Below are 72,089 nucleotides of genomic sequence, written 5' to 3'. Positions count from 1 at the left end.
CAAAAATACAAACTAAAATTTTGTCATGTTATCCTTAAAGATCACATTTTTAGGAGTATATATGTATCATCATTTTTGATTCATTTTTACTTCAATCTCTTAACTAAAAACACACACTCTTTCTTACTCTCTAAACTCCATAACAATCCAGCAAAGTTCCATAAAGATCTAGCTTCAAAAACCATACTAAAACACCATAAGAAAACCATACAAAAACACTTCAAGAAAACCTTCCAAGAACACCAACTTACTTCTAATCTTTCATCCACTTCTATCACCCTTTTGATTCTAGCTTCTTACTCCTCTTTTACAGCAAACTTATCCAAGGAACTTGAGGTAGAATCTATGTTCATAACCTTATTCGATTCATATATATATAGCTATCTTATTTTGTGGTACAAAAGTTTAACAACAAGAACATAGTTTGAATGTTTTCAAACTTGTTTGCAAACTAAATAGATCCTTCTAACTTAACTTTTAAAATACTTCAAGACCTGTAATATAACTTATGTATATGCTAATTTAACAAGGTAAAACTTGGTTTTTCAAAGTATAAGTATTTTTAGAAAAATGGTCATTAAATGATTTTGTTGTAACAAAAATGTTTAACTTCATATGTTTCACTAATGTTTCACTTATGCCGTATGATTTTGAATACAAACCAAGGTATTTACAGTTCATAGTCTTAAAGAAGAACTCGATCCAAGAAGATGGCAATTTGAATCAATGAAAACGGATTTGTAACGAAGAAACTATGACCGAAACAAAATTGGTTATCCTAGATCATTTCAACTACGGGATCAATTGGAAAAAAATGATATAAATCACATATTTCTAAGATAACATGATATTTTATATATATGTACTTATAATTCAATTTTATATGGTTCAGGATCACCCGTAAACAACACGAGAAGATTAATCATAAGATCCCATGATTGTACGCAACACGTCATTTGACAACACCGGTACTTTATGTACGCAACACGTCATTTGACAACACCGGTACCATGGGTCAAGATTAATCTCGACCAATACATATACGATGGGGTTTTATTTATTTCGTTGGGGGTTTTGTTTATTGCGGGTATATTAAACATCTAAAAATGAACCATTAAAAATTGAATTACTAACATCGGAATGCTAACTACGGACTAAGGAAATATTCAAAATATTAAAAGTATAACAAGTATATATATATATAACGTTTGTTTTAAAATGAAAACATATTGATATATTATATATGGATAGGTTCGTGATATCAACCGGAAGACCGAGTCAAAATATATATATCATCAAGACAAGAGTGAGTATATAGTCCCACTTTTAAACTCTAAATATTTCGGGATGAGAATACATGTATTTTATGTTTTACGATATGGACACAAGTAACTGAAAAATATGTTCTACGTTGAGTTGTACCACTGGCATACTTCCCTGTAGCTTGGTAACTAATATTTACAGCGGTAATGTAAACGCGAATCCTGTTGATAGATCTATCGGGCCTGACAACCCCAATCGGACTGGACGACCAGTATTCAACGGTTGCACAGTACTTCGTTTTGTGACTACACTTGGTACGGTGTAGTAAGATTTCATATTAAAGGGAATATGCGACGTGAAAATGTTAAGTATGGTTATCAAGTGCTCAACCACTTAGAATATTTTTATTGAAATGTTTATATACGAAATCTTGTGGTCTATATATATATATTGCTGCGCACTAAACCTATATCTCACCAACTTTATGTTGACGTTTTTAAACATGTTTATTCTCAGGTGATAATTAAAGCTTCCGCTGCATTATGTTGAATCTAAGCAGGATCATGCGTACTCATATTTGTGTCAAAAATAAAACTGCATATCCGAGGACGTGTGTTGTAAAATATGCTAGAAATCGTGTTGTTATTATCATTTGTAAAGTTTGTAAGTCGAAGATTATCGTTAAACGATAATCATCTTTTTATTGTCTAAAGCTTGTAACAAAAATAATGGTTTGGTTTGTAATGTATAATATATGCAGTTTTCCTTTTTAAAAATGTCGCATATAGAGGTCAATACCTCGCAATGAAATCATACGTTATCTAACACGTTCTTATGGTTAAGGACGGGTTATGACATTTTATCCTTACGAGGAATGCGAATGGCCTTCTTGGCACACACAACTTCAGCTCCTATTTTGGACATCCAGTCCATGCCGACTGTTACATCAAAACTTCCTAATTCTACGGGTATCAAATCAATTTTAAACGTTTCTCCAGCTAGATTTATTTTACAATCACGGCAGATTTTATCGGCTTTAATTAGTTTACCATTAGCTAACTCAATCATGTACTTAGCATCTAGAGGTAATGATGAACAATTCAATTTAGCGTAAAAGTTTCTACACATATAACTTCTATCGGCACCAGTATCAAATATAATAGATGCTGATAAGTTATTAATGTAAACGTACCCATAACAAGCTCCGGGTCTTCACACGCCTCTCTAGCATTAATAATAAATGCTCTTCCACATGCAGATCTGTTATTCTTCTTTGGATTCGGGCACTGGCTCTAATAATGACCCTGTTTCCCACACCCATAACAAGTAACAGTGGCCAAGGCAGTTCTATTTGCATTGGTGGCAGGAGTCTTGGTGCCATTTATATTTGTAACGGGAATCTTACAATCTTCAGCAAGATGACCCCTTCGATTACAATTATCGCACACCACATTACAATAACCAGAGTGATGTTTGTGGCATCTGTTACATAAAGGATTTCGTCCTTTGTAACCTGAGCTTGAACCACTACCCGCACCTTGCGTGGTTTCTTGTTTCTTGTTGGATTGTTGATGATTACCATCCCACTTTCTTTTGTTTTCTAATGTCTTGACATCGGTGTTCTTATCCAGAATAATCTGGTCCATCAACTCGTTTGCCATGGTGATGGCTTCATGAATAGTCTTGGGTTTCGATGCTGTAACATTTGCCTTGACATTTTTAGGCAAACCATCTTTGTACAGTTCTATCTTCCGTTCTTCGGTTGGTACCAATTCAGGACATAGCAAAGCTAATTCCATGAATCGCTGATTGTAGTTGGTGAGTTCAGTACCAACAACTTTCAGGCTTCGTAATTCAGCTTCCAACTTCCTAACCTCGTTCCTTGGACAATACTCGTTGATTAGCATTGTTTTGAATTCTTCCCATGGAGTATCATAAGCTACATCTCTTCCTACGGCCTTCACATAGTTTTTCCACCACGTGAGTGCACTATCTTGTAAGGTACACGATGCATACTTGGTCATGTCCTTCTCAAGACAACCACTGATTTTAAACACAGACTCAATCTTTTCGATCCACCGGGTTAAACCAACCGGTCCTTCTGTTCCACTGAATGATGAGGGCTTCCAACCTTGAAAAGTTTTGTAGGTGCATCCCACACGAGGATTTGGGTTAACTGCAGCACCTCTTGCAGCCTCGACCCATAACATTCTGTCATTCACTCGCTGATTGATGAGTTCCTCGATTTCTTGTTCCGTCATTTGGTTCAATCGCGCCATATTCTTCAATAAGAATGAAAAAAAAATAATTATTCACATGGAATATTATAGATGTAGTGTGTATTTACAGTACATCGTAGCTTATTAATAATATGAACCAGTTATTATTATAAAAGCTTTTTCTTCTTATTAGCGTTTTATAATTATATCTAGGGTAGTACCTACCCATTAAAGTTCATACTTAATAGCTTAGTACAGAAATTAATTACTACCATCCAAATAATACTCCACCATGGAAAATTATTGCATTTCACACTTCACTAATTTTTACATATGCTTATCTTACATCAAACATTAAGCAAACCACACTAGTAATATTATACAACACGTTATATGATCCCATGGTTTAAAACAACAGCGCATCATTTAACCCAAAACGTTTGTGTTCAAAAAAATCGCTTAACGCTTATCCTGACTGTCTCCCTGCGTTTTGGCTGAGGAGCTGAAGAACTGGATGTCGGGATAGAACTAATAGGAATAGCGGGAATAGGGGTGGTAGTGTCTGGTGGAGTTGGTGCCACAACATCCTCACTAAACTCGGGATTTGGATTTTCCAATTCAGTAGCCTTTCGTTTCTTTCCTCGTTCGAACTTGTCTTTCGTAATTTCCTGTATTTCTTCCTCCTCAGGATCACTTTCCGGTTCCTCTTCAATTGATTCATTCAGAAATTGTGAGTCTTCCCCAAAGGTATCATTTTCATCGTCGGATAGGTTAATGACTGGAACACTATCTGAGGATTCTGGTTCTGAGTCGCTGAACGTGATAACAAATTTTGAACCAGAAATCTATCACACAACAACTAGTACGTTAGTACCACATAATATTTACATATTAATTTTTAACCAACAAGGATAAGCAATAGTTTTCGAAATCAAACACGGTCAAAGTCCAGACTCACTAATGCATTCTAAGAAACTCGATAAGACACACTAATGCAAATTTTCTGGTTCTCTAAGACCAACGCTCTGATACCACCTGAAGCGTCCCGTTCATATCGATTATAAACGTTACGTACTTATTGGTGTCATTGCGAGGTATTGACCTCTATATATGTGACATTTTTTAAAATCTGCATACGTTTTTATGATACAAACCATAACCTTTATTATAACCAAAGGCTTAAACAACATAATAATGATTATCGTTTAGCGATAATCTTAGTCTTACAAACTTTACATTTGATAATAACAATACGATTTCCAACATATTTCACATTACAAATCTTTCGGTATGCAGTTTTATTTTTGACACAAATATGCATACTCCAAATCTTGCTTAAATTCGGCATAATGCAGCGGAAGCTTTTATTTATCACCTGAGAATAAACATGCTTAAAACGTCAACATAAAGTTGGTGATATATAGGTTTAAAGCTAGCAGCGTTATAAATATAGACCACAAGATTTCATATACATAAATGTTTTAATAAAAATATTCTAAGTGGTTGAGCACTTGATAACCATACTTAACATTTAATCAACGTCGCATATTCCCTTTATTATGAAATCTCACTACACTGTACCAAGTGTAGTCACCGAAACGAAGTACTGTGCAACCGTTGAATACAGGTCGTCCAGTCCGGTTGGGGTTGTCAGGCCCGATAGATCTATCAACAGGATTCGCGTTTACAATACCACATGTAAATAGTAGTTACCAAGCTACAGGGAAGTATGCCAGTGGTACAACTCAACGTAGAATATATTTTTTATCACTTGTGTCCATAACGTAAATCATAAAATGCATGTATTCTCATCCCGAAATATTTAGAGTTTAAAAGTGGGACTATATACTCACTTTTGCCTTGAAGATATATAACACGACCTGGTCTCAGATAGATATCATGAACCTAACCATATATAATATATCAACATATTTTCTTTTCAAATAATCGTTACATGTATACTTATAATACTTTTAATATCTAATAGTCCGTAGTTAGCAGTCCGATGTTAGTAGTCCACAATTAGTTGTTCAATAAAATAAATAAAGACCCCATCGTATTCGTATTGATCGAAATTAATCTCGACCCATGGTACCGTGTTGTCAAATGACGTGTTGCGTACATAAAGTACCGTGTTGTCAAATGACGTGTTGCGTACAATCATGAGGTCTTATAATTAATCCTCTCGTGTTGTTTACGGGTGGTCCTGAAATATATAAAATCAAATCATAAGTAAATATATATAAAATATCATATTAATTAGCAAAGATATGATTAGTTTAGTTTTACTCCAATTAATTTCGTAGCTAAACTAGCTTCGGATACCCAATTTTGTTTTAGCCGTAGTTTCTTCAATACAACTCCGTTTTTGTTGATTAAACTGCCACTTCCTTGGATCAAACCATTATTTATGAATATGAACAGTAAATACCTTAGTTTGTATTCGAAATCACAGGTTATAGGTCAAACTTTGGTGAATCTTATGAAAGTGATCATTTCCGTCGTAAAAACAACATCTAGATGATCATTTTTACAAAAATACTTACACTTTGAGTTACACCATGAGATTTTTATATATTAACATATTCATAAAAAATATCTTTTTTCCAGAATATAAACTTCCAATTCAAAGTTTAAGATGGTTTTTAATTCTCCAACCCAAAACAGCCCCCGGTTGCACTCCGACGACGTAAATTCAGTTTTAAGGTGTTCTTTGTAAAATAAAGTTGTATCTTGTTAAGTTAGCATATCATTATGATATATTACAGGTCTTGAAGTGTTTTAATAGTCAAGTTAGAATGATCTATTTAGTTTGCGAACAAGTTCGAAATCATTCAAACTATGTTCTTGTTGTTATAATTTGTAACTCAAAATAAGATAGCTATATGAATATGAATCGAATAAGATTATGAATAAGGTTACTACCTCAAGTTACTTGGATAAATCTACTGGAAAGGAAGTATAACTCTTGATCCTAAAGAGTGGTGAAGTTGGATTGAAAGATTGGAAGTAATATTGCAACTTCTTGATTCTAGGTTGTTTTTATGATGATTAAAGCTTGTAATTGAAGCTAAATGATGGGGAAAATGCTTGGAGATGATCAAGTATGAAGTTAGGAGTGTTTTGAGAGAGAAATGGGAGTGTAAGTATGAGAAAATGGAATGAAGAAATGGTGTTCATGCATAAAAACGTTTTTAGTTTATAAAGAAAGAAAAGATTCCTAATTTTATTTTCTTGCTAAATAATTCATGCTACTTGACAAATGGTTGGTTCCACATGTTCCTTAATCATTTAAGGCTGTTAAGGATGATAATTGATGTGTATATACCAATAGTATATACATCTAGAAGTTGCGTACAATACGGTTACATATACCCTAGGTATACGTGTAGAAATCTTGAGGAAACGGAACGAGAATTCAAATATAGCTATCTTTTGTAAATATACTTATATTTTTTTATGTATATAAGCCCTTTAAAAGTGATTAAATACATATTTATACGATACTTGTATAAGCATTATAAGTTATAGGTATATATGTCAAAGAACGTTACATATAGTTATCGTTTTGAAAACTTAAGTTAGTAGTCTCAAAGTATACTTATAACTCATTGTTATTAGTACACAATGATATGTTAAACCATCCTTAGATCATGTTAAATATGTATAAATACGTATATGTACACAATCGTATAATTATCGTATGTTATATAGTTCGTGATATCATCGGTTAAATTGGACGGTCAAACGTTGTGTAAAACTCTTTTCAAAAACAAAAGACTCAACAATTTGGATTGCTTATCATGTTGGTAATGTTTAATTTATGTAAATATTAATTTCATATGTATAAAACGATCGAAAAAAATTCGGGTCGTTACAACAATAATACATATATATATATACATATATATATACATATATATATATATATATACACACACACACACACACACACACACACATCTGGATACATGATTTGTTGTTGCAAGATAACAAAGAATGCAAATATGAGTTTCGAACCTTCTCATCAGAATCAATAAAGTCGGTGCTCAGGTATTTCCCATATTTAGTGTAAGTATCCCACGTTCGGCATATCATGATTCTCACCTCCGCCTCCTTACCAACCTGCAGTTCAAGAAGGTGAACGTAAGTTTTTTCGGTAGCTTGGGTTGTGGGGTTTTCATTAGCAAGTGCCATTGCAATATGTTTTTTTGCTAGTAATGCATAATAATACTATGGTTGGACCTACGAATTTATAGCATTATGCTAAACATGTGGAACGGCATAGTTAGGGATGATAGAAATTAAATCAGGAATATGAAAGGGGTAACTAATCGAATTCCCCATATTAATTATAAGAAGTTACATAGCACAGTTTAATTATCTATAATAATTGGAAATTAATCAATCGAATTAATAACGAATCCCATGAAATCAATGCCCAATCTGAAAAAACTCACGCCGAAATTGGACGCATGACCGACCTTTATACACAAATGGGGGAATTGGACGGCGATTTACCTGTAATTGCAGGGAAATGTGAGGAAGACGATGCGCCACAACCCGGAAGAGGGGTTCGATGTTTTCTGGTGTCGTCGAATTTAAGTTGGGTTGGATCTGGTGTTCATAATTAGACATGCAATCAAATTTGGGAGGTGTTGGTGTATATGTCGGTTATACAGGGTTGGATGGGAGGGGTCACTTTGAAATGTAGGAGCGTACAGAAATATAATAAATAATAATATGTGTATAAAAATAACAAATCGAAATTAACAAATTCAATAATATCTAATTCTATATGTGAGGAGTATATTATTTTTAAAATTAATTTTACCATAGGGTTAAAAGGTTATTTGGGTCGGTTATTGATAGTAAATAAATTGGTGTAAAGACCTCATTTATGAAGATGGGAGTCAAAATTTTATATGTATATAGATATCCTCCATCCCTCATTAATTTATTGTCGAGCATTTTGATATGGCCGATGATATGTACACAACCATTTTTTACACATACACAACTAAATATGATTTACTGTGTTGTACAGTATAACACTGTAAAGAATATTTAATTGTGTATGTGTAAAAAATTGTTGTGTACATATCACTTCCCTTTTAATACGTCCTAAATCATCAATTGTCTACTTACATAAAAAAGGATAAGATGATTAGTTATATAATGTCCTTAATATATGTGGATAAAATTTAAAGAGAAATAATAAGTAAGTGTAAAAACGGAAAAAAATAAACAGAGAGTGCAGTATTTTTATGACATTTTCTTAAATTGTGTGTTTTTTGTTTCGGGACAATTAATATGGAACGGAAGGAGTATAAAATAAAAAAAATCGATATAAACTTATAAATAGTAAAATTATAATGTAAAGAAATAATACATTGTAATAAAATTAAAATAAAATACGTATTTTTTATCTGAAGACAATATATATGATCGAGAGAGTATATTATTATTATTATTATTATTATTATTATTATTATTATACATATACTAAATGAGGTGAAATTTGGTGTCGTCCCAGTAAATTTTTTTGCCGTTTCACAATCTCCTTTCACACTATAAATTTTCAACCCTACTAAATGAGGTGAAATTTGGTGTCGTCCCAGTAAATTTTTTTGCCGTTTCACAATCTCCTTTCACACTATAAATTTTCAACCCACCCCCCTCAATGATTCGACTCTTACAATTTTTCAGGGGTACAAATTATAAACTCTAGGAGTTCAAAACGTAAATTTAATTTTTATTTTAAATAAAAAATAACATACACTATAAACTTCAAAGAGTCTTATCTTCCTACTCGTCACGGGTTAATTTTCGCCACTACCACCATTAACCTTGAAATAATTTAACGAATAAAACGAGACTGACTACGTTAAAAACAGACGCTTTTTCAAAAACGTTAGCTACACCGACATCTAAAACGGGATCTACTAAATGGATCGTTTTTCAATATGTACATACACAACGCTGCGTTCAATACGAATGTGCAGGACGAAAACTCCCGCCGCATCGCGCTGGCCGATCGGGACTAGTTATTATTATTGCTCCATTATTAATTATTACTACCACGTATTATGTATTTTGATACATCTAGCTTTTCAAAAAAAAAAAACCTACTACGTATTATACGTATTACTTGGATATATATATGTAATTTGTGCTCTTAATAGGGGGATATATGTTATTGACTCTAATACGTATTACAGTATGTATTTTGAAAGGAAAAAAAAATTAAGACTGGCAGATAGGTAAAAGTTAGGGCAGTAGTTGAAATCTAACCATGGTTAGAAAGATATTTTGCTGGTTCTTAGTACGGTCATGTCACGTGATACCTTGATTTAAGATAGAAGATATTTTTCAATCCCAAGTTGGCATACGTCAGAACCTATACAGATTTTAAACATCTTTCATCAAAATTTGCCGATAATTGCGGCCATGCTACGAGGCAAGAATATGAATGGTAGTACTCCCTTCCCTTTTTTTTTTTTTCGAAAGGAGTGACATGTACATAATTCATTTTTATTATGTACACAACGATCATGCTTTACAGTATTGTACTGTACAATACTGTAAAGTATAATGGTTGTGTACATAATAAAAATGGGTTGTGTACATATCATCACCCTTTTTCTAATTCTATATTTCTATAGGTATTTTTTAAAATATCATAAATTAATTGTTGAATTTTATAAATAGAAAAAAAATAATGTGACAATTTTCTATTATACTTGTATTTTATACATGTAAGACAAAACGATGGATAAAAAGTAAAAGATAACACTGAAAAGTTATTATATGTGTCACTCATTTTTTATTAAACTGTGTGTATTTTTAGTCAGTTGTATTTTTACCGCTCATAACTTTTCAATCAGTTATATATATATATATATATATATATATATATATATATATATATATATATATATATATATATAGTGGCGTAGCTAGAATTATAAATCGATGGTGTCACAAAACGAAGATTGTGAGTCTAACTTTTTGTATGGATAACAATTTTGTTATTTAGATTTAACTAATTGTTTGTCCTACATGCATAAAGTAGGAAAAAAAATAATTTGCCGAATTTATTTTATCTATTTATACGAAGATTATTATTTTAGAATATTTTTACAAATGAAATAGTAGATAATAAAAGAAGAACACTGTCTGTAATTAAATTAACATTTAAAGAGATAAGATTAGTATTTAATATGTGTACTTGGTCTAAATTGGTATGTTTTTAAAATAATACCATACCACATTTATATATTATACATCTCCTATTCTATATCTAAATTAAATAATAGAGGATGAATTACTTGATTGGGGTCACCGAGACACCGACTATCTTAAGCACCTTATACAAATTAAGGGTCCAATAATAAACGAGATGGTTGAAATTTCGTTGGGGTCATCTGACCCCATTGTCCTTAATGTAGCTACGCCATATAATATATATATATATATATATATATATATATATATATATATATATATATATATATATATATATGAGGAATATTCATTTGAGTCCATAAATTAAGTTGAGATTCAAGGGACCAATGAGAGCGCGACATGTGTCGCGAAAATCACATGTGATTGAAAAAAAAAATTCAAAAATTTTTTTTTGAAAAAAAAATTTTTAATTTTTTTTTCGAAATTTAAAAAAAAAAAAATTTTTTTAATTTTTTTTTTTTTTTACAATCACATGTGATTTACCTGCACAATCACATGTGATTGAATTGTACAATCACATGTCATTGGATTTGCCATGCATAATCACATGTGATTGGGTTTACAATCACATGTGATTGACATGCATAATCACATATGATTTTTTTTTAAAAAAAATTCAAAAAAAAAAATTTCGGAAAAAAAATTCGAAAAAAAAAAGTTTCAAAAAAAAAAATTGAAATTTTTTTTTCTTCCAATCACATGTGATTTTCGCGCCACATGTCGCGTTCTCATTGGTCCCTTTGTTTTCAAGCAAATTTATGAATGCAAGTGATTACAACTCATATATGTATAGTCAAAAGTTCAAACGAGAACTAGAAAAAAGATGAGAACTGCGAGAACTTTTAATTTACATAGATTTTCACATGTGAGTAGATTGAATCACCCATAAATGTTGATGGAGAGTAGAAATAAACATAAAATAGTTTGAAAAAACTTATATTTTACCTATATAATCAAATATATAGTTTTTCGTTCACATGTGCATATTTGTTTTGTAAACATATGAACATTTCATATAATTAACCATTTAACATGTAATTTGTGGTAATTAACATATATTTGTTAATTATATGAGCACTAATGAATATTTTCATGTAATTTGTTGCATATAAATGCATAAAAACTATGAAATTAAAGAGTTCTCGCAGTTCTCGCTCTTTTTGTGGTTCTCGTTTGAAAATGCCCATATATATATAATATCAGCGATATGCGTACCTAAATAACATATATGTAACCAAAGTTGCAAATTCGCTATTTGGTGATTAATCGGTCGGGACTAATTTGAAAAGGGTAATCGGTAATTTGGAGATTAATCGAAGATTAATCAAATTGTATTTTATACATTTGAATATTGAATTTCATAAATTATATGTGTAAATATAGAAGAATACCATAAACATAACATACATCTTAACATAAATGTCTAAAATTATTCGTTTTGTTCAAAATTTCTAATGTTCTAGTTTAAATCCATGTTAAAATGTTGATCAATTTTGACTGTGACCGATTTTGCTTATCAAATTCGATTTTGATCTATTAATCGACATTGATCGATTGATTAAACGTATTATGAAAAATCGGAACAGACTGCTTTTAAATTAAAAAAGAGTAATCGGATTAATCGGGCTGCTCAAATTGATTGAACAATTAGTTGTTGTTTTATAATAGATAAAAAGTGTAGATTAAAACACTTGTAGTTGGAGGTGATCCCGGTTGTTAATTTCTAGAATTGTTGTGGTTTTTTTTTCTTGGCAAAAAATAGTATTAAATAAATATAAATTTTCACGAGAATATGAAAATTTTGCGAACAATAGCAAGTTGGACTTACATACAACTATGTCCACTTGATTAAGGCCCACTAGGTCATTAAAGGCTCAACATAACACTTAGCCCATCAGGCACTATAACTAGCACAAATTAGATATATATTCAAATGGAAAATGACAATCGGTACTAGATATATATTCAAATGGAAAATGACAATAGGTACTATTCAATTCGGATATATCCGTAATAAAACTCAAATCTAGGGGTAGAATCACTTAGAAAATCGATAGTTATAGTTTTTAAATAAATAATGTGTTAGCTAACATACAAAATTGCATTTTCGCTGCAGTGGTCAGCGTGGCTGTTCTCAACCAAGATGTCGTAGGTTCGATTCCCTTCTCTATTTTTCTTTTATCGTGCTTTTTTTTAGTGTTAAATATTTTATAAGATAACTTAATTATCAAACAAAATCACCATTAATTCTCACCTCATTTAATTTTTTATTTTAAACACTATCAATTTTTTTATTTTATAATTTTCCCCTAACCTTTCTTATTTGTTCATGACAAAAAAATAATAATATATCTTTTCTCCACACTTCACTGTAGAGTCTTAATAACCAAAATATTCAAATTAACAAAAGTTTTCTAATTATGTGACTTTTAATTAGTTTGATTATGATTATGATTATTGAAGATTAAAGAATGTAAGTTTCGTCTTTTGAAATGGATTATTTTTGTATATGTTGGTCTCATTATTATTAAAATATTTTTATTGAAAACATATAGTTATCTACAAGATAATACTTCTCGCACGAAGCGGAGTGCGGACCCTTTTGCTTGTATATATTCATTTGGAAAATCATGTAACACCCCAGCTTAACATGACCACAATATTGTCCGCTTTGCCCGCAGGCGCACGGCTTTTTCTTGGCGACCACACACGAGAAGCACTTTCCCAGGAGGTCACCCATCCTGGTAGTGCTCTCACCCGAGCACGCTTAACTGCAGCGTACTCACACATCTGCTCTGCCTGTGGTCCCAAAACGCGTTGTGTCATTTAAGCGTGGGTATTACCTTATAATCCCATGATCACTCATGTCCGTGGGCGATGTGGGATTTGCCTAGGGTGTTACATTCACCCCCCCTTAGGGACTCATCGTCCTCGATGAGGTTTGCCCCACCACCCCCAACATCACATGAGTGGCTCTGATACCATTCTGTAACACCCCAGCTTAACATGACCACAATATTGTCCGCTTTGCCCGCAGGCGCACGGCTTTTTCTTGGCGACCACACACGAGAAGCACTTTCCCAGGAGGTCACCCATCCTGGTAGTGCTCTCACCCGAGCACGCTTAACTGCAGCGTACTCACACATCTGCTCTGCCTGTGGTCCCAAAACGCGTTGTGTCATTTAAGCGTGGGTATTACCTTATAATCCCATGATCACTCATGTCCGTGGGCGATGTGGGATTTGCCTAGGGTGTTACAAATCACAAATGCTACTATTTAATTAGGACTCACCCGTAATTAAACTTAAATTCAGGGGTAGACTTAAATACGAATAGTTAAACAAGGCACTCTTCATGCCAGTCAACTTTGACCAGTCAATTTTAACTTAATAAAAACGCGATATTTTCAGATTAAATATTTAACAACTTAAGTATGTTAGTAAACCACATATTGGATAATTGGTACATCTCTTGGTTTGTGAGGATCAATTCCCACCAAGTTTGAAGCTTTTTACAACTAAGGAATATGAATGTTAATGGTAATGAGGATACTAAGGTAATGGAATTAGTATACCTATTGCATTACTAATGCTTGCCGATTTTCTAAATAGTAAAGGTAAGGTAATGAAATAAAAATGGGAAGACACATGTTATCTGCATGAACATCTAAACTGCATCGTGACCATAAACAAATAAAAATTATGTCTTTGAATCAGGGTTCTGTATGATTTGGGAAAAAAAACAATTGATGTTTGATTTAAGAGGATATTATTGTTGGAAATTTAGTGTAATTTTGGGTTTTAATCTACACTTGTAAATGGGTTTGGAGGTACGGAGTGTACACCCATTAAGTGATAGATTACCCGGACCCAAAAGTGGTTTTCCATTATTTACTATCATGACTTGGTCTACCTGAAATTTGACTAAGTGTTTTCAGTACTAAGTTTTTTTAGTAAGCTGAAATTTGACTAAGTGTTTTCAGTACTAAGTTTTCTTAGTAAGCTGAAATTTGGCTAAGTGTTTTGTGCTGGTTGTTCTGCATTGCTGGTCCTTGTACTGGTTGTTCTGCATTGCTGGTCCTTGTGCTGGTTGTTCTGCATTGTTGGTCCCTGTGCTGGTTGTTCTGCGCAGCTGGTCCCTGTGCTGGTTGTTCTGCGCAGCTGGTCCCTGTGCTGGTTGTTCTGCGCAGCTGGTCCTGTTTGCTGGTTCCTCTGCGCTGCTGGTCCTGTATGCTGACTTTTGCGCTGCTGGTCCTGTATGCTGACTTTTGCGCTGCTGGTCCTGTTTTCCGATTTTTGCGCTGCTGGTCCTTTTGCAGTGCTGGTTCTTAAGAGACAGCAGTAAGAAAACACTTAACACAATTTTGAGTGATTACGGAAGAATTATTCTTGCACCCACTTTTGCTTTAGTGGTTGAAGGAATAATACTTGTTTATTATAAAGTGATCACTCATGCTTTGATAGTTGTAAAATATAATATTTGTTTATTATAAAAGTAACAACTTTTACTTTAATGATGGAAGTGATAATATCTGTTTATAGAAATATTCTTCCTGTAACCACTTTTGAATATTATAGAAGATACTTTTATTAATCAATCGGCCAATTGATTTTAATAAAAGACTCTTTCATGATAAGGGTGTATATAAATATATTAACCAATATGCATGAGTAGAGACACAAGTTACGAACACCAAAATATTCTTCTGCAAAAGGAATTCTTGTTTCTGCCAAAACAAGAATTTAATCTCTGTCTTATCCCAAAGTGATATTCGTGTAACCCAGGCTATAAGGGTCGAATAATTACTTTCGGAAAGTGATACCACGATTCAGTGATTTATCTGGCTATCGATTATTTTACCCTACACGAAAGAATTTAATAAAACCTCCAACAATCGAAAGTAATTATTCGTTATAATCGATGGCGGCTACGATGAAACACATGACGGCGAATTTCTCCAAACTTGATAAGTTTGAGGGAATTGATTTTAGGAGATGGCAAAAGAAGATGCACTTCTTTCTGAGCAGCATGAGTGTGGTGTACGTACTCAGCACACCAATTCCTGAAGATCATGGTGATGATGCCACTATTGAACAAATTCGGAAAAGGTGCAAGTGGGAGAACGATGACTACATCGCTAGAGGTTTAATCCTCAATGGTATGGCTGATTCCCTTTTTGATATTTACCTAAATGTTGAATCTTCTAAAGAACTATGGGACTGTTTAGAAACCAAGTATATGTCAGAGGATGCTTCTAGTAAAAAGTTCCTTGTGAGTAATTTTAATAATTACAAGATGGTCGATTCTAGACCGGTCTTGGAACAATACAATGAGCTCATTCGTATACTTGGTCAATTCACATAACATAAGATGAACATGGATGAGTCTATTCAAGTCTCAAGCATAATTGATAAACTACCTCCATCTTGGAAAGAATTTAAACATTCTTTGAAACATAAGAAGGAGGAGTTAACTCTTGTTGAGTTGGGTAGTCATCTGCGTATTGAGGAATCCCTCAGGTTGCAGGATAATGACAAGCCAAAGAGCAACGAAGTTGCTGGTACGTCTGTTGTCAATATGGTGGAACATAAAAAGTTCACTAGTAATAATGACAAAAAGGGCAAACGTAAACATCAAGGTTATAACAAGGCTAATCCGAACAAGAAGTCTAAATTGACTTGTTGGAAGTGTGGTAAAACTGGACACATGAAAAAGGATTGCAAGGTTATTTTTGGTAATAATAATGCCAAAGGATCTAGCACAAGCGGTTTGGGAAATGGTTTAAACAACCACAACTCGAAAGGTCAGAATATATTTAATAATTCAAATGAGAATTATTATGTTTCATATATATCTGAGGCTTATTTTGTGCAGGATGATGATGTCGCGTGGTGGGTTGACTCGGGAGCCACCACCCATGTATGCAAGGATAGAATTTGGTTCAAGACTTACGAGTCCGTGACTGATGGATCAATTCTTCATATGGGAAATGAGTCAACAGCCTCTGTTCATGGACGTGGAAGTGTGGATTTGTGTTTTAGTGAAAGGACCCGTTCATATACATTATAAACGATTCACAATAGTTGATTACATCGCGAGGTATTTGACCTCTATATGATACATTTTACAAACATTGCATTCGTTTTTAAAAGACAAACTTTCTTTACAACGAAAGTTGACGGCATGCACACCATTTCATAATACATCCAACTATAATTGACATAATAATAATCTTGATGAACTCAATGACTCGAATGCAACGTCTTTCAAAATATACCATGAATGACTCCAAGTAATATCCTTAAAATGAGCTAATGCACAGCGGAAGATTTCTTTAATACCGGAGAATAAACATGCTTTAAAGTGTCAACCAAAAGGTTGGTGAGTTCATAGGTTTATCATAACAATCATTTCAATATATTAATAGACTACAAGATTTCCGTTTATAAATATATGTACACTCGCAAGTGTATAAAAGCATTCTATAAGTTGTAGGCACCCGGTAACAAGCCTTAACGTTCATGTTTTACCCTCTGAAGTACACCAGATCAGGTGTGTTTAAAATAACCTCGAAGTACTAAAGCATCCCATAGTCAGGATGGGGTTTGTCAGACCCAATAGATCTATCTTTAGGATTCGCGCCTACCGTACATAGACAAGTAGTTTAATGTTACCAAGCTAAGGGTATATTTCTGGTTTAAACCCACATAGAATTAGTTTTAGTACTTGTGCCTATTTCGTAAAACATTTATAAATCAGCGCATGTATTCTCAGCCCAAAAATATATATAAAAAGGGAGCAAATGAAACTCACCATACTGTATTTCGTAGTAAAAATACATATAACGTCATTTAACAAGTGCAAGGTTGGCCTCGGATTCACGAACATATCAATATTGAGATTCAATATTGCAGGAAAGTACGTAGACGCAACGGAGATAATAAACACTAGATTGACCTCACGAGCATACCCATGAACCATACCCATCACCTCCATAGCTATAACCCATAATTTCCTTAGCTTCGACTCATTCAAAAAACTATTTTGAAATCACTCGGACATCACTCCGTCGTAATATTTTATGTATACTAATAATATCTTGAAATAATATAGAGCAAATATATATATATATATATATATATATATATATATATATATATATATATATATATATATATATATATATATATATATATATATATATATATATATATATATATATATATATATATGTAAATCGATTGAGAGAGTTTAGAGAAATATATTTTCAAGTTTCTATGAAATAATGAAACCTATTGAATTCTATTTATAATAGATTTTTGAATTATTAAAGTATGAATTATTAAAGTGAATTATTAAAGTATGAATTATTAAAGTGAATTATTAAAGTATGAATTATTAAAGTGAATTATTAAAGTATGAATTATTAAAGTGAATTATTAAAGTTAAAGTAAAGTAAAAGTAAAGTAAGGGTAAAGTTAAAGTATAGTAAAAGTATAAAAACTATGTATGTATGATACGTGTATAAATATATATAATATTAATTTAAATCGTTATATATATTTAATGAAATAAAATATAAATATCGTTGTATTTATTATACTGGTTAAGTAATGAGTTGTCAAAAGTGATTCTAGATATTTATAAAAGTTATATACGTTTTAATAATAAAGTTCTTTTTAAACTGAAAACGTTTTTGTACGTTTAAAAATAGATTAATAGAATATTATGGAAACCAATTCTCCACTAGCTTTTGTCTAACTTTTGTAAATGACACTTTTTATTTTTATTTATAAATAGCTTTACAAATTATTCCGAATATCGTTAAGAGGAATAGATTTCTCAAATCATAGTGGACCTCTCAACAGAGACTTGTAATCATAATTCAATGTTTATGATAATTCAATCATTTAATATATTTTTTTTAATTTCGTTGATAATCATATTGAAACAAATACGTTCATATAAAGCATTATACTTTTAAATACTTTGTTGACATTTTCAATTTATAACATATACACATATACATACATATTCATATATGTTCATTTAATGGTTCGTGAATCATTGGAATTTGGTTGAGGTTTAAATTAATGTATAAACATAGTTTAAAATCCTTGAGATTTAACTTAACAAACATTGCTTATCGTGTCAGAATAATATAAAGATAAAGTTTAAATTTAGTCGGAAATTTCCGGGTCGTCACATTTAGTTCTGGAAAAACTATTTGTTTGTTTGATGTTTTGCATGTACCACAAATAAGGAAAAATTTGGTTTCCAGTAGTGTGTTAAATTGTTGTGGTTATAAACAAGTGATTGAATCTGATAAGTTTGTTTTGTCAAAACATGGTATGTTTGTTGGTTTTGGTTATTTATGCAATAGAATGTTTAGACTTAACATTAATCACTTGAATGTTAATTTTGCTTTTATATCTACTTCTAGCATAAATAATTCTACACTTTAGCATGCTAGACTAGGACATGTACACTTTAAAAGAATGCAAGATATGTCTAAAGATGGATTAATACCGGCCTTTGACATGAACAATGAAAAGTGTAAAACGTGTATGTTAACAAAGATCACTAAGAAACCATTTCAAAATGTACATCGTGATACTGAAATTTTGGAATTAATACATAGTGATTTATGTGATTTGCATGCTACTCCTACTTTAGGGAACAAGAAATATTTTGTGACTTTTATTGATGATGCTTCTAGATTTTGCTATGTTTATTTGTTACATACTAAGGATGAAGCATTAGATAAATTTAAAATATTTAAAACTGAAGTAGAATTACAACAAAAGGCTTTGATTAAAAGACTTAGAACGGATAGGGGAGGTGAATACATTGACCAATCGTATTTCCAATCCGTTGGTATTATCCATGAGACCACAGCTCCATATACTCCACAACAAAATGGTATATCTGAAAGGAAGAATAGGGTCCTTAAGGAAATGGTTAATTCCATGTTATCCTATTCGGGTTTAAGTGAAGGATTTTGGGGGGAAGCTATGTTAACAGCTTGTTATTTGCTTAATAGAGTTCCTAACAAAAGAAACAAGATTACACCTTATGAACTTTGGAATAAAAGGAAACCTAACTTGAATTATCTCCAGGTATGGGGTTGTAGGGCGGTTGTAAGACTACCTGATTCCAAGAAGAAAAGTTTAGGTGAAAGAGGTATAGATTGCATATTTGTTAGATATGTTGAACATTCCAAGGCATATAGGTTCTATGTAATAGAGCCTAATGAGTTTGTCTCAATCAATTCTGTGATTGATTCAAGGGATGCAATCTTTGATGAAAATTGATTTTCATCTATACCTAGACCAAAGGATATGATTCCAAGTAATAATGGAATCAATAAGGATTGTAATGATGAAGTCTCTGAAAAGGCTGTTGATCAGTCACTTGAGCTTCGAAAAAGCAAAAGAAAAAGGAAACCTAAATCATTTAGACCAGATTTTCAACTATACTTAGTTGAAGGTTCTAGGGATGATGTTTCTACCCAATATTCGTATTGTTTCAATGTTGATGATGATCCTAAAACATATGATGAAGCAATGAGGTCTCAGGATGTTGCATTCTGGAAAGAGGCAATTAATGATGAGATGGATTCTATCATGGGCAATAACACTTGGGTGTTAGCTGATCTACCTCCTGGTTGCAAACCTTTGGGTTGCAAATGGATCTTCAAAAAGAAGATGAAGGTGGATGGAACTATTGAAAAATTCAAGGCAAGGTAAGTCATTCAAGGCTTTAGACAAAAGTCTGGAATTGACTATTTTGATACTTATGCTCCCGTGGCACGTATCACTACCATTAGACTGCTGATTGCTTTGGCTACGATTCACAATCTAGTTATTCACCAGATGGATGTGAAGACAGCATTCTTGAATGGTGAATTGGATGAGGAGGTTTATATGAACCAACCTCAGGGCTTTGTCATGCCAGGAAATGAAGGCAAGGTGTGCAAACTTGTGAAATCCTTATATGGTTTGAAACAAGCACCTAAGCAATGGCATCAAAAGTTTGATGAAGTGATTTTATCTAGTGGTTTTAAATTAAACCAAGCAGATAAATGTGTATATAGTAAATTTGATGATTCTGGTAAAGGAGTTATAATTTGTCTATATGTTGATGACATGTTAATCTTTGGGACTGACCAAAGTCAGGTTGATTTAACAAAAGAATTTTTGTCATCAAAATTCTCCATGAAAGATATGGGGGAGGCTGACGTTATCCTTGGCATTAGGATCAAACGTGAAAGCAAAGGAATTTTGATTTGTCAATCTCATTATATTGAGAAGGTGTTGAAAAAGTTCAATTGCTTTGAATGTAATCCTGTGAGTACCCCTGTTGATCCAAGTGAGAAGCTTATGCCTAATCAAGGTGAAGCTGTATCACAACTTGAGTATTCTCATGTGATTGGCTGTTTGATGTACGCCATGACTTGTACAAGGCCGGATATTGCTTTTGCTGTGGGAAAACTGAGTAGATATGCTAGTAATCCTAGTACTCATCACTGGCAAGCAATTAGGCGGGTACTGAAGTACTTGAAGAAAACTATGGACTATAGTTTATCTTATAATGGGTTTCCTTCGGTAATAGAAGGATATTCTGATGCGAGTTGGATAACCAATATTGAAGATCATTCTTCAACGAGTGGTTGGGTGTTCTTGCTTGGGGGAGGTGCTATTTCATGGGCTTCTAAGAAGCAGACATGTATTACCAACTCAACGATGGAATCTGAGTTTGTTGCTTTAGCTGCTGCTGGTAAAGAAGCAGAATGGCTTAGAAACTTGATCCATGAGATACCATTATGGCCTAAACCTATAGCACCCATGTCTATCCATTGTGATAGTGCTGCGACATTGGCAAAGGCTTATAGCCAGATGTACAATGGAAAGTCTAGACACTTAGGTGTCAGACATAGCATGATTCGTGAACTCATCATGAATGGGGTGATTTCTATAGTGTTCGTGAGGTCACAACAGAATTTAGCTGATCACTTGACGAAGGGATTGGCAAGAGACTTGGTGAACAAGTCTGCTGTGGGGATGGGTTTAAAGTCCACATAAATTTCTAATTATAAGATACCCAATTCCCTTCTGATAAAAATTAGAAGTTGAATTCAATGTGGAAGGCTTATACTTAGAAATTTGGAGTATAAAATTTTGTATCATCCCAAGGTAAGGTATGTACTCGGACCTGTTGAAGGTGAGGATGAAGTTTAGCTTCTTAATGGTTTATTTGAAAAAGTGCAATAGCAGGTGCATGACTGAAATGAACTACCTATGTGAATGTGAAGTTTTGCCGCTTCAACAAAGCTTAGACTTTTTGCTTTAGATACATTCATGAATGGATATGGACACATGGCTTGTAAAGTGTCAGGATAGCTTTAGAGTATTTGAAAACTTATGTGTATGTTATTTTCAGTAATTCAAATGGGTTGAAGGGTTCAATTCTTAGAACACCCCGATTCTCGAATATTTGAAATGTGTAATGCACTAAGGTGAAAATTCAATCTTCAAGATATTTTCATTTATGCACGAGTTTTGTTTTAATTTGTTTAATTCTCATGAAACGAATTGCACTAAATTGGGGAGGATTGTTGGAAATTTAGTGTAATTTTGGGTTTTAATCTACACTTGTAAATGGGTTTGGAGGTACGGAGTGTACACACATTAAGTGATAGATTACCCGGACCCAAAAGTGGTTTTCCATTATTTACTATCATGACTTGGTCTACCTGAAATTTGACTAAGTGTTTTCAGTACTAAGTTTTCTTAGTAAGCTGAAATTTGACTAAGTGTTTTCAGTACTAAGTTTTCTTAGTAAGCTGAAATTTGGCTAAGTGTTTTGTGCTGGTTGTTCTGCATTGCTGGTCCTTGTACTGGTTGTTCTGCATTGCTGGTCCTTGTGCTGGTTGTTCTGCATTGTTGGTCCCTGTGCTGGTTGTTCTGCGCAGCTGGTCCCTGTGCTGGTTGTTCTGCGCAGCTGGTCCCTGTGCTGGTTGTTCTGCGCAGCTGGTCCTGTTTGCTGGTTCCTCTGCGCTGCTGGTCCTGTATGCTGACTTTTGCGCTGCTGGTCCTGTATGCTGACTTTTGCGCTGCTGGTCCTGTTTGCCGATTTTTGCGCTGCTGGTCCTTTTGCAGTGCTGGTTCTTAAGAGACAGCAGTAAGAAAACACTTAACACAATTTTGAGTGATTACGGAAGAATTATTCTTGCACCCACTTTTGCTTTAGTGGTTGAAGGAATAATACTTGTTTATTATAAAGTGATCACTCATGCTTTGATAGTTGTAAAATATAATATTTGTTTATTATAAAAGTAACAACTTTTACTTTAATGATGGAAGTGATAATATTTGTTTATAGAAATATTCTTCCTGTAACCACTTTTGAATATTATAGAAGATACTTTTATTAATCAATCGGCCAATTGATTTTAATAAAAGACTCTTTCATGATAAGGGTGTATATAAATATATTAACCAATATGCATGAGTAGAGACACAAGTTACGAACACCAAAATATTCTTCTGCAAAAGGAATTCTTGTTTCTGCCAAAACAAGAATTTAATCTCTGTCTTATCCCAAAGTGATATTCGTGTAACCCAGGCTATAAGGGTCGAATAATTACTTTCGGAAAGTGATACCACGATTCAGTGATTTATCCGGCTATCGATTATTTTACCCTACACGAAAGAATTTAATAAAACCTCCAACAATTATGAGCTGAAACACAATCTTTTATGAATACAATTATTGATATATTGAAAAAAAATTGATGTCGGACTTATATAACTTCTACAATGACAAAAATATGAATGATAGGTGTATTCTTAGTGTTTAATCTTCATCTTTATACGAATGAAAAATATATTAAGGCGTCGTTTGGCTTACGGAATCCAATGGAATTCTGGCGGAATTGGAATTGAATTTAGACACGACGCGTGCCTAAATTCAATTCCAATTCCGTAAAAATTCCATTGAATTCCGTGAGCCAGACGGAGCTTAAAATGATAAATGATGTAATTGATTATTGAGGAAGAATATACAGAGTAATTAACGAGAGATAAGTCAGTTGCTATGTATTAGGAGAAGGAATTGAGGGAACTTACAATTATCTCATTACCCACTCTCCATTACCCCAATTTTATTGTGTAATGCTTCATTACCTTAAACTTTATAATGACTCTTTCCATTACAATTAACCAATCATCTTTAATAATTATTATTTCCATTCCTTAACCTCTAATACCTCCAACCAAGCACCCCTAACTTTTTTATATAATTCATCCCAACCTTTTTAATTTTCACCTCATTTAATTTTTTATTTTAAACACTATCAATTTTTTTATTTTATAATTTTCCCCTAACCTTTTTTATTTGTTCATGACAAAAAATAAATAATAATATCTTTTCTCCACACTTTACTTTAGAGTCTTAATAACCAAAAGACTTTTTTATATAATTCATCCCAACTTTTACCACAAGACTTTTACACCAACATTAACACAAACTAAGTTTTTTTATTTTACCTTTTTGTCACAAGACTTTTACACCAACATTTCCAGCATTCCTTTTTAACATCTTTTAAGAGAACGAGTAAATAAAAAACTATTACAAGGTTTAGAATAACTAGATTAAAAAAATCTTATTTTAAAACCATGGACCTTTGTCACTAATTCCTGACAAATCTATTTCAAAACTCAAACACCTTTTATCTAATTTGATTTTGAAAAGGAAGTCCACTCAAAAAGCCTAAACATATTATTGTAAAAAGTTTTGTATAAATTCGTTTTAATCCACGTAAGAAGCATCAAGTTAATAACGCAACTCGCGTGTGCCTAAAATCTTTTTCATTCCGTTATTTTTAAACGTTCAATTAACCGACCGCTAACCGATCAAAACCAACGATCGTTAACTGAACGAAACCACCCAGCAACGAAGCGCGGGTTTGTTTTTCTCGTTATATTCAACATTCATTACAATTGTAATTCTCTTGATTTTATGATATCAAATTGAATATTGAATTGTATGTATTATGTATATACACTAATAGACATATAGTGTTTGTTTGTTTAATACTTATTAAGTTAGTACTAAGCTTACAATATATAATATATAATATATAGTATATTATTTACTAGGGATTATCACCAAAAAGCCCATTTTTTTGACCTTTCTTGCATGAGAGCCCAAATTTTTTTTTTTTTTTTGCCATTTTGCCCTCGCAAGGAGCAAAGTGCCTTGCTCCCTTGCGACTTGCGTCCTTGCGACCTTGGTTCCACCTGGGAGCAAGGAGCAAGGTGCCTCTTGCTCCCTTGCTTCCACCTGGGAGCAAGGACGCAAGATGCCTTTTGCTCATTTGCTTCCACCTGGGAGCAATGTGCCTCTTGCTCCCTTGCTTCCACCTAGGAGCAAGGACGCAAGGTGTCTTGCTCCCTTGCTTCCACCTGGGAGCAAGGGAGCAAGAGGCACCTTGCGTCCTTGCTTCCACCTGGGAGCAAGGGAGCAAGAGGCACCTTGCGTCCTTGCTCCCAGGTGGAAGCAAGGGAGCAAGGTGCCTTGCTCCTTGCTCCCAGGTGGAAGCAAGGTCGCAAGGACGCAAGGCGCAAGGGAGCAAGACACCTTGCTCCTTGCGAGGGCAAATTGGCAAAAAAATTTTTTTGAGCTCTCATGCAAGAAAGGTTAAAAAAATGGGTTTTTTGGTGATAAACCCTATTTATTATTTATAATATGTAAAAAGAGAGATATAATTAAGTAAGTAATTATGCATTTGAGAGTTGAGATCATGTAAAAGCAATTATTTGTTGATCCTTTATCATTATTGTATGCATGTATGTATTGGGGACACCTTCTTAAGAAAAAAAACTATGAAAATCAAGTTGAATTTTATAATCATCGTTTAAATGCAAATTTAAACATTTATTTTATTCTGAATGAATCTGAGATGCAACAAATGCAATAATTACAATCACAACCCGAATATGATATATCACCTCCAACAGGAATGCTATCTCCACACACATTAGTGCACTCATATTCGTCACATTTTGGAGCAAGATCATACGCATAAGTTTTATATTCATCACCTGTCAAACCACAAAAAATAAAAATAATTACGCAAAATATTTATTGATTTCAAGATTTCAATTACAATAATAATTAATTTAAAATTACAAGATTTAATTATAACTTCATCATATGATAATCAACATTCCATATTACCATGAGAACGACATTTTTCTTCTCGAGAAATAACAACAACAACAACGAGCAAGTAAATAAATAGAAAACACAAAATTTTCTTCATGATAAAAGTAGTGATTTCAAAATACACACAATATAAATATATTCGTGTTACACTCATGCTGCTTGATATTTATATTAGTTTTTCATTTACTGTAATATTTCGTATGTACATTTATATCTACTAACAAACATTTATGACAAAATAAATTATTCATATTTACTTTCTGCTTAAACTTTAAATAAGAATAAACTTTTATCATGATTTATCATATTTTATCATTTTATCATATTTATTATATTCCGAGTATAATTAATCAACGTTACATACAAGTATAATAAACTTGTTACAGTCAGTGTTGTAAATCTCCCGAGATCTCCCCGAAATCTCCCCCGAGATCTCGTTTTAAGAAGGGAACCGAGACGAGATGTTCATCTCCCGAGATTTCTCGGTCAACTGGGTCAAACTTAGTCAAAGTCACGATTTCTCGGATTTTCTTGCTAATTTGTAAGATTTTCTTGTAAAATTCGTAATTTATAAGATTTTCTCGCTCATTTCTCGGATATTTTTGTAAAATATCGTAAAAACGTATATAAATATACATATATTTATGTTTTTATGTATATTATTATTTAAAAAACTATAAAGTCAACGTCCGAGATCTCCCGAGATTATTCCGAGATGCCGAGATCTCCCTAAAAAAGTCCAAACGAGATCTCCCCGAGATCCGAGTTCTCCAACCTTGGTTACAGTAAATTGCAAGTGAATAACGATACCAAATTAATTAAAGGAACCCAATTAAAACAACTAGCTTCAGCTCGTATCTTGTTCCTTACAAAAGCAGCCATGGTTGATCCATCTATACATACAATTGGAGGCTCTCACACCGTCACACGTCTTCGGGTTGACTAGCCATTGAAACACCTTGTACTTTATTTGAGCGACTACTCCGGCCCAACGTGTATACCCCCGTTAAACATTGCATCATTTCTTGCAGTAACAACAAAGTAGAATTGTTGTGGTTGAGGTAATAAAGTTTGGTTTGATTGATTGTTCATGGTTGATAATCTGTTTCTAAAGTTTATTCACATCACTTACTCTCCAATCCTTAATTGGCGATGATAAATTCATCACACATTTTGATAGATCCTAAATGCATATGTATGGTGGATCTGTCAAGAATTTTGATGTGTGATCCCCTACTCCTGTTAAAAAAAAAAAAAGTATGGTGAACCTATCACCACCATTCTTAACACTCTGCAAAACTTATATACCGTAAAACACAAACTATTGCTCAATGAACCACTGCCAATTTTTTATTTTTTTTTCTTTTTCCATTTACTCTGTTCTTCAATTCTCAAAATTATTCCAATTCCTACAACTACGGAATCTAATAACAATTTTTTACTTCATTCTAAGCAAAAATCAATTAGAAAATTCATTCAAGTTTTCAATCTCATTTCACAGTGTAAGGCAATTACGATGTAATTTAGAGCACTATACGATAGTCGTATACAATAATACAAACCCTAAATCCGTTACTCAACAAAAAAATGTCAATGATGAAATTAATTGCACTGCTATTACTCTTGTTATTGCTTACTGGAATTACATCGTTACATCAACAGCAACAAAAATAGTCTTTCTAATGCAAATAAAATCGTGGCCAAACAGAAACAATAATGAATTAAACAAGAAAGAAAAGCTCTACGGCTTCTATTCTTTTAATTCAATCAAAAAATAACAATAATAAATCAACTGACTCTTCCGTTCAACATTTAACAAATAAATACTAATAAATGCTAAAAAAGAGGAAAAGATAAGTACCGTTATATTTCAGTAGGCTTATAACTACCTTTAGTGGACTGGTTCAATATATTCAAATTGAAAGAACCAATAAAAGAGAGATGTGTTGTAGAATATATAGGAGAGAAAGAGGTTGAAGAGGTGTGATGTATTTAATGTATATGTGTGTTTTTGTAACTTACATTATGCACATATATATAGTACAAATTTTACTATCCATATTTGACTAATTACCATACATATTTAACTACTAAATTTACAACACTCTCCCTTGGATGGTAATTTTTTTAAAGAGCAATTAATATTGCCTCGTTAAAAACCTTGCTAAAGAAAAACCAGTGGGATAAAACTTTAGCTAAGGGAAAAAGAGTGCAACATAGAGTTGACTCCCCCTCAAGTAGACAACGTTGAGTCGTCACATCTTTTGAACTTGCCTCATGCCAATATTGTGAACGTATGTTTTGAAAACAGCGATTGACAGTGCTTTGGTATAAAGATCAGCAGAGTTATTGATTGAACGTATCTCATTTTAATCTGGTTGTCTTTTACGAGATCTTGAGTATATGAGAAGAATCTGAGGTTTTCATCTGAAACTGTATCATCTAAATCTTTTATGTACAAGTTTGACCCATGTGATTTGTCTACAGTCTCCTTCATGGTTTGCTCAAACTGTTGTTTCAATTCCTATTCCCTTTCAGTCTTTTTCTGAGCCTTACCAATATACCATTCTTTTCCATCAAACTTATGACCGTTAAGACCGTTTATAGCTTTAGCGCCTCGTCAGCATTTATGTTTTGTTCTGTCATTTTTGATACTCTTCTTTCATTTGTACTATGTAAGCTGTATTATCTTCATAGATAGTTGTTGGGCTTTTATAGCGTTCTAGTCCACAAGAATCAATAATGATTTGTATCATTGATCTTAACTAAAATCATTCCCGAGTAGCTTCATGTAACGCAATCACTTCGGCATGATTTGATGATGTTGCAACAAGTGTTTGTTTTGAGAACGTCATGATATTGCGGTGCCTCCATTTAGGAATACATATCCAGTTTGAGATTTAGCTTTATGTAGATCAGATAAATAATCTGTATCTGTATAACCAAACAAATCTTGTTTCGAGTTGTTAGAATAAAATAATTATAAATCAGTAGTTCCCCGAAGGTATCAAACTATTTGTTTGATCCCATTCCAATGTCTTTTGATAGGGGCTGAGCTAAACCTTGTCAACAAATTAACTGCAAAAGAAATATCAGATCTTGTATAATTTGTAAGATACATAAGAGCTCCAATTGCACTAAAATATGGAACTTCTGAACCAAGAAGTTCTTCATGATCTTCTAGAGGATGAAATGGATTAGTATCAATATTAAGATCTAACAACCATATGAGTACTTAATGGTTTTTGTCTTGTCCATATTAAAATATTTTAAAATCTTTTCAGTATAAGTTGTTTGATGTATAAGTAAGTCATTAGTTATATGCTCAATATGTAAATCAACGTAATACTTGATTTTTTTTTTTTTTTTTAAAATCTTTCTTTAGAAGTTGAATGGCTTCATAGATTTCTTTATTTAAGATAATTGATATAAACAGCTATGATCACATATCCGAACATTGTTTTTATAAAACACACGTGCAAATAAGTTTATATGTATACCCTTTTCTTATCAAGTAGTAATTTAATCGATTATACCACATACGTCCCGATTGTATAAACCCATTTAGAAATCTTTGTGATTTAATGGAATATATTCCATTGGGTTTTGCATTAGATGCTTATGATACCTTAACCCTTCAGGTATATTCATATATATATATCATTATTAAGTGATCCATACAGATAAGTAGTAACAACATCCATGAGATGCATTTAAATAACTACCAGGTTGATTAAGTATCTAATAAGTAATTGTATTCATTATAGGAGGATAAGTTTTTCTCCTAATTCATTTCTGGTCTTTGTGGGAAATCTTGAGTTACAAGTCAAGTTTTGCCTTGTAACTTCATTTGTACATTTCTTTTCGGATAAAAATTCATTTGTATCCCATTGTTTCACATATTTAAAAGTGATAACGATTGATCCAAAAACTTTTCTTTTATTGAACGATTCTAATTCAGCTCGTATTGCTCCTTTCCGTTGAGTTCAATCACGTCTATTTTGATATTCAATGACAGATTTTGGTTCCAGATCATCATCTTTATTCATGATGTCATTGTAACATTATATGAAAATATCTCATCAAGATTTTTCATTTCATTTCAGTTTCATAATATTGCATAATTTATTGCAATTTATGTATTTACATTTATCAATATCCTCTGCAGACGGAGTATTGATTTGTGGTTCTTCTTGAACACTTTCTTTTACCTCATTATCAGCTGATTTTCTTTTTCGAGCATTTTTATCTTTGGAACCAATTGGTTGTAGCGACCCCGACAAATCGTCAAGTGACGGCGTCGACTACGTGGGTCCAATTACCTGGTCATAAGTCTTTATGACAATGTTTGACCAAAATATGTCGCCCTCATTTCAAAATAAAGATTGTTTTCAAAGTTTACAAGAATTGTTCAACCAAAAGTTAAGTTACAAGGTTATAAGTACATTTGAAATCTAGGCGACACGGTTTAAAGTAAAGTCAAAAGACGCTCCAAGTAATGCATGTATACTCGACATCCAATGCAAGTATCAAATAGTGAGCGGAAGCATGTATCAAATATCGTGCAAGACCTGAGAAAAACATAGAGAAATCTGTCAACGAAAACGTTGGTGAAATCATAGGTTTAGTAAGTATTAAACGTTGTTTTGAACCACAAGATTTTGTATTTCCATAACGTAGATTATCCAAATCATTTGCATTCCAAAAGTGTTGTTATACGCGAGCACTCAATTATCAAAACTTAACCAACGTTACCCCATCACACAGTGCTAGAACCCGCACTAAAACACAAAAATATATTTCATCCGCATAACGGTAGCGAACCGTCCGAATGAGGGTTTGTTAAACCCGTATGGCCACACAATATAAGTTCTCGCTTACACCCTGCAAGTGTAACTAATGATAATCGAATTGAGGCATTTTTGTTCTAACTCGCACGTGGAATGTTTGTTTTCACACTTGTGTTCAAAACATAAAAGTAAGTAGTACAAGATGTAACAAAGTATATGTTTTCTCAGCCCACGATTTAAAAGTATAAAAGTTGTTGAAAAGGTGGGACTATGATCTCACCTCGAGTGCACGAGTATAAAGGTACTTCAACAAGTAAACGTGTGCATGAAAGTTGCTTAGCCTTGACCTAAACAAGTAAGTTATGTCAATTAACCGGTTACGACACAAGGTCGGGTGAAATGTGTTCAATTAGTCCTATGGCTCAATACGACTCGATTAAATATAGCATGTGAATCACGTTGTCAAGTTTCATACAAGAAACAAGTATAAAAGCATGTTAGAATGATTGTATAAAAGTTTGGTTAAGTTTGACTAAAAGTCAAACTTGGTCAAAGTCAACGAAAAAGTCAACGCGTTCGGGTCGGGTCCCGGACTATTTTTCTATGCTAAATATTCATATACAAGTATATTAAAACAAGTTTCATGTGAATCGGAGGTCGATAGCTAGTCAAACATTTCGCGTGAAAAGTGACAAAGTGAGCAGAATTCTGGCCAGGCTAATCCGCGCGCCGCGCGGGGATGGGGCGCGCCGCGCAACCATCTGGGCAGAGATTTCTGGTCAGTTTTTCAAAGTATGCACGAACCAAACATCAAACATTCACCATTTATGATCCGCAAACAACCAAAACATGTATCTTATATCCTCGGAAAGGTATTTTGACGAGCAATACAACTAACCACATATCATCAAACAAAAACATCATTTACAATAACCGAAAACTCGTCAATTGACCAAGAAAGGTTTATTTTCAAAGTTTCAAGTTCGTAAAACGTATTTTATGATTCGGGAATCCAATTTACACATACGATATGCCGTTTCGAAGGTAATTAAGTATACATTGCATCTAAACACTTACTAACAACATTAACAAGCATTCAACGCATCAAAAGATCATTTCAAAGTCTATCAAACCCTAGTCAAACATCACAAAATCCTTAATCGGGTTTTTGAAGTTTTCTTAATCAACCTACACATCAAAATGTAGCTAATGATACTAGTAACACAATTAAAACATGAACTTTAACAATTAAACAACTTTAACTCATTCAAAATCAAGGATTTAGCACACCCATTTCAAATGTTCAAACTAGTTACTCAAAACAATGAATCGAGCAAACAAAACATATATTCATGTTATACACGAGCCATAGACACTAACTAACACCATTTCAAGTCAAAAACACGAATTTAGAGAAATCTAGAGTTTTATAATTGTTACCCAAAATCGATGAAGTTAGTATCAAATCGTAGAGAATGAAGAGAGGATCACGAAAATGTAATTTGTTTTGTTGTAAGCCTCCTAGATCGAATTTAGATGATGATTTTATGAAGTTGGGGTTTGTGTGTGTGTTCTTGCTAGAGAGAAAGAGAGAGAGAGGGAGATGGTTGAATGGTGGTGATTGGGGTGGACTAGTTGACCTAGTCAACTAGTTTGCCCCGTGTCAATTTTAGTCCCTCGAGTTTAGAAGCGGGTGCGGGATTTAACCGATCGAATATTTTTAAAACGCAAGTTAACGAGAGACGTTATAATTAAATAACGAGAATATTATGAACGTTCGTCAACGGAGTCGACGAATTTAAATACGAAAGATATTATTTAAAAAAAAAAAGACGGTGTTAAAATAAATTTAACGGAAAAACGCGGGATGTTACATTATCCACACCTCAAAAGAAATTTCGTCCCGAAATTTAGTTGGAAGTAGTAGTCGATATCTCTTACTCGAGACTTTACGTTGTTCATAATATGAATAAGTGTAGGTACGTCCTTGAGTGTTCTCATGAATTTGGATAGTCAGGGTTTTACGTTGTATTAAGGTTTGGTTTTACGATCCCCGGTTTCAACTGGTTTTCCTATGAAGAGAAGTTTGTCATCGATAGTTGATGTACCTAGCAGGATTGCACGTTCCTGTTCCACAGGACACGTTTCTAAGTTTGTTACACGAAATGTGAGGTAAACGGAAATTTAATTGAGTCTGAAGTTCTAAACGATAGGAAGCGGTTCCAATACGCCCCAAGGTTTCAAAAGGTTCGATATTGCGGATATAGCCTTTCTTGATTTCCCAAATTGGATTACACCTTTCCAAGGTGCGGTTTCTCAATATTACGCGGTTATACACTGGGATTTGTGAGGTTTTCATCTAAGTTTGGTATGACTCTTTTGGGCGACTACGGGTCGTCTCGAGCCCTCCTCGGACTTGGATTATCTCAATTGTTGTTTCTTGGATGAGTTAAGATTCGGTGTTTTGTTTGCCACATGCTTTGGTCCAACGAATAGGGGTATGACATTAGCGGTCATATAGGGTTTCGGAAAGTGCGTGTGAACACACGAGTGGTAACTACTGTTGTAAGAGGGATCTACTAAAAGCGACCATGCAAGTTTGAAACATGTCTTTTGAAGACGTAAATCGTTCGTTTGTTCGGTTCGTCTGTTTGTGGGTGGTACGCGGTACTCATGTCTAAGCGGGTCTCCAAGGTTTCTTGTAAAACTAGAGGCGAAACGAGTATTTCGATACGGGATATTTGACAAAGATACTCCGTGTTGGAATAGAATCTCTTAAGATATGTTTGAACAAGTCAGTTAGGGTTCGAAAAATGTTCGTTAGGACTATTCACCCTCGTGGCGAATACTAATATAATATGAGGAATTTCTCTATCCATGGAGAAATGTCACAAGGAGTTTCCTTAAACGGAAATGCGAGCGATAAAGATAGGAGTGAAATGAGGACTGAGAATAGGATGAGCTTACATCTCGAGGTTGCCATAACGCGCCTCTAGTTGTCGAAAATTGAAGTCTGGAAGAGAAACAAGATAGTACACGTAGTTGTATAGTTCGGGGTTGAATAATAGTTGGCCGATTATCAGAAACACAAGGACGTTAAGTCAAAGAAGAGTGAAGTATCGTTGGATTGTGTGTTATCTTAAATTCCAGTAATATCAGACAGTAACGGTGAAATAACAGAGGTATGTGTGTGGTACGTGATGACGAGAAAGTTGATCGGATCTACAGTTTAATATTCGAATTCTTCGTGCAAAATAACGAATTTTAGTTACGTTAATTTTGAGTCGAGAGAGTATGCATTTCAGCGTTCATGTAGAAATATTTCCATGTTTGAGTTCCATCTGTTGCTATACGATTTTAACTAGAAATGTTGGTGTGAAGAATCACGCTCAAGGTTCGAACACGGAGAGGTTTAAAGTTTTCCCTTAGTGAGTTAACGAGTGTAAAAGTCGGGTAACACGAGAAAAGTCAGAAATGAATCTTCGGTGATAACAGGCGAGATCTAAGATTTTACGAATACAAGTCTGAGTTGGGAGAGTTTCCTGATTACATGTGGCTTGATTTCGAGATTGATTGTAATGCCTTGACCATTAACATCATGGTCTAGAAAATTGGACTTCGTTCAACAGAAATTCTCACTCGGAGAATTTGGTATAAAGTTGCTCTTTTCTCAAAAGTTCGAGCGTAAGATGGTGATGTTGTTCGTTTTCCTTCTTTACTTAAATAAGTTAAGATGTCATCTATAAATACGATAACAGATTAGTCTATATGAATTTGCATACGCGGTTCAAGAGGTTTATGGATACGGGCGAGCCCTAAATAAATCAAACGGTACTAAGAGAGTTTTACAACTAACGTTGCGAGTTCGGAAAGTGGCTTAGGAGACATCGTCTCACTTAACCCCCAATTGATGATAACCGGAACGGAGGTCGATTTGGAACATACGGGATTCGTGCAAATAATCATGAGGTCATGGATGCGAGGGAGAGGGTATCGGTTTCCAACCGAAAATTACTCAGTTCACAATAATCTATACAAGATGATGGGGAAACATTTTTTTTTTTTTTTTTTTTTTTTTTTTTTTTTTTTAACGAATAGGTTCCGAGCTCCCTAGTTCTATAGGTGTCAAGTCAAAAGTCTTAACGTATATCCTCCAATAAAATTTATAGGCACACAATATTTTCCGTCGGTCACTTAAATCGTCTAAGTAGTATCTGGGGGAAAGAGGTGGAATATAAAGAGCACGAGTCAAATCCTTGGTTATAAAACGTCTAACGGTACTCGAATCGAATAAGTATGAAATATACGGTTTGTTGTGAAGAAACATACCCGTGACTAGTCCATCATCGTCTCGGGCATCCTAGGTGTCGATGTTGTAAGTTCAACGGCGCGCGTTGGTTTTTGCTTTATTCTTTGGGCATTCATTCCTAAAATGACCCGATTGGCCACATTTGTAGCAAATACCCGGCTTTGGTGCGTCGGGCCCCTTTTGAGTGACGGGGGCGGTACTTCCACAATACTTGGCAATATGACCACTACCTTGGCACCGATGGCAAATTAGCTTGCCACATTCACCAAAATGATGCTTGTGGCATTTGTTGCAAAAAGGTCGTGTCCCGGCATAACTTTTCTTGCCGACGGGGGTGAGAGGTTCCTTGGAAAAGTTGTTGTTGTAGTTACTCGATTGGGGGGCTTCCCATTTTCTTTTGTTGTCACCCGACTCACCCTCGGCTTTAGGTGCCGGCACTGCAATCTCGTCTACCGTTTCGATCAATTGACGGGCCATATTCAGGGCCTCTTGGTGATTACTGGGTTTGGATGACATTACTCCTTGTTTGATGCTCTTGGGAAGACCATCCATGTAAAGTTCAACCCTTAGAGGTTCGGGGGTCACGAGGTTTGGGCACATCAAGGATAGCTCAGAAAATCGTTGATTATATGCCTTTAGGTCATTCCCGACCGCTTTTAAAGTTCTTAGTTCGTGTTCGAGCTTACGGGTCTCTTCGCGCGGGAAGTATTCGGTGATCATCTTTTTCTTTAAGTCGGCCCATGAGAGTGTGTGGGCTTCATCGATACCCACCGACAGCACATACGTATTCCACCATGTGAGGGCGATACCGGCAAAAGTGTGGGTGGAATATTTGACTTTGTCTTGGTCCCGACAACCGCTTATGCTAAAAACGGCTTCTGTTTGCTCAAACCATCGGGTGAGCACAACCGGTCCTCCGGTCCCATCGAAGGTGTGAGGTTTGCACCCCATGAAAGTTTTGTAGGAGCAACCCTCGTTTGAATTACCGGCTCCATGGTTGTTGTGGTTGTGGTTGTTATTGATGTCGGAGGAGATACTAGCCATAGCCGCACCTATGGCGGCGGCTATCATGCGTTGAAAAGCTTGTTCGGAAGTTTCATTACGTGGCCCGCGACGGGGAGGCATTGTTCCTTCAAGACACAAGAATATCGTTGATTAGTATTCTCAATAATACTAATCATGATATGGAATGATGATGTAGAGAAAATTTTCCTTGACTCGCCTTAAATTCTTTATGTCATAATGTCGGAATGTCCATATGAATCACCGTAATATAATCCCGGAAATTATATTACCCTGATTCTCATGTGCATTTAACATTACTTCATAAAGTCAAGGTGGCGCGTCAACAAAATTTATCAACGTAAGATCAAGATCGAATACGAGTTAGATATGATAGAAGAGTTCGAGTATAAATGCACAAATAGTCAAGTAATTCCTACTTCTGTCTATATGCCGGTTGTAGTCTAGATTCACCTATGTACCCTATGACTCGGGGTGGACACAAATGAACTCTAAATCCCTACAACCAAGGCTCTGATACCACTTGTAGCGACCCCGACAAATCGTCAAGTGACGGCGTCGACTACGTGGGTCCCATTACCTGGTCATAAGTCTTTATGACAATGTTTGACCAAAATATGTCGCCCTCATTTCAAAATAAAGATTGTTTTCAAAGTTTACAAGAATTGTTCAACCAAAAGTTAAGTTACAAGGTTATAAGTACATTTGAAATCTAGGCGACACGGTTTAAAGTAAAGTCAAAAGACGCTCCAAGTAATGCATGTATACTCGACATCCAATGCAAGTATCAAATAGTGAGCGGAAGCATGTATCACATATCGTGCAAGACCTGAGAAAAACATAGAGAAATCTGTCAACGAAAACGTTGGTGAAATCATAGGTTTAGTAAGTATTAAACGTTGTTTTGAACCACAAGATTTTGTATTTCCATAACGTAGATTATCCAAATCATTTGCATTCCAAAAGTGTTGTTATACGCGAGCACTCAATTATCAAAACTTAACCAACGTTACCCCATCACACAGTGCTAGAACCCGCACTAAAACACAAAAATATATTTCATCCGCATAACGGTAGCGAACCGTCCGAATGAGGGTTTGTTAAACCCGTATGGCCACACAATATAAGTTCTCGCTTACACCCTGCAAGTGTAACTAATGATAATCGAATTGAGGCATTTTTGTTCTAACTCGCACGTGGAATGTTTGTTTTCACACTTGTGTTCAAAACATAAAAGTAAGTAGTACAAGATGTAACAAAGTATATGTTTTCTCAGCCCACGATTTAAAAGTATAAAAGTTGTTGAAAAGGTGGGACTATGATCTCACCTCGAGTGCACGAGTATAAAGGTACTTCAACAAGTAAACGTGTGCATGAAAGTTGCTTAGCCTTGACCTAAACAAGTAAGTTATGTCAATTAACCGGTTACGACACAAGGTCGGGTGAAATGTGTTCAATTAGTCCTATGGCTCAATACGACTCGATTAAATATAGCATGTGAATCACGTTGTCAAGTTTCATACAAGAAACAAGTATAAAAGCATGTTAGAATGATTGTATAAAAGTTTGGTTAAGTTTGACTAAAAGTCAAACTTGGTCAAAGTCAACGAAAAAGTCAACGCGTTCGGGTCGGGTCCCGGACTATTTTTCTATGCTAAATATTCATATACAAGTATATTAAAACAAGTTTCATGTGAATCGGAGGTCGATAGCTAGTCAAACATTTCGCGTGAAAAGTGACAAAGTGAGCAGAATTCTGGCCAGGCCAATCCGCGCGCCGCGCGGGGATGGGGCGCGCCGCTCAACCATCTGGGCAGAGATTTCTGGTCAGTTTTTCAAAGTATGCACTAACCAAACATCAAACATTCACCATTTATGATCCGCAAACAACCAAAACATGTATCTTATATCCTCGGAAAGGTATTTTGACGAGCAATACAACTAACCACATATCATCAAACAAAAACATCATTTACAATAACCGAAAACTCGTCAATTGACCAAGAAAGGTTTATTTTCAAAGTTTCAAGTTCGTAAAACGTATTTTATGATTCGGGAATCCAATTTACACATACGATATGCCGTTTCGAAGGTAATTAAGTATACATTGCATCTAAACACTTACTAACAACATTAACAAGCATTCAACGCATCAAAAGATCATTTCAAAGTCTATCAAACCCTAGTCAAACATCACAAAATCCTTAATCGGGTTTTTGAAGTTTTCTTAATCAACCTACACATCAAAATGTAGCTAATGATACTAGTAACACAATTAAAACATGAACTTTAACAATTAAACAACTTTAACTCATCCAAAATCAAGGATTTAGCACACCCATTTCAAATGTTCAAACTAGTTACTCAAAACAACGAATCGAGCAAACAAAACATATATTCATGTTATACACGAGCCATAGAAACTAACTAACACCATTTCAAGTCAAAAACACGAATTTAGAGAAATCTAGAGTTTTAGAATTGTTACCCAAAATCGATGAAGTTAGTATCAAATCGTAGAGAATGAAGAGAGGATCACGAAAATGTAATTTGTTTTGTTGTAAGCCTCCTAGATCGAATTTAGATGATGATTTTATGAAGTTGGGGTTTGTGTGTGTGTTCTTGCTAGAGAGAAAGAGAGAGAGAGGGAGATGGTTGAATGGTGGTGATTGGGGTGGACTAGTTGACCTAGTCAACTAGTTTGCCCCGTGTCAATTTTAGTCCCTCGAGTTTAGAAGCGGGTGCGGGATTTAACCGATCGAATATTTTTAAAACGCAAGTTAACGAGAGACGTTATAATTAAATAACGAGAATATTATGAACGTTCGTCAACGGAGTCGACGAATTTAAATACGAAAGATATTATTTAAAAAAAAAAAGACGGTGTTAAAATAAATTTAACGGAAAAACGCGGGATGTTACATTGGTCTCCCACGTTTCTGCCGTAGCAAAGACTCATAAGTGACATTATTGCCAGCTTTTGTAATTTCAATTCTAGCTGAAGCATTTACTGCTGGTATATATGATTTAGTCACTTATTTTTTGTATCTTTAAATGCATAAAGTAATTAATTTGCAAGTTCTTGCATATGCATTATATTTGAACTTTCTTTTCGCATTCTTTTGTGCGATGATCAATATTCCTTAATTGATGTTCACACCATGAAACATCATTTTATTTATATTTCATTTCTCCCCCTAATATAGGGAACAATGTTTCATTAAAGTGACAATCGACAAAATTTGCTGTAAAAACATCACCCGTCATGGGTTCAATATATCTTATGATTGAAGATGTTTCATATCTAACATATATTTCAATCCTTCTTTGAGGAACCATTTGTTGTGATAGTTTAATTAAAAATACACTGCACAACCAAATGTTCTAAGATGAAAAATATTCGGTCTCCACCAAAATTAAGTTGGTAATGGAGAATATTTATAACTTGCACTTGATTTAATGCGAATTAATGTCACATCATGTAAATTTACATGTCCCCATATAAATATTGAGAGTTTTGTACTCATTTCTAATTGTCTAGTTATTAGCTGTAAGCGTTTATCTATTGATTCAGCTAAACCAATTTTGTGTATGCACATGAGCAACTGGATGTTCAACAGCAATCCTTGTAGACATATAATAATCATTAAAAGCTTGAGATGTTAACTCACCAGCATTATCAAGTCTCATCCTTTTAATGGTGTAATCAGAATAATGTTTTCTTAATTTAATAATTTGTGCAAGAAACGTTGCAAATGCCATATTACGGCTTGATAACACACAAACATGAGACCATGCGTTAGATGCGTCTATTAGAAAAATGGTCCACATGATGGATGAATTGGTCCATATATATATACCCTTGAATTTTTTCAAGAAACATTGGTGATTATTTCTCAATGTGCTTTTCATTAATCGCCATATGTGCTTTTCATTAATCACCATATGTGTTTTTCGTTAATCACTATATGTGCTTTTCATTAATCACTATATGTGCTTTTCATTAATCACCATATGTGATTTTCATTAATCACCATATGTGCTTTTCATCATATATCATTTTCAACATATGCGCTTTTAATCATATGTGCTGCGCTTTTCGTCATATGCACTTTTCATTATATGCGCTTTTAATTATATGCGCTTTTTATTATATGCTCTTTTCGGTGCTACATAGATATTTCTCATTTTCAATTATCATTGACTGATAATCATATCCATTATGATATATATAAGAGAAACTTAACAAATTTCTCTTTGATTTGGGAGAAAACAAGACATTGTTTACCAAAAAATTCGTACCATTTGGTAATATGAAATTTTGCCTTTTTCGTTCCTTATATCAAGTTTGCAAGAGCTGATATAGTATTTATAATTCCTTCATTTGATTTAAATCAATGAAATATTTCTTAGATTTGATCATAGTGTGTATGTTACTACTATCTGCAATACATAGGTCTTTACCATTTAACTGATGTGGTATTTCAGCAGGATTCATACTAAAACTTCAAATAAGATAAGCAAATAATGAGTTATATTTCAGCAAGATAATCAAATTATATTACCTGCAAACAAGTTATAATCTGAAGTACATAAAAGATAACACTTAATAAAACATATGCGTTATGGTCTAAAACCATTTATTTATGAGTGATACATAAAAAAAACTAGGCATCTTAGAAAATTCAAACCATTCAAGTCTCAAGGTAGCTCAGGGTTAATTTAATCAAGATTTGTCAACAGATTCACCCTCGTTTTCTTTTCTTTTGGGACTTATTTGTAGAGCTAAACAAGATGTTCATGTATTCAAGAAATACTAGACTGATGATCCACGTTACCAGATCATTAATAAGAATCTCAGGAATTCTTATAAGAGCGTCTACTAATATCTTTAATTTTATTCTTTCATGGATCACCGTTATTTTTTTTTTTTTGATAATTAATATCGTATCTATCTTTGAGTATTTTCCATAATACACTTGGATTTTCGATCATATAATATGTAGATTCTAAGGACTCGTCAATATGTTTGCTAAGAAAAATACTTACTATTGCTTTCTTGATAATGCTAAAAACGAACATATATTTCATAGCATTATTCCCCAAGAAAGACAAGATTTTAGTTGGTATTGTTCGATTTACAAGCAATATTCGTTTAAATATTAAAAAGTGAAGACAAAAGACAGATTCGACAAATTGAAGACAAAAAGGTCCAAAGAGCTAAAAAGTACAAGATACAACTAAAAAGGTTCAAAATATTGATGAGGAACGTCTCAAAATGACAAGAGTACAAGTTACAAGACGCAAAGTACACGATATAAAATAATACGCGAAGACGTCCGAAAATCCGGAACCGGGACCTGAGCCAAGAAGAAACGCCCGACGCAACGGACCAAAAATATCTAGTCTACTATGCACAAGAATATAATATAATATATATATAATTATATATAATTATATATTATATATATTATTATTATTATATTACGTCGGCAAGAAGAAAACAAAGCAATTTGGCTGGATCCAGGGTGGCCATGCGACTCGCATGGCCAGAGGCACAAATCCATGCGAGTCGCATGGAGTGAAAATGTTGGTCAGGTCCTATATAAAGCCAGTTTTCTGCCGAGTTTTAAACATATAATTTTAATCTCTCTCAATATATACGATATATATATATAATTTATATTTTAATTTTAATTTTAATTATAATTCTAATAATAAGGGTATGTTAGCGAATGTTGTAAGGGTGTAAGTCGAAATTCTGTCCGTGTAACGCTACGCTATTTTTAATCATTGTAAGTTATGTTCAACCTTTTTACATTAATGTCTCGTAGCTAAGTTATTATTATGCTTATTTAAAACGAAGTAATCATGATGTTGGGCTAATTACTAAAATTGGGTAATTGGGCTTTGTACCATAATTGGGGTTTGGACAAAAGAACGACACTTGTGGAAATTAGACTATGGGCTATTAATGGGCTTTATATTTGTTTAACTAAATGAAAGTTTGTTAATGTTAATATAAAGATTTACAATTGGGCGTCCCTATAAATTACCATATACACTCGATCGGACACGATGGGCGGGGTATTTATATGTACGAATAATCGTTCATTTAACCGGACACGGGAATGGATTAATAGCCACTAGAATAATTAAAACAGGGGTGAAATTACATTCAAGGGTAATTGGTGTAATTGTTAACAAAGTAGTAAAACCTTGGTTTACACGCAGTCGATAACCTGGTGTATTCATTAAACAAAGTATTAAAACCTTGTTACAATTCGAATCCCCAATTAGTTGGAATATTTAACTTCGGGTATAATAATAATTTGACAAGGACACTTGCAATTTATATTTATGACTGATGGACTGTTATGGACAAAAACCAGACGGACATATTAAATAATCCAGGACAAAGGACAATTAACCCATGGGCATAAAACTAAAATCAACACGTCAAACATCATGATTACGGAAGTTTAAATAAGCATAATTCTTTTATTTCATATTTAATTTCCTTTATTTTATATTTAATTGCACTTCTAATTATCGCACTTTTATTTATTTTATTTTATCGCACTTTTAATTATCGTACTTTTTAATTATCGCACTTTTATTATTCGCAATTTCATTATCGTTATTTACTTTACGCTTTAATTTAAGTCTTGTATTTATTTTATATTTTACATTAGGTTTTAACTGCGACTAAAGTTTTAAAATCGACAAACCGGTCATTAAACGGTAAAAACCCCCCCTTTATAACAATAATATTACTTATATATATATTTGTATTTTTATAAAAGTAAACTAATATAGCGTTGAGCTTTGTTCAAAGATTTCCCTGTGGAACGAACCGGACTTACTAAAAACTACACTACTATACGATTAGGTACACTGCCTATAAGTGTTGTAGCAAGGTTTAAGTATATCCATTCTATAAATAAATAAATATCTTGTGTAAAATTGTATCGTATTTAATAGTTTTTCCTAGTAAAATAATAACTATTTTATATACACCTCGTTCGACATCAAGTATTTTTGGCGCCGCTGCCGGGGAACACCGAAGCGAAACGTCAATATAAAAAAAAAAAAAAGTATTTTAAATATATTTTTAAGTTTTTCTTTTATTTTTACAAAATTATAAAGTATTTTAAGTTTATTTTTAGTTTTTAAAATTAAGTTTTATTTTAATTATATATATATTTATCTTTTAAATATAAAACAGAAAAATATAAATAAATAATAAATATTACGTGACCTGTCATTTGAACCAGTCCAATTGAACCAGTTCAGGGTGTCCATGCGACTCGCATGACCCACCCTCTTAAATCATGCGACTCGCATGAGGGGTCTGACAAGACCACAACCAAACCCTAAAAACGCATTTATTACGGTTATTATTTAATTATTATTATTAAACCCTAAACCTTATTATTATTATTATTATTATTATTAGTTTTAGTTTTAATTTTACTTTTTATTTAATTTGTTGTATTTAGTTTTAATTAGTTTTATTAAATTGTAAAATTTGTAGTTTTATTAAATAAATAATATAAAAATAATATTTTTATAAAAATTGTACTTTTTACAACTTTTTGTATATTTTTATATTTTGTACCTTTTTAATCGTTGTAGCGTAATATTTGTATTTTTAGCTCATATTTTAAACTTAGTTTTTGCTATAGTTATTTTTACTCCTATATTTTTAGGCTTTGCCGTAGAATTCCTTAAGTGCTTTTTCTTTAGACTAAGATTTAGGTGCTTTAGAATTTTGCGACGCCTTTTTAAGTTTTAGTTTCTTTTTAAGTTATTTCCATTTGGGATTTAGTTTTTCCTGTAAGCTTTAATATTTTTAGACCTTTTACTATGTACCAATTATCATTCCAATTAGTAATTTCAATTTGCGATTATAATTTTAAGTTAATTGTAGTAATAAGGTTAGGTTAGTCAAGTATTTTTAAGTTTTTATAAGTTTCTTTTATTTTTCCGTCACTTTTTATTTTTCAACCATTTTTTTTTCTTTTTCGACCTTTTGCGACGAACTCTTTTTCTCTCTTATTTCTCGCCATTCTAGTTTTTAGGACTTAGAATTTTATTCTACTTCTTATCTAAATTTCTTAAAATTACGAAAATTTATTTTGAGTAGTTAAATTGATAGACATCAAAATTTTCTGGTTCGTAGTAATAGTTGGATTTGTACGTGGACCGGGTTATTGGAGCCAAACAGTCCTCAATTATATTGAGACCAAACGAATCCTGCCCCTCTGCTGCATCTTTTGGCTATTCGAAACGTGGGCAAAATCAGAAAAGTCTATTAATTGGATAACTTATTATAATTTTTCTTTCCTTTTAAAAACTAATAGGATATTCAGTGAATGCACCGAGCAAGACGTTCATCACCTTTTGTACGTTCACCACCTGTAACTCGATCAAGACATCGTTTAACAAATATAACCGCCGTTGATTTTTCTTTAGAATCGACATCCAGTCGACCAAGTACTTCAGTTCAAATTTCCGATAATCCAGTTTTTGAAACAAACCTCACAATTGAGAATCCGGAAAATATTCAGGAACGGTTCATAGATCCTGAACCACTAAACTTTCCTCCGGAACCACCAATCATTCAAACAGAGATTGTTGAGGAACGAACCATTAAAACAGAATCATCTAGTGATACCGATTCAACAAATTCAATTATGGAGAATCTGGAACCTTTAAGTATGGAAGACCGAATGAGAGCTAAACGCACTGGCCAAGGTCACGCAATTACCCATCCAGACATTAATGCGCCAGATTATGAAATCAAAGGACAAATTCTACACATGGTGACTAATCAATGCCAATTTAGTGGTGCGCCGAAGGAAGATCCAAATGAACATCTACGTACCTTTAATAGGATCTGCACACTATTTAAAATCCGAGAAGTGGAGGATGAACAGATATATCTCATGTTATTTCCCTGGACTTTAAAGGGAGAAGCCAAAGATTGGTTGGAATCGTTACCTGAAGGGGCGATCGATACATGGGATGTTTTAGTTGACAAATTTCTTAAACAATTTTTTCCTGCATCTAAAGCCGTAAGACTTCAAGCAGAAATTGTTACGTTCACACAGAAGCCAAATGAAACTCTATATGAGGCGTGGACAAGATATGGAAAGTTATTAAGAGGATGTCCGCAACATGGTTTAGACACCTGTCAAATAGTACAAATATTCTACCAAGGATGCGACATCACTACAAGAAAAGACATAGATATAGCAGCTGGTGGTTCTATTATGAAGAAAACCGAAACTGATGCTTACAAAATTATTGATAATACTGCTTCCCACTCACATGAGTGGCACCAAGAAAAAGATATCATTAGATCATCTAAAGCAGCTAGAGCCGATTCTAGCCATGATTTAGATTCCATTTCCGCAAAGATAGATGCTTTCGAGAGACGAATGGAAAAGATGACTAAAGATATTCATGCTATCCGAATTAGTTGTGAGCAGTGTGGAGGACCACATTTGACAAAAGATTGTCTCAGTATTGAATTAACAATGGAACAAAGAGAGAATATTTCATACATAAACCAAAGGCCTGGAAATAATTATCAGAATAATTATCAACCGCCAAGACCGATTTACAATCAAAACCAGAATTATAACCGAAATATTCCATACAACAACCAACAAGGTCCTAGCAATCAACAAGTATCCAATAATACTTACAATCAGCAAAGACCTAATTTTCAAAACAAACCACCACAACAAACCGATGATAAAAAGCCGAATTTAGAAGATATGATGACGAAGCTAGTTGAAACTCAAACGCAGTTTTTCACATCTCAAAAACAAACCAATGAACAAAATGCTCAAGCATTTAGAAATCAACAAGCTTCTATTCAAAATCTGGAACAAGAAGTAAGTAACCTAGCAAGGTTAATAGGTGAAAGAAAACCGGGAAGTCTACCTAGTGATACAAACGCTAACCCCCGGAATGAAACAGCTAAAGCTATTACCACAAGAAGTGGTACAACACTTAAACCACCTGAAATACCTGTAACTTCTGATGAAACTATTCCTACTCCACAAGAACCACAACCTGATCAAGATAAGGAAAAAGAACCGGTAGTTGAAAAGGTTAATGAAGATAACACAGTTAAGGATAAACCTTATGTTAAACCGTACCAACCACCACTTCCTTATCCGAGTAAAATGAAGAAAGAGAAACTTGAAGCCGAGCAATCCAAATTTTTGGATATGTTTAAACAGATAAATGTAAATCTTCCTTTCATTGATGTGATTTCAGGAATGCCTAGATATGCTAAATTCTTGAAAGATCTAATCTCAAATAGAAAGAAAATGGAAGAACTCTCGGCTGTTACTATGAATGCTAATTGTTCAGCAGTGCTGTTGAATAAGATACCAGAAAAACTATCTGATCCAGGAAGTTTCACAATTTCATGTTTTCTGGGTAGTCTTAGTTCAATAGAAGCATTGGCAGACTTAGGTGCTAGTATAAATCTAATGCAGTATTCACTATACGCTAAACTAGACCTTGGAGAATTGAAACCAACAAGAATAAGTATACAACTAGCCGATAGATCAGTAAAATATCCTAGAGGGATAATGGAGAACATGCTAGTTAAAGTTGGTACTTTAGTATTTCCAGTAGATTTTGTTGTTTTGGACATGGAAGAAGATTCTCAAGTTCCTCTCATATTAGGAAGACCATTCTTAAACACGGCTAAAGCAATGATAGACGTGTTCGGTAAGAAACTGACCCTAAGTATAGAGGATGAGAGTGTTACCTTTTCAGTTGATAGAGCAATGCAACAACCACAATCTGCAGATGATACATGTTATTATATTCAAACTATAGATGCACATGCAGAATTATTAGAAGAATTTCCAGAATTACAAGGAACAGGAGAATGTTCTTTAGGAGAAGGTAATGAACCAATTGATGAAGCTGAAATATTAGCTACACTTATAGCTAATGGATATGAACCAACAACAGAAGAAATTCAAATGCTAAAAGAAGAAGACAGATATCGATATAAATCATCGATAGAAGAACCTCCGAAATTAGAGTTAAAGCCACTTCCAAACCATTTGGAATACGCTTATTTACATGGTGAATCTGAATTACCTGTAATAATATCGTCTTCTCTTACTGAAAATGAGAAATCACAACTCATTTCTGTGTTGAAAGCTCATAAACCAGCCATTGCATGGAAGATTCATGATATTAAAGGAATAAGTCCTTCGTATTGCACACATAAAATCCTTATGGAAGAAGGTCATAAAACGTATGTGCAACGTCAACGAAGACTAAATCCTAATATGCAAGATGTAGTTAAGAAAGAGATTATTAAACTGCTAGATGCAGGTTTAATATATCCAATCTCTGATAGTCCATGGGTAAGCCCAGTTCAATGCGTGCCTAAGAAGGGTGGCATGACTGTCATCACAAATGAGAAAAATGAGCTTATTCCTACTAGGACTGTAACAGGATGGCGTGTATGTATTGATTATAGAAAATTAAATGACGCCACCAGAAAAGATCACTTTCCCTTACCTTTCATAGATCAAATGTTGGAAAGATTAGCCGGAAATAGTTACTATTGTTTTCTAGATGGATTTTCCGGATATTTTCAAATTCCAATAGCACCCGAAGATCAAGAGAAAACCACATTCACGTGCCCTTATGGTACTTTTGCTTACAAACGCATGCCATTTGGACTTTGTAACGCCCCTGCAACCTTTCAAAGGTGTATGATGGCGATTTTTCACGATATGATAGAAGAATGCATGGAAGTATTCATGGATGACTTTTCAGTCTTCGGTGATACATTTAAATCATGTCTAGTTAATCTAGAACGAATGCTAATTAGATGCGAAAAATCAAATCTAGTACTTAATTGGGAGAAATGCCATTTCATGGTTAAAGAAGGCATCGTTCTTGGACATAAAATTTCAAAAGAAGGAATTGAAGTGGATAGAGCTAAAGTAGATGTAATTGCTAAACTTCCACATCCCACAAATGTAAGAGGAGTTAGGAGTTTTCTAGGGCATGCCGGTTTTTACCGACGTTTCATAAAAGATTTTTCTAAAATTGCCACTCCTATGAATAAACTCCTAGAAAAGGATGCGCCATTCATCTTTTCAGATGAATGTATCAAATCTTTTAATATTCTTAAAGAAAAACTCACTAATGCGCCGATCATGATAACACCAAATTGGAATCTACCATTTGAACTAATGTGCGATGCAAGTGATTTTGCAATGGGAGCCGTTTTAGGACAAAGGATTGAAAAACGATTTCAACCTATATATTATGCTAGTAAGACATTACAAGGAGCACAAACGAACTATACAACTACTGAAAAAGAACTCCTTGCTATTGTCTTTGCTTTTGACAAATTTCGATCATATCTCGTTCTAGCAAAAACGGTGGTCTATACCGACCATTCTGCTCTTAGATACCTATTTTCAAAACAAGATGCTAAACCAAGATTAATCCGTTGGATCTTACTCTTACAAGAGTTTGATATTGAAATCCGAGATAAAAGAGGAGCAGAAAATCTCGCCGCTGATCATCTTTCTCGTCTTGAAAATCCCGAATTAGAAGTTCTAAATGAATCGGCCATACAAGACAACTTTCCTGATGAATATCTATTGAAGATAGATTATAAAGAAATTCCATGGTTTGCAGACTATGCAAACTACTTAGTTTGTGGATTCCTTGAAAAGGGATTATCGTACCAAAGACGAAAGAAATTCTTCAGTGATATAAAACACTATTTCTGGGAAGATCCACATCTGTTTAAAAGTTGTCCCGATGGAATAATACGCCGATGTGTATTTGGAGATGAAGCTAGTAAAATTTTAAACCATTGTCACACAGGACCAACAGGAGGGCATTATGGGCCTCAACTAACAGCAAGAAAAGTTTATGAAGCTGGATTCTATTGGCCTACAATTTACAAAGACGCACACCTTCTTTGCAAATCCTGTGATGCATGTCAAAGGGCCGGAAGAATAAGTCAACGTGATGAAATGCCACAAAATGTCATCCAAGTATGTGAAGTATTTGACATTTGGGGTATTGACTTTATGGGTCCATTTCCAAAATCTCATAATAATCTATATATACTCGTAGCCATTGATTATGTATCTAAATGGGCGGAAGCACAAGCTCTCCCAACTAACGATGCACGAGTTGTAGTCAACTTTTTAAAACGTCTTTTTGCAAGGTTTGGAACACCGAAAGCTTTAATAAGTGATCGGGGTACTCATTTCTGTAATAATCAACTTGAGAAAGTTCTTAAAAGATATGGAGTAACTCATAAAATCTCCACCGCATATCATCCACAAACAAGTGGACAAGTTGAAAATACCAACCGAGCTTTAAAACGTATTCTAGAGAAAACCGTAGGATCAAATCCAAAGGAATGGTCCATTAAATTGGAGGATGCACTCTGGGCTTTTAGAACAGCCTACAAAACTCCAATTGGAACCACACCTTTTAGACTTGTTTATGGAAAAGCATGTCATCTTCCAGTAGAAATTGAACACAAAGCATTTTGGGCTTTGAAGACATGTAATCTTGATTTACATGAAGCCGGACGTCTACGATTAAGTCAACTAAACGAATTAGAAGAATTAAGACATGAAGCATACGAAAATTCGTTAATCTATAAAGAAAGAACGAAGAAATGGCATGATAAAAGAATCAGAAGTTCAAAAGAATTCAAAGAAGGAGACAGAGTTCTTCTTTTCAATTCACGATTCAAGCTATTTCCTGGAAAATTGAAATCAAGATGGTCTGGACCATTCATAGTCAAAAGAGTTTTCCCATACGGAACAATAGAATTGATAAATTCAAATGGGATTGAATTTAAAGTTAATGGTCACAGAGTTAAACATTACATACATGGTCCGATGGAAGTCGACAATGAAGTTAATCACAATTTCGACACCACAGCTAACTAAGTGTGGGGAGAATCAAGTCTTTAAAGGATAATATGTATTTCTGTTAGAGTTAGATTGTCTGTTTTCGTGTAGTTCTCGAAAATGGAACACGTATGGTCTTTCCCTAGCAGACCCTAAAGAACTAGTCTTCTCCCCCCATTCTGAATTTTTATTTTTTTTAGGTTTTTACGATATGAAGACTGCCTGTGAACTAAACCATGGTCTAATGCTACACGCTTTGATCACTAAAAGAAATAATGACATACTACCGAGTGAATTAGTATCAGTAATCAGAGAAAGAATGGACGGAGTTAGAAAAGGATCCAGATGCGAAGATAATAAGTTACAATTTGGTAAAGGAAAATCAAAATCCGCAGCGAAAAGAAGAGCACGACACCTAGAACGATGTCACAAATGCGGAAAATGGTCACATGGAGGTAAATGTTCAAATAATCAAACCTATTCAAACACCGAATTTGTTACTTTATGCAGAGACGGACCGTTCATATGTTTAGAAGAAAAGACAATGAATGCTCGAGGTTACGCCTATGCAGCCATGGAAAACCAATTAAACCGACTATCTTATGAATATAATAGATCATATAACTAAGAAATCTATTTCACAGGTATGTCTGTACAGTTTTTATTTTTATTTTTATTTTTAACCTTTTGATAATAAACGCTAATTTGTTCGCTAAAAAGTATTAAATTGGTATTAAATAAAATTAGGTTTGGCGACCGAAATTATTGATATCGTTCAAAAATTTATTACATCACTGCGAAATTTAACGTTTATTCTTAAGGTATAAATATCTTTAATCAATCAACCCAAAATATTTCAAAAATTCGTCATGAGTTAAATTAGGTCTTGGAACCGAAATTACTTTACCGAAAAGAGGGGCGCATATTTTTGATAATATTTGATTGATTAAAGTGGGATAAAAAGACAAAAAGATTTTTAAATTTATTTTTACCATGTTTTTAAAATTAATATTTAAATCTTAAGTTAATATTGTAAACTTTGTAAAAACAATATATTTAAAATTGTAAATATTTGAAAAATTAATATAAGTTTGGTATGAATTTATAATATGAATTTTTAAAATTAAGTTTGGTGTGAATTTTTTAAAAAAATATGAATTTTTAATTTTATGCATTTCAAATTTTGAGTTTGGTGTGAATTTTTAATATTAATTTTGAATTTTATATTTAAGTTGTGTGAATTTAAAAACAAAAATTTACTTTATCTCATTAAGTTAAGAATATGATTTTTAAAATTCATCGTAAGTTGAAGACTAGGTCTTTGAACCGAAATTGCTTTACCCGAGGGAGGGACGAGAACTTTTATTATCATTATTTTTAATCTTTTTGATTTAAAGTATGCCAAAAAAATTAAAAAAATCCAAAAATCTAAGCTTTTAAAACAATCGCTTGAAAATGACAAAATTTTAAAATTTTGTCGAGGGACGGACTAGGGCATCGTCCCGAAACGACCTCGTCTTAAAAAGAAACAAAATTTTTAAATTTTATTAAATTTTATGTTTTAAAAGTATAAGGTTTTATTAAAAAAAAAAAAAAAAAAAAAAAAAATATACCTGGAATTGGCCCCCATGCGAGTCGCATGGGGATGGGCAGGAAACCATGCGACTCGCATGGATAATAAAAACTGGTCAGATACAAAAGTTCCAGCGATCTGTTTCTTTCTCACAATACACACACATATACACGAACTTGCACCCAAATACTCTCAAAAATCCGCCATTTTTCACCAAATTTCTTGTAAAACTTCACAACAATCATGCCTAGATTCAGTAGTCTCAACCCCTTCAGGAGAACGGTAAAGATTTCACCTCTAATCTCTTTAAATTCGAATTTTTGTGTTCTTGAGCTAGAAAATTTATATTTTGATTTTGTTAAATTTAGGTGTAATTAGAGCTAAATTGTTGTTATATTATGCATGTATATCCTAGATAGAAGCTATTTAACATGAATTGAAGCTAAAAACTTCAAATTTTTAAGAATCTAGGGTTTGTGTTCTTGAGCAATTTGGGGCTTTTTGTTATAAACAGGTTATGGCCGATTTTTGTCATGAATTGTTGCTCAATTAAGTAGTGTAACATGTTTAGGTAGTTAATTGATCCAAACTTTGAGCCTAAACATGTTTTTGAGAATTAAAGTGGACTTTTTAAGTCTAAAAATTCATGAACTTGGATAATTTGATATAAAGGCCATTTGAAACTTGTTTCATTGCTAGTAGTGATTATTTTGGCATGTTATTTGAGATAAATGCTTATGAACTTGTTGTACATTTTTCGTATATGCTTATTTGACAAAGTGTAGACTTGACAAAAATATGAAAATGAGCACTAGTTTGATTTGAATGCCATGTAACAAGTGTTTAATTGCTATAATGATTATTGTTGACATGTTTAAGAGTTTAAATGTGATAAAACATTGTACACATTTTCGTATGTAAAAGTGTAGAATTGTTATTGTTAAGAAAATGTGTATAAAATGTGTTATGAATTGAACATGTCATCATAATTGTTTCAAGTTATTATTTTGCTAACACTAATGCATATTTGGATGCACAATTTTTGTGTTTAATGTGTTTTACAGAGAGCCGATACTGGAGGTTCAGGAGTATCATCGTCCAGGCAACCAGAGCCCGAACCGGAAATGTTTCATGAACAAGAACAACATATGCAACAAGAAGAAGAAGAACAGGAGGAGCAACATATTCCATATCACGATCAAGATCAATTATTCGTGAATCAGTTTCGTCAATTCGCTCCACATCAAAGGATTCTGAGCTTAGACATTAATGAAGATCAGTTACACCCAAATCTGAGATTTGATCGATGTTGGATAGAGTATCCAGATTATCAAAAGAACATGCACATTCTCTACTTTAAGGTTGTTGAAATGCCAAGGGCAATTGACTGGGTACCTTTGGAAACAGTTGACCTTGCCGAACCGATTCGGGAATTATTGGTGCAAAGGTATGGTAATTCTCAGTTTAACGATTGGATGCGCCTATTTTCCATTCGTAGAACCATATATAGGGAATGGTGTATAGAATTACTTAGTACTATTAAGTTAAACAGTGATGTTAGGAGGATAGATGATAGAAGCTTTATTAGATTTCTGTTAGGTGGACGCATGTACAGAATGTCCATGATAGATTTAGCTAGGGCCTTACAGATTTACACCCCTGCTGAACTTTTGAGCCCCGACTGTAATAGCCTGATTGCCCAAGGAGAAAGGGTAGATAGGGAATTTGATATTAACGCTGTCTGGAGGCGTATGTCCCACTTTAATGAATTTCAAGCCAGTGGAAATCATACATACTTAGATATAGACAGAGCTGAACTCCGGGTGATTCATAGATTCTTAGCAAACACAATTACACAAAGGGGAAGAAATAAGGAGAAATTGACCGTAAACGATTTGTTCTACCTCAAGTGTATTAGAGACCCGAGGAGTTTCGTTAACATTCCCTATTGTGTTGGTTATTATCTCGCTAATGTAGTTTCGGGGATGAAATCGGGGAGTATTATAGGTGGTGATATTTTCATTACTCTCATTGGAGAGTATTTAGGTGTAGATAAGCACCAAGGGGGTCCAATGAACGAAATAGAGGACGGAGGTGAAACTATAAGTTCAAACCTTTATCACGGTGCAAGGGTATTATTGATGAGACATGGTCGGGTATATCGATACGAGGGACCTCAGCGACAGGTAGAAAGAGGTTCGGATGATGATATGGAAGAGGCGAACAACATTATAGGAGTTGTTCGGGAGACTGCTCTTGATTTAGGCGTTCGTATGGAGGATGAATACATGACGAACTATGATAGGCATATGCAGTACGAGGCATGGCAACGTCGGAATGACTACGAGCATTCCCGGCAACGAGAGCATGGCCGATGGGATTATCATCAGCGCCAAATTATAAGCCAGTTGCAGCCTGGCGAGATGTATTATCCGACCCGACCCGCATACTATCCCGCACATCAGCCAGAAATGAGACCACCCTATGATTCATATGATTATGACGCAGCATACCAGTTCACCTATAATCAGCCATGGAACCCGGACGCGAACATGAATTGGGATCCATATCCTAATTTTCCTCCTAACCCACCTCCTGATCAGTAGAGATAAGTTGGTAATTTTTATTTTTATTTTAAACACTTAACATTTTATTACGTTTATGTAATGTTTGATATTTTATTATTATTGTGTACTAATATTTTTCTTATAGTTTGAAAGTGGGATGCCAAAGTTCCATTTCAAATTGCATGTATGATTATATTTGTATTGTATGTATTCTATTTTATGCACAAAACAGGGTAAAACAACGCGTTTTCAAAGACTGGCAGTAAGTTCAGCAAAAGCAAGTAATTTTGACGACAATGATGCAAAATATATGTGAAATAACAACAAGACGGAATGAACAAATGACGTGCACCATTTATCATTCAGCAAACAAACACCAATATATTTGGAAACTTTGGTAAAAATTTAATCATTTTCACACTAATCACCCTCAATAATTTAAATTGTTACTGATTTCTTGCAAATGAGGGCATTGCAAGATCTTAAGTGTGGGAAGGGGTTAAATTCTTTCGGATTTTAAAATTTTTATATTAAACACTTGGTTACCATTAAAAATACTAGTAAAGCAGTAGTTGTATTAGAATCTAGTGCTCTCTGATAAAAAAGAACAGCCCTAGTCTTATATACTAACTACCCAATTCTAGTAAATTTTTCAAAATTTTCAATTAAATGAATTCAAAATCATGTTTATACATATTTATGAACGATAAAACTAGGTTTTAACACCGAAATTATTGTTACCTCGGAAAGGACATAAATTGAGAAACAAACTAAAATGTTAAAATTCATTTAAAATGGAATAGAGAACGATAAAAAGGAAAATAAAAGCCAAGTGTGGGAAAATTTACCAAGTTATTTTAAACATATGTCACATATATCTGTAACAAATAACTAAAAATACTTTTGCTTTGGACTAAACTAAACTGTTTTACCCGATGAAAGAAAAGAAGAGATGGATCTACACGATGAATCAATTCCATCATTAAAAGGAAGTAAAGTCTTCCGAAAAAGACACGCGCTTCTTGATTTAGGTCATGAAGTTGTCGTCCAGACCAGCTGTAGGTTGACGAAAAATCTAGAAAAGTCATCACTAAAATCGGCTGGAAATCCACGGACCTCAGCATCAAACAGGGTCGCCAAGTGGTCAGACTTATCCTAACCATGAGAGGATCTGTCTTGTAAAATGGGGAGGACGCCGTGCAAATTAGCTGGATAAGACTAATGAATCAGATTCCCAGAAAGGATAATCTCCTTAAAGATTAAAAATCAGCTTTTAAGACTGATATTACTCAATCCTAGAGATTGACCTTAAAGATTGAGAATTCAAACTCATGGAATTCGATGATATCTAAGCTCGAGCTTAAACGAGAAAATATTTTGATCAAAATTATAAACCGATTTGTTTTCTGAAAACCCTATTTTCAATGCGTTCATTACCATGGAACGTAAAATCCTAGGAATTCACCTGGAATTCACTAGGTCACCTGAACTAAATCGGGTGTCAACCGTAAGAACGGTGGTTGCATAACATGGTCAAAGACAGGACTTTGTACCAGACCGAAAAAATTATAAGGGTGAGCTTTACTATTGCTCCTACCAAGGATAGTAATTGCGTCCGACACGTTATAGACCATAATCAAAAGCATGTCACGGGACATTGCCTTAACAGTTGCTTGTTCAACGCTTTCCTTTACAACCGGACGGTAGTTTGCCGAAAGGTAATATACGGAACAAGTAAACTGGACGTGTTGCTTTCCAAATACAAGGTTAGCAAGTGGGTGACACAAAACCGCAAGTTTTGAGCTAAAATTTTCAAATCTGAAACCCACCAAACCCACAAAAATATTTTGCAAACACCGGTAAAGGGTTATTCCGGAAAACTTATCTAGGGTAAAAACTAGATTTCGAAAGATCAAATGTTTTCATAAAGATCCAATTTCCTTAATGGATCTAAATTTTTATAGTCATGTGGGACTGTAAACCATATCGTTATTACCATTGTTTATACCGCCGTATAGAAATCACTGATGTACAAAGTATGAAGAATAAAGAAGTGATTCTAGTATTTCAAGACAATATTGCTTGAGGACAAGCAACGCTCAAGTGTGGGAATATTTGATAATGCTAAAAACGAACATATATTTCATAGCATTATTCCCCAAGAAAGACAAGATTTTAGTTGGTATTGTTCGATTTACAAGCAATATTCGTTTAAATATTAAAAAGTGAAGATAAAAGACAGATTCGACAAATTGAAGACAAAAAGGTCCAAAGAGCTAAAAAGTACAAGATACAACTAAAAAGGTTCAAAATATTGATGAGGAACGTCTCAAAATGACAAGAGTACAAGTTACAAGACGCAAAGTACACGATATAAAATAATACGCGAAGACGTCCGAAAATCCGGAACCGGGACCTGAGCCAAGAAGAAACGCCCGACGCAACGGACCAAAAATATCTAGTCTACTATGCACAAGAATATAATATAATATATATATAATTATATATAATTATATATTATATATATTATTATTATTATTATATTACGTCGGCAAGAAGAAAACAAAGCAATTTGGCTGGATCCAGGGTGGCCATGCGACTCGCATGGCCAGAGGCACAAATCCATGCGAGTCGCATGGAGTGAAAATGTTGGTCAGGTCCTATATAAAGCCAGTTTTCTGCCGAGTTTTAAACATATAATTTTAATCTCTCTCAATATATACGATATATATATATAATTTATATTTTAATTTTAATTTTAATTATAATTCTAATAATAAGGGTATGTTAGCGAATGTTGTAAGGGTGTAAGTCGAAATTCTGTCCGTGTAACGCTACGCTATTTTTAATCATTGTAAGTTATGTTCAACCTTTTTACATTAATGTCTCGTAGCTAAGTTATTATTATGCTTATTTAAAACGAAGTAATCATGATGTTGGGCTAATTACTAAAATTGGGTAATTGGGCTTTGTACCATAATTGGGGTTTGGACAAAAGAACGACACTTGTGGAAATTAGACTATGGGCTATTAATGGGCTTTATATTTGTTTAACTAAATGAAAGTTTGTTAATGTTAATATAAAGATTTACAATTGGGCGTCCCTATAAATTACCATATACACTCGATCGGACACGATGGGCGGGGTATTTATATGTACGAATAATCGTTCATTTAACCGGACACGGGAATGGATTAATAGCCACTAGAATAATTAAAACAGGGGTGAAATTACATTCAAGGGTAATTGGTGTAATTGTTAACAAAGTAGTAAAACCTTGGTTTACACGCAGTCGATAACCTGGTGTATTCATTAAACAAAGTATTAAAACCTTGTTACAATTCGAATCCCCAATTAGTTGGAATATTTAACTTCGGGTATAATAATAATTTGACAAGGACACTTGCAATTTATATTTATGACTGATGGACTGTTATGGACAAAAACCAGACGGACATATTAAATAATCCAGGACAAAGGACAATTAACCCATGGGCATAAAACTAAAATCAACACGTCAAACATCATGATTACGGAAGTTTAAATAAGCATAATTCTTTTATTTCATATTTAATTTCCTTTATTTTATATTTAATTGCACTTCTAATTATCGCACTTTTATTTATTTTATTTTATCGCACTTTTAATTATCGTACTTTTTAATTATCGCATTTTTATTATTCGCAATTTCATTATCGTTATTTACTTTACGCTTTAATTTAAGTCTTGTATTTATTTTATATTTTACATTAGGTTTTAACTGCGACTAAAGTTTTAAAATCGACAAACCGGTCATTAAACGGTAAAAACCCCCCCTTTATAACAATAATATTACTTATATATATATTTGTATTTTTATAAAAGTAAACTAATATAGCGTTGAGCTTTGTTCAAAGATTTCCCTGTGGAACGAACGGACTTACTAAAAACTACACTACTGTACGATTAGGTACACTGCCTATAAGTGTTGTAGCAAGGTTTAAGTATATCCATTCTATAAATAAATAAATATCTTGTGTAAAATTGTATCGTATTTAATAGTTTTTCCTAGTAAAATAATAACTATTTTATATACACCTCGTTCGACATCATTTCTCTTGTTAAGAATAATTGTTATTTTCATTCAGGGTTTCTAAAATACCGTTTGATTCGAGATGTTTTTCTAGATTCATAACCCATGTTAAGTAGTTGTTCCCACTTGTTCTAAATGAGCAAATTTAAGCCTTTTCAAATTCGACATTTTCTATTATCAAAAAGATGAATAACATAAATCATAATCATAATCAACTTCTATTCATAGACAAATAATAAAATGAAATTAGAATCATTTTAAATTCATAAGTAGTAAACAACAGAATAATGGTATGATTACAAATAATAAAACCACAAGGGCAGGATAGAATATAGGTTCACCCGGTGGTATATTAGCAACAATGATGATAGTTAATATGACAAATACAATAGGAAAAATCATCCTTGTGTGAATCATTTTTACAAAAACTTTTTGAGAGTAGTAATCTGAAAAATGAAGATTGATTTGTGAAAATGTGAAAACGGAGATGTTTATTTTATATTTGAAAAATATAGTTGTTGTAACGTCGTCAGTTGACGTTAACAACCGTTATGTATATATGACCGTTGTAACGTCGTTAGTTGATGTTAACGAATAAAGTCACTATATCAAAACGCGTATGAGTAATATAAAGGACAAGATTTTTTTTTCTTATTTTAACTTTTAAGATTTACTTTCAAAAAAATACAAAATACTTTTTCTTATTTTAACTTTTAAGATTTACTTTTAATAAAATACAAACTACTTTTCTTATTTTAACTTTTAAGATTTACTTTTAATAAAAATACAAACTACTTTTCTTATTTTAACTTTTAAGATTTACTTTTAATAAAAATACAAACTACTTTTCTTATTTTAACTTTTAAGATTTACTTTTAAGAATAAACATTAGTATGCATGAAATAAATAATGATTAATTGCATAAGTAATCATAAATGTTAGATAACATATAAAGACCCCATCGTATTCGTATTGATCGGAATTAATCTCGACCCATGGTACCGTGTTGTCAAATGACGTGTTGCATACATAAAGTACCGTGTTGTCAAATGACGTGTTGCGTACAATCATGAGGTCTTATTAACATAAATATAAATGTTAGTGAAGTTAATAAGAGTTAGATTACAGAAAATATAATTCAGGTGGTATAACCGACCATATATAACTTAAATAACATAAATATAAATGTTAGTGAAGTTAATAAAAGTTAGATTACAGAAATATAATTCAGGCGGTATAACCGACCATATATAACTTAAATAACATAAATATAAATGTTAGTGAAGTTAATAAAAGTTAGATAATTTCTTACCTTGATTAGTAACGTGTGCTTGCTTAGATAAACCTTGATTATACGGAGCACTTCGTGCTGATAACGTGTTATATTTCAGTAGGCTTATAACTACCTTTAGTGGCCTGGTTCAATATATTCAAATTGAAAGAACCAATAAAAGAGAGATGTGTTATAGAAGATATAGGAGAGAAAGAGGTTGAAGAGGTGTGATGTATTTAATGTATATGTGTGTTTTTATAACTTACATTATGCACATATATATAGTACAAATTTTACTATCCATATTTGACTAATTACCATCCATATTTAACTACTAAATTTACAACAAGTACGTATATATTAAAAAAATAACAATAACTAATTTTAAAAGTTTCTTAATCTCCATGCAATGGATAATAATGGATGGCAGATCTTGTTGACTTCCAGCTAGGCCAAGATATTTAATCCAAATAATGACTAAAGTCATTAAGATATCGATTCATTAGCTGTTGTTCCAACTAATTTAATAAAGTCAACATATTTTTCTAATTCGGCCCAAAGAGTAATTCAACCCAATTAATCCATCATCCAAGTTAGTAACAACGGTTAGCCCACCCGGATCATACACAAACCCGATTAATCCTTCAACCAAATAAGTAGCAACTATTGGGCTGGGTCCACCTGGATCATACACATATGCATCATCCTCCCCTTCTTCAAAAAGACTCGTCCTCGAGTCTAAGAAAACTGAACACGCTTCGGGAAGGAAAATACCCTCTAGCTCCTTCATCTTGATGACAAATTCCCCAGGCTCTTGCACCATCTTTTCAGTGTCTTTCTTTGATAAGCTGTTCTTATCATTCGGACTCCGGGTCTCTTGACCTTTGAATACTTGAACCAAAACACCAGATTGATTATCATAACAGGGTGAGAAAACTTGTTCCTTTTGGTTGCTTTCACCGGTCAATATAGCACCTTGAACAACCGCACCATAAGCAATAATTTTCTCTTCTTTAATTTCAAAATAAGAATAAAATTCCCCACCATCAGTATCATAGATGGGTTCGGTATCATAAAGGGATTCTCCATCATCACCATCTGTATCATAGATGGGTTCAGAATCATAGATGGATACTCCATCCTCACCATTTGTATCATAGACGATTTCTGAATCGATTCGTCCTGAATCGTACTGCGCAGGGAATCGTTGTTGGTTCAGTTCCAACTCGGCAATTCGCTTATATAATAGTTCAATTTCTGCGTCTCGAGGGTCTTCGTTGCCTCTTTCGGCGTGTCTACGATTATCCCCATCGCTGCCTCGATCGGCGATTCTGCAATAGTCTCCTCGATAACCTCCACGAAACATTGTTTGGCCAAAACCTGAGCTCTGGATACCAAATAATGCAAATAAAATCGTGGCCAAACAGAAACAATAACGAATTAAACAAGAAAGAAAAGCTCTACGGCTTCTATTCTTTTAATTCAATCAAAAAATAACAATAATAAATCAACTGACTCTTCCGTTCAACATTTAACAAATAAATACTAATAAATGCTAAAAAAGAGGAAAAGATAAGTACGTATATATTAAAAAAATAACAATAACTAATTTTAAAAGTTTCTTAATCTCCATGCAATGGATAAGAATGGATGGCAGATCATGTTGACTTCCAGCTAGGCCAAGATATTTAATCCAAATAATGACTAAAGTCATTAAGATATCGATTCATTAGCTGTTGTTCCAACTAATTTAATAAAGTCAACATATTTTTTCTAATTCGGCCCAAAGAGTAATTCAACCCAATTAATCCATCATCCAAGTTAGTAACAACTGTTAGCCCACCCGGATCATACACAAACCCGATTAATCCTTCAACCAAATAAGTAGCAACTATTGGGCTGGGTCCACCTGGATCATACACATATGCATCACTTTCATTAACAATTCCTACTCAACTTTTTAGTCTTGTTAGTCTGGTTGTTGTTGATCTGATTTCCAATTCGTTCTCTCGGTGTCTACGTAAAACGTTAGGGAATTTGAGGAACTTACGTAGAATGTTGATTAGTAAAAATAACTTTACTAATGAGCTTCCTGATGCATTGTGGTCACTTCCTGGTTTGAGGTTTTATTATGCAAGAATAAAACCAGAGGGGGCGACATGGGCAGTTCAGATTTATTAGCGTATAGTTTCCTTATAGTCACCAGTAGCAACCTTTGACTTATTAGAAGTCTATCTTGTCCATAATTGTATAGGATTATTTATGGATAGCCTTGGTCACCAAGTTATGTAAAGTGTATATATCTATGATTTGAGATAATGAGAAATAGGTACAAAATTCTAATCACTTTCATGGTATCAGCCTAATTTCTTGATCCTCCCAATCAAAAAAAAAAAAAAAACACGTCCGTTTTTTTTATCCATCGTCGCTAATGTTTTTTCTTGCGTGAGTTTAAACATCCACTTTTGAAGATTGCATATTTATTTCTTTTCAAGTATCTAAATCTTGTTTTCTTTGTTTAATACTTCAATTGAATCGACGACAAAGGCTACTGGGTGAAGGTTGGATACCTTCACATGAGAAATTTCAGATAATTGAGAAAGTAGTACATCTTTGTTATAGCTTTTTAATTATTCTCACCTACTAGTGAAGAATTGCGATTACAAAATAAATTATTCTCACAGTTTGTTTTTTTTTTCTTTCCGTAATCATCGATCTACCCTCTAGTTCTTTCCTTCTCCTTCGAATCTATTTTTACTCTTATTCTTTGAATACCTTCCGCTATTCTCAAGATTAAAAAAAAAAAAAGAACAAAGTCATTGATTTCATACTGCTTCACAACAATCGGATGGAAATTGGTATATGGATACGGGCGCAACTTCTCATATGACCTCCTCTTCAGGTAAACTTATGTCTTTTTATCCGTTAAGCATTCCAAAACATATTGTTGTTGGTAATGGTAATTATATTCCAATAAAAGGCTATGGTAACACATCTTTTCCTACCTCAACCCGGCCACTTCTTCTACGTAATATACTATACTCTCCTCAATTAATAAAGAATCTTATTTTCGTTCGTCGATTATCTAATGATAACCATATTTCTCTTGAGTTTGATCCTTTTGGTTTTACTATAAAGGACTTCCGAAGGGCACACCAATCATGAGATGCAATAGTTCCGGCGACCTTTATCCGCTTTCACCATCTATCTTTCGACGTCTTAGCTTACCTTCTACATATTTAACAGTGTCTCAAGACTTATGGCATCATCGTTTGGGACATCCGGGCAACCGCATTTTATCTTCTCTTAACAATAAAAGTTTAATTTCTTATACTAAGAATAAAAAGACACATATTTGTCAATCTTCTGTGTTCGGTAAACAAATAAAATTACCTTTCTATTCTTCAAATACTTCTACCGTGTTACCTTTTGATATTATTCATAGCGATGTATGGACTTCACCTGTACTAAGTACAGGAGGACATCGTTATTATGTTCTCTTTCTTGATGATTTTTCTAATTTTTTATGGACTTTCCCTTTATCTAATAAATCTCAAGTCTTTTCTACCTTTCTTGCATTTACAAAATATATACAAACGCAATTTAATATGCCAATTAAGTCTTTTCAATGCGATAATGACACCGAATATAACAACACTTCCTTCCACAACTTCTGCACTTCTAATGGCATGACTTTCCGTTTCTCTTGCCCATATACTTCTTCTCAAAACGGTAAAGCCGAACGCAAGATTCGCGCAATTAATAATATTATCCGAACACTTCTTGCCCATTCTTCCGTCCCACCCAATCTTTGGCCTCATGCCCTCCAAATGGCTACCTATTTATTAAATATCATTCCTAGTAAAATACTTCACAACTCTACACCCACCGAAATCCTTTTTCGGAAATGCCCCTCATATGATCATCTTCGAGTGTTCGGTTGTTTGTGCTATCCTCTTCTCCCCTCTCATTCTACAAACAAACTCGCTTCCCGCTCCAAACCTTGTGTTTTTCTAGGTTATCCTACTCATCATCGTGGCTATAAATGTTATGACCTTACCACCAAACAAATACATATCTCACAACACGTTCTTTTCGATGAAACTCAATTTCCCTTCACTAAAAATACGCCTTCACGAAATAACACGTATTCTATTTTTACGGATGATGTTCACCCACTGTTATGGTCCAACACCTTCAGTCCTTCTTCTTCGGCCCAACAGCCTATTGATGCGGCCCAGCATCAATCATCCTCACCTGGCTCTTTTTTCGACCCATAATCTAGTCCAACAAGCTCTAGTCCTCCACCTTCGCATAGCCTATCACCACAACAAACTACTACCTCTTCTCCTAGCCCATCACCTCAACCACCACCTGTGGTCCATGTCTCTCCACCCCGCACAATTCACACTCGTAGTATGTCTGGTATTTTTAAACCAAAAGTTCCTTTTAATCTTTCTGTTTCTACTACACTTTCCCCAATTCCACGCAACCCTAAGGATGCGTTACTTGATCCTAATTGGAAAATGGCCATGGTCGACGAATTTAATGCTTTAATTGATAATAAGACATGGGTTTTGGTGCCACACACCACGATATGTGTATAATTCGTTCTATGTGGGTTTTTAAACATAAAATGAAATCCGACGGATCTTTTGAGCGTTATAAGGCTCATTTGGTAGGTGATGGCAGGTCACAGCAGGTTGGAGTAGATTGTTATGAGACTTTTAGTCCGGTTGTTAAACCGACCACTATTCGGACAGTACTTAGTCTTGCTATTTCGCATTCTTGGTCTATACATCAACTTGATGTCAAGAATGCGTTTCTTCATGGGGATCTTAGTGAGACAGTTTATATGTATCAACCACTTGGATTTCGTAATAACATATTTCCGGATCATGTATGTTTGCTTAAAAAGTCACTTTATGGTCTGAAGCAAGCACCTCGTGCATGGTATAAGCGTTTCGCTGATTTTGTGACTACTATTGGTTTTATCAATAGCAAATGTGATAATTCGCTGTTTATTTATCGTCATGGCTCGGATATGGCATACCTTTTTATATATGTAGATGACATCATTCTTACATCTTCTAGTGATTCTCTACGTACCAAGATTATTGCAACATTGGCTCGTGAGTTTGCAATGAAAGATCTTGGTCCCTTAAGTTATTTTTTGGGTATTTGGGTAACTCGTCAGCCAAATAGTTTGTTTCTTCAACAAACCACGTATGCCAAGGATATTATAGAACGTGCAGGTATGTCTCAGTGTAATTCTGTACGCACACCGGTTGATACAAACGCCAAACTCAGCGGCGCTTCTGGACCTCCGGTTGCCAATCCCACTGAGTATCGCAGTTTAGCTGGAGCCCTTCAGTATTTGACTTTCACACGTCCGGATATTTCTTATGCTGTACAACAGGTCTGTCTACATATGCATGATCAGCGAGAGCCTCACCTACATGCTTTGAGTCGCATTTTGCGTTATTTACAGGGCACACTGTCATATGGTTTATACTTATACAAATCTCCTCTTCGTCGTCTTATTGCGTATACTGATGCAGACTGGGCCGGCTGTCCGGACACTAGACGTTCCACGTCTGGATATTGTGTTTATCTTGGAGATAATCTCATTTCTTGGTCCTCAAAGCGTCAACAGACTTTGTCTCGTTCTAGTGCCGAAGCTGAATATCGTGGGGTTGCTAATGTTGTTTCAGACACATGTTGGATACGTAATTTGTTACTTGAGTTGCATTATCCTCTGCTTCAATGCACGATTGTCTATTGTGATAATGTGTCTGCCATGTTTTTGTCAAGTAATCCGGTACAACATCAGCGGACCAAACATATTGAGATGGATATACATTTTGTTCGCGAAAAGGTCGCTCGTGGTGAAGTACGAGTTTTACATGTTCCTTCACGGTTTCAGATTGCTGATATTTTTACTAAAGGCTTACCTCGTCTACTATTTGATGACTTTCGGGGCAGTCTCAACATTCGGCCACCTCTCGCTGCGACTGCGGGGGTGTATTAGCGAATAGTTTCCTTATAGTCACCAGTAGCAATCTTTGACTTATTAGAAGTCTATCTTGTCCATAATTGTATAGGATTATTTATGGATAGCCTTGGTCACCAAGTTATGTAAAGTGTATATATCTATGATTTGAGATAATGAGAAACAGGTACAAAATTCTAATCACTTTCAAAACCTCTGAAAAGTCGTAGGTGAAAGCGGGCCTTTCACCCATACTCATTCAAAAATGGGGGAGCTTACTTATCCATTTCGAGATAGTTGCTACCTATATGTTCTGATTCATTTACTACAAGAAAGCCACTATTCCAAGCGAGATTGGTCGGGTAACGGGTTAAAAGGCTAATTATTTAGTATGGGTCAAATGCGGGTGTGTTAGGCTTTAGATATTCACATTAGCTTCTAGTTTTCTAAGTTTATAATATTTTGTAATTTGAATTAGAAAGGACTAGGATCTATACTCAGGCAACACCAATCCCATATCCCCTATAATCATGGTCAACCATTCGGGGTTTTGGTCAATGGTGCATCCCATCACAAATCCAGCAAATTCTACCCCGGAAGCATATGTTTTGGGATTTGTACAGATGCATGTCCCTAGATGAGATAAGGTAACCAGTAACCACAAAAAAAAAAAAAAAAAAAAAGTATCTTGTGTTAAAGTGTAGACATTACAAAGGACATCAAAGTCAAATAACCATTTTTGGTTATTTGACTTATTGGAATCAGAATTTAAACTCATCACTTCCCTCTTTGGTATATCACATGGGTCTACTAGCAGACAACAAAACGGGTCAAAAGGACAACCAACTCAGCAGTTTCTCTTCTTGTATATGGGGGTTCCAAAAGTGATATTGGAGCCTTCCCACATATAGAATTAGCTGTTAGAACCAATTGTATAAAACACCTCTTCTTGTAAGCTTTGAAATACGAACAATTGTATCAAACAAAGTTATTATTCAATACAAGATCATTGTCAAATATTCATACGATTTATCATCTTGTTGGTTGTTATATCCGTGAGTCTTCACTTGATGAGCTTTAGTTTTTCAAGTAGTGAAATTTGGTGATAGATTGGTTTATGGATCATTCCTTTGGATGTTGTTTTTTGAAGCGTCGTTCAAGCTAGTAGTATACTTCTTGATAAATATGAAGTATGGTTTGGATGTCAAAGCGAAGCATGTACCCTAGAAGGCAATCGTAATTTGAAGAAGATAACAAGGTTGTTACGCAAAAAGTTCTCGTTTACATCCTCATTACATAACCATAATTGCTGTTTTATACTTAAGAATTTGAGGTTCTTACAGATATAATCTCTTGGATCCGTGTAGCACAACTAATCAAAGTGTTCATGGTAAGTTTTGTGCTTAGTTTGTTCCAAATTTGCCAAAGCTTCATGTTATGTTCACCGTACATTTTCCAGTTATATATATTCATCCTACATTTGCAAAATTGGTAGATGGACCATTTGATTGAGTCATACTTTAGTTTTGAAAATACTCAATTTATTTAAATTAGTAATTACATGATATAATTAATCATCTAGGCGTCGCTACGTACAGCTACGTGTACATACCATATTTACTCCTTCCATCTAGTAGTATATCCGATAAAGGTTTTGTGACGGGCATAATTGATCCATCACTAGTAGTAGATGAGGCTTTATTAGAGGAAACTAGCTGTGGAGCCCTCGCTTCGCGCTGGGGCTCCGTTTTGAATGCGAGTTAAAAAAAAAAGTCTTGATCTATTTTGTAAAAAAAAAATTTTTTCGACATCTAACATTGAAGGGTTGTTCCTTTTGTGAAAGTTGCTTCTTTTAGCTTTTTTTTTAAAGTTAGTTGATCTATTTTGTAAAAAAAATGTTTTTCGACATCTATTGGTAGCATTGAAGGGTTGTCCATTTTATGAAAGTTGCCTCTTTTATAGTTGAGGAAGAAAAGAGAGAGAGAGGGAAAAAAAAGTTAGTTGATTTTTTTGTAAAAAAGTATTTTTTTTCGACATTGAAGGGTTGGTTCTTTTACGAAAGTTGTTTATTTTATCGTTGGGAAAAAAAGGTGAAATGACAAAAATACCTATGGTTACTATTGATGAATAGTAAAACAGTGTTTTGTCTGTTAGTATATATATAAATATAAATATAAATATAAATAAATATGGGCTATGGCCATTACTGCTGAATCTTGCCTCATCCAAAACCTTCAAGGAGACTATTTATGAGATTCGTACTCAAAGCGTTGAAAAATCCTTTGAAAATCGTACGTGAAGAAATACTAGGATATGAAGGTTTTATTTTGTGATAACAACACCACTACCCAATTCCACCGACACCGAGTGTGTTATTTTTTGATAATAAAGAGTTAAACTAGTGTGGTCTGATTGAGGGAGATAAATACGGTAGACGAAAAGATTATGTGTTATGCGTGATGGAAAGATGTCGGGTTGTTGATATATAGAGATAGTGTAAAAACTCGGGTTTTAGCTGTGAGTATATCATGTTGCTTGTTGTGGAGCTTGATGTTTATGGTTAAAAGCCTGCTTACAACTTTTTGTTTGTGAATGTAACTTGTTACTTGTGGATGACTTGTGTTTTGATCTGTTTTATGAAAAGAGTTAAATTAAGATGATTTACCATGATGTGTTGGGTTTTTGCAGAAAAGGTTATGGGCTCTTCCATTGGTATTTATTCTCTGAATTACATAAATAATCACTAATCAATTGATTACATTTTATATGATGAGTTGACTTTAAAAATACGATATCAGAATTAGAGATCTCCATAAAATAGCCTTTTGGAAATGAGAGAAATTGATTAACTTGAGAAGCCATATTCAGAAGTTGCTGGCTTTACAAATACGTAGTAATTTGTTTCGTAATCCAAGTCTATTTATTTTTTTTGTATAAATGGAAGTTTATGAACTAGTTGGGCCTCAAGACATTTATTTGTAGAAGTTATGGTTGGGGCACTTTGTACCATATATATCTGGTCAAAACCTAAGTCCTGTACTGTCTTCCTTCCATTGGACCGGTATCCATAACAAGAACACTATTGGATCGGACTTGTAACCGTTCAACCTCCGGTCACATAATCAAGTAACTAGGGTTTGGAAATCTCAATTGAATACTCAAAATCAATCCTAATTGGTTGGAGCTCTAGGGTCTTGTTTTTTAAAATATCAAATATCAAGGGTTATTTTCTTTTTTGTATGATGATGATGATCGCAAATAATATAACCAAGGATCAAATGAACTACAAATTGTCCAATAGCACATATAATTAACAAAAATACTTTGGTAGCGTGTTGTAGGGGGAATTTTAGTGACGTGATAGTGTTGTGGGAAAAAGTGTCCTCATCGTAGTGTTGTGTGAAAGTTTTGTGAGAAGTTTTGTTGAAACTGATTAAATGTGATTAGTGGTCGAGTAAAAAGATAGTTAAATAATATTATATCTAAATAAAAAATGATGAAATTATGTGATAGGATGATCAAGATTCAAGTGTTATGAGGTTCGCGGTTTGTCCCACCACGCCAGTGCTTTAGACCATTTGGAGTGGTAGTTCGTGTTGTGGGTTCGTGTTGTGCACTTTTTACATTTTTTGATGACTATAACGTGTTGTGTTGTTGAGTGGAGTAGTGGTGGTGTTGGATGTTGGTGTGAGTTAGAAGTATTGTGATGATGTGTCAAAATATAATTGGGTAAATATTAAAAAGGGAATAAAAATAATATTTTTATAATAATAAAAAATTATTAAAGTGAAGGCAACGGCCGTTGCCTATTCCGTTGCAATTCAACCAACGTGGATCAAATATTCAATCCAACGCATGGATACAGGTTATGGTGTTGTGTTGCCTCTTTGTCACATCAGATCACAACCCCGTTGTTTAGAGGCGATACAATTCGTCTTACGGATGACGTCTCACATAGTCCCATTGTAAGAGTTTTACTGACGCCTCACATAGTCTCGTTATAAGAGTTGTAGAGTGTCGTGTCACACAATAAAAAAAACACCCCATATCGGATGGCTTACTGTCTTGATCTTACTAGTACATCTCAATTTCCTTGATTGTACAAGTCATTATAATATAGAAAATGACAAGACACAGAATTAAAGATTTAATAATTACGTAACAAAATAGAAATCACATATTATGAAGTTATGTGAGGAACGTACAAGTGTATTGTAACATCCGTGTTACATCAGTTCCACATCGGTTGGAAAGAGGAACGAAGCATGCCTTATAAGGGTGTGGAGACCTTTTTCTAGCATGACGCGTTTTGGAACCACAAGCGCAGCAGATCCCATGAGAACTCAATAATAATAATAATAATAATAATAATAATAATAATAATAATAATAATAATAATAATAATAATAATAATAATAGAAGTGATAAATATTTAGAGTTTTGAGTTGAATTTTAGAATGTATCAAGACAACGGCTGTATATTTTACTCCATAATAACGAAATGGTATAGTGTATATGAAGCAATTGATTTGATAAAGAAAGATAGACAAAACAATAAAGTTAGGTAAAGAAAAATAGAAAAAGAAAAAGAAAGAATATATTAAAAATTAAAATGTTATTTAAATGCAAGTCTCGTCAAAGATGATGGTAGCTCTCTCTTCCACGAGTGCCATGTATTCCACCGCCAAATTCTTAGATTCCCCAACCCACATTACAAATACGGATGGCAATGTCCACTCGATCCGATGGACATCTACCCGATCCACCCGCTTCGTGATAGATATGGATGAACTTAAATGGATATGGATACGGATACGGATGAACCTTAACGGATATGGATATGGATATGGATGAAAAGTTTCATCCATGAATATATCCATTACCACCCGAAATACATATACAAATATATAAATATAGATATATGCGTACATATTTACTATTACAAGTTTATTTATCGTTAAATTTACATATTAATTTCAACCCATAATTAAATAACTATAATATATTACAATAAAATAGGTATAAATAATAATATAAACTTACAAATTTCATATATAATTTTTCATAATCTATGTTTTATAGTAAAAATAAAATTTTTTTGTTATATCTTCGACAAGGATTACACATTCTTATGGGTAGATTTTAATTATGTCATGTTATATTTATTTTTGTTGTACTACGTTTTTATTTTAATCGAATATTAGAAAATATTATAACATTTTTTTAACATCCATTGGATATCCATTAACCCGCAAAATCCATTGGATATGGATATGGATGGATGACCTGAAACTAAATGGATATGGATGAACAAAAACTAAATGGATATGGATATGAATACGGCATCACCCGATCCATATCCGATCCATTGCCATCCCTAATTACAAATTAGTATGGAGTACTACCTCCATCTCAAATCTATAGTCCAGTATTATATTTTAAGATATATAAAATTAATTGTCCACTTTCATAAATAGAAAATAATAAAAAGATTAAGTTATATTATGTCCTTAATGATGTATGTGGATATGATTAAAGGAGAAAGAAAAAGTAAGAGTAAAACTAAAAAGTAAACAGAATGTAAACATAAAGTACAATGCTTTTATTACAGTTTCTTAAACTGTGTATTTTTTATATGGGGACAATTAAATTGGAATAGAGGGAGTACTACTTACATTATTAATTCAAGTTAAATAAAATTAAAATTAATAATAATCGTTGCAATTATTAAAAGAGTGACACTGGTTATTAAAATCTCTTTTGTTTTTATTTGCATTTTAGACATTTCATCAAAAAAAAATTTTTAGAAATTAAACATTACACTAGTCTTAGTCTAAAAACAAAATGCTTTTTATTTATAAGAAAAGCAATTGTTTGTTTATTTGATCGATTGGACATAAGTAAGTACAAATGATAAAAATGCAAAAAAGAAGTGTTTGTTATAATTCAGTAGGCTTATAACTACCTTTAATGGTTATAAGAACAAAGAGAGAAAAAGAGAGAAGAAGGAGAGAAGAAATATTGATATTGATATTTCAAGAGAAATGGTGCACCTTAAATGGTTACCATACATGTCTATTTATAGTATAAAATATTACTATGCAAGAAATATAATAATAATAAAATTAACATCCAATCTAGATATTTTATAACACAATCTAGATATTTTATAACACTCCCCCTTGGATGACAATTTTATTAGAGAATAACTAGTACTGCCTCGTTAAAAACCTTGCTAAAGAAAACTCATTGGGATAAAACTTTAGCTAAGGGAAAAAGAGTGCAGCATAAAGTTGACTCCCCCTCAAGTAGGCAACGCCTGAGTTGTTACATCTTCTGAACATGCCTCATGCCAATATTATGAACGTGTGTTCTGAAAATAGCAGTTAGCAGTGCTTTGGTATAAAGATCAGCAGAGTTGTTGATTGAACGTATCTCATTTTAATCTGGTTGTCTTTTACGATATCTTGAGTATATGAGAAAAATCTGAGGTTTTCATCTGAAACTGTATCATCTAAATCTTTTATGTACAAGTTTGGCCCTCGTGATTTGTCTACAGTCTCCTTCATGGTTTGTTCAAAC

The sequence above is a fragment of the Rutidosis leptorrhynchoides genome, chromosome 10, assembly GCF_046630445.1.
Source record: "Rutidosis leptorrhynchoides isolate AG116_Rl617_1_P2 chromosome 10, CSIRO_AGI_Rlap_v1, whole genome shotgun sequence".
In the NCBI taxonomy this organism is placed as follows: Eukaryota; Viridiplantae; Streptophyta; class Magnoliopsida; order Asterales; family Asteraceae; genus Rutidosis; species Rutidosis leptorrhynchoides.
Note: the sequence above shows the minus strand (reverse complement) of the source record.